This window comes from Rosa chinensis, chromosome 5 (assembly GCF_002994745.2).
Source record: "Rosa chinensis cultivar Old Blush chromosome 5, RchiOBHm-V2, whole genome shotgun sequence".
Taxonomy (NCBI): domain Eukaryota; kingdom Viridiplantae; phylum Streptophyta; class Magnoliopsida; order Rosales; family Rosaceae; genus Rosa; species Rosa chinensis.
Window position 1 is genome coordinate 32,551,831 of NC_037092.1, and position 71,597 is coordinate 32,623,427.

Consider the following 71,597-nt stretch of genomic DNA (forward strand, 5'->3'; position numbering starts at 1 on the left):
GAGTTTTTAGTTTGCTAGGCTCCTTGAATAAATGAGCGTTGGATGTTTTAAGTGTAATGGTGCATGAATTCGCCATTGTATAGGAGTTGTGTAATGTGCCATTCTAGCCTTAGAGTATTAATGAAATCTTTCATTTACTCAAACTAAAAAAAAAAAAAAAACAAAAAATAGAAGGATAGTGGGAAAATGGATCTAGTACAAAATGTATGAGCGTCATCTATTGAGGATAGTAGCTAGTCATACTAAGCCTTTTCATTCTTTGAGCGAGAAAGAGTCCTTCAAAATCTTTTGAGAAGTAGTTGGATTATTTTTGAGTTTTAAACTTTTAATATGTATAAGCAACATTATGTTATTCTCCACAATCTAAAAAAATTGCAACGTGCCTCATGCGCCCGAGAAATCTCCAGCAAAACCCTAAGCCAGGCCTCCGCCCGTGGATATCTATTGCTCCGATCACCGGTGGTCGCAGTCCTATACCTGCGTCTTCTGCTATCCGTGCACCAGACGATCAGTCTGCATCTAATCCATTGTGCATCATCCTTAAGGCGTTGCGGTGCTTTTGCTCCTATATAGGCACCACAATGGTCAGTGTCTGCTCACTGTTTTTCATCTCCCTGTTGTGAGCTACCATTCAAAGTCCTCAACTGGAATTGTCGAGTACTGGTTAATATATAAATGTAGAGTGCTTTGGTTGCTCAGGTTTGTCATGTCAACCCTAGCTTGGTGTTTGTCTCGGAAACCCTTACAAGACCAAGATTGATGAAGGACCTGCGAGTTGAAATGGGTTTCTCTAGCTGTATTTGCTTTCCCAAAAGGGAGGGCTCACGAGGTTTGGCTTTATCATGGTCTTCAGAGTTGAAGGTGAGTCTTCGTACGCACATCACATTGATGCTAAGATAGGGATTCCTGGTGTCGTTAGAGTTTAGCGATTGATAGGCATCTATGGCTTTTCAAGGCATGGTGATAGGGTCCAGACTTGGGACTTGCTTCGTATTCTGGCAGCACAGGTGAATCTACTATGGTTAATAACCGGCGACTTCAATCAGATTTTGTGTGCAGCTGATAAATCCGGTGGTCCACCACGGAATGCTGCAATGATGACATGGTTCAGGGAAGCCTCGATTGATTGTAATCTGGAAGACATGGGGTTTGTGGGTTATCAGTTCGCATGGTTTAATTGGTTCACCAAGGAGCGTTTGGACTGTGGTTGTTGCACGCAAGATTGGCATGTTATGTACCCGTACTCTAGGGTTATCACACTACCTCCAAACAGGTCATATCACAACCCCATTGTGGTGGAGATAGCTGATGCACCAGTTGTCAAAGTGCCAAGGCTCAGGCGTTTTAGGTTTGAGAATATGTGGATGCAACATGTTGATTACACTGCTGTTATTCAGAAGGGATGGTCCATTCCCTCTGTAAGTGAACCTATAAAGCAAGTTGGATTCAAAATTGGTTCAACTAGCAAGCTATTGATGGAATGGGATGCAGGAACATTTCGGCAGAGAAAAACCCATATGCATCTCTTGCAATCTAAGATGGATATGTTGATGAAACTTCCTTATGATCTTGTTCATTTTGAGCAGCAGAAAACTCTCTAGTTTGGATATAATGAACTTTTATTTTTGGATGAAGCTGATTGGCGTTAGAGGTCAAGGGTGGTATGGTTGAAAGAAGGGGATCGTGGTTCAGCCTTTTTCCACAGGAAATCATCTAACAGGCGCAGTCACAATAAGGTGGCAAGTATCACTGATTTGGGAGGACAATGGCAAACTGATCTTGCACAAGTGGCTTTCAGTTTTTGTTGATTACTATGAAAATATTTTTCATTCAGAGGGTTTTGATCCTGCAGCTCTGGCAGTGGTTCTTGAACATATTCATCCATGTATTGATAATGATAAGAATTCTTCTCTATTAGCTCCATATTCATATGAGGAAATCAAGAAGGCTTTATTCCAGATGCATCCATCAAAATCACCTGGACCTGACAGTATGTCTCCTGCTTTTTTTCAAAAGCATTGGGCAATTGTTCAATATGATGTGTGTTTAGTTGTGAGGACTTTCTTAAACACAGGTCTTCTGGATTCTGAGAGTAATTTTACTCATTTGACTCTTATTTCTAAAATTAAAGAGCCTAAAGTTGCAGCTGATTTCAGGCCTATAGCCCTTTGCAACGTGGTGTATAAAATTGCCTCTAAGGTGCTTGCTACCAGATTGAAAGTTTTATTGCCTTCTATTATCTCTCCTCTTCAAAGTGCCTTTGTTCCTGGCCGTTTGATATCCGATAACACTCTTGTTGAATCTGAAGTTGCTCATTTTATGCATAAGCTCCGACATCAGAATGAGGGATTCTTCTCCCTTAAGTTAGATATAAGCAAAGCATACGACAGATTGGAGTGGACTTTCTTAATCTCTATTTTATCTCTAAGGACTAAATTTAGTTTCCCCCCCTGAGGTTTGGGGGTAACATCATGTTAGTCCAGGGTTTCAAATTAATCAGTAACACCCCTGCACTCTCAAATTTCATCAACCGTGTCCAATTTGAATTCCACTGTCCAAATTGGACGTTAATTGCTGATGTGGAACCTAATGGGGCCAGCAATAAGGGCTAAAATTGTCAATTAAATCAAATCTTTTTTTCTTTCTTTCATAAATTCTATTTATTTGTTGTTTGAATAAGAAAAATTCTATTTATTATGATTAAGAAGAAAAAAGCAAAAGTGGTACTTAAGTTTCAAAACATCCGATCAATAAAACCTTTTTTAGACCAAAAAAGAAAAGAAAAAGTAGTACACCCCATATCAAACTATAGGATCTGAAGAGGTGGTAGAGTGGACGGCCTTATATTCCACATCATACACCCAATAAATAAATAAATAAATAAATAAATAAACCCAGAATTTGTCCTCGCCCAAAATCACTTTGCCTTCAAAACCCTAAGTCCCTAACTTTGATTTTCCGATTATTCAAAAAAAAAAAAAAAAAACTTTGATTTTCTGATCGTTCCAGTCGACCCTCACTTGTTTACCGATTCGACTCACCCAGTCGCCACCCACGTTTCCCTATCTCTCTCTCTTCTTCGACTTCTCCTCCTCCACCATCCACGCCTCTGCCCTCCACACATAATAAAGAGAAATCAAACATTCATTATAATTTAGAAATTGTTCTAATCACTTTGTTAGGGGCATCAATGCAAATTAATTCAGGCAATTTCCAATTCACCAGAAGCACAAAAGCATGAGACTTTGAACTTAGATTTTAGAGATATGTGAAAATGATAAACACCTAGATTCGAGCAGTGGCGTCTTCACCTTTCTGAATCGAACTGGGTTACAAATGTCCTTTCCAGGTATGGCCTTGAGCTCGTAATTTTAAGAAGAAGAGCAATCCTCAAGATGGGTTCATGTGATCATAGATTTGTTCTTTGTGTTTATGTTTTGATATGCATAATTGATAGAGGTTATGTTGAAGGATTTATGGTGCAAAATCTAAATTTTATTGATCTGACATGGCTAGGAAATCGAAAAGAGATAATTGCAATTGTAACTTTTGTTTCAATTTGTTGGAATTTGATTTCGGGTTTACTTTTTTATCCTTCAAGTAATGGTTGGAATTTGGAAAGCAAACTAGCTCCCCATTATCATTGAATCAAAGCGCAGCTTCCATCTTTTGCCTCATTATTATTCTAAAAAAAATTTTGTAGGTATTTTCATTTGCTTTTTCTTTTTTGAAATTTTCTTAAATAGATTTAAGAGTTACAAGCGTAATTTAGCCCCTCAAGTGGGCCCGAGCGTGGGAGATTGAACATCCACATCAGCAATTAACGTCCAATTTGGACGGATGAATTCAAATTGGACACGATTGATGAAATTTGAGAGTGCAACGGTGTTACTGATTAAATTGAAACCACAGGGACCAACATGATGTTACCCTCAAACCTCAAGGGGGTAAACTAAATTTAGTCCTTTATCTAAAATGGGTTTTGCACAAAAATGGATTGATACTGTTCTTTGTTCCATTAGAACATTGAGTTATTCTATTCTGCTGCATGGGAAACCTACATGTTGTATTACTCCATCCAGAGGCATCAGGTAGGGGGACCCTCTTTCTCCATATTTATTCATTTTGTGTGTTGAAGGTTTCTCTTCCCTTATTTCTTATGCAGTATCTCAGGGTTCACTGAAGGGGCTAAAGATGAGTCCTCGAGCCCCAACTATTCATCATTTATTATTTGTTGATGACAGTTTTCTATTTGGAGAAGCCTCTATGTGGAATGCACTACCTTCAAGTCTATTCTGAATGTTTATGAGCGTGCTTCTGGCCAAAGGATTAATCTACAGAAGAGCAGTGTTACCTTCAGCAAGAATATGAACCCTGATACTAAAGCTAATTTAGCTTCTATTTTGGGGGTGCAGTGTGTTGAGGACCATGGCAGGTATCTAGGGCTTCCCCTTCATGTTGGAAAATCAAAAGTGGCAATTTTTTCTTACCTTAAGGAAAGATTAACTAAGAAACTGATTAGTTGGCGCACAAAAATCCTGAGTTTTGCTGGGAAGGAGATTCTGGCAGTGGCTCAAGTTATCCCAACTTATGTCATGAGTTGTTATATGCTTCCTAAAGGTCTTTATGATGATCTCCACCATCTTTGTGCTCAATTCTTTTGGCGATGTTCAGATTCTAATCGCAAAATTCACTGGCGTTCATGGGATAGGATGTGCCTGTCTAAAAGTGAAAGAGGCTTAGGTTTCAAGAATCTGCATGCTCATAATTTATATCTGCTTGCAAAATAGGGATGGAGGTTAATCACTAATCCTAATTCCTTGTTGTCTCATTTGCTCAAGGCTAGGTATTTTCCGGATGGTTCTTTTTTGGATGCGGATATGGGGGATTCCCCTTCGTATGCATGGAGAAGCATTATGGAAGCTAGAACTGTCCTGCAAGCTAGATTATTTTGGTAGGTTGGTAATGGCTCCTCTATTAATGTTTGGAGTGATTAGTGGATTCCAAAGGTTTCTCATCATCAACTCTATAAACCGGCTACTTGTAACATTGAGTTAGTCTCTTCCTTGATTGATGCGGATACCAAAAGTTGGAGGGTTGATATTCTGCAAAATTTATTTTCTCAAGAAGTTGTTGACAATACAAGTCATGAGCGATAGTGAAGCCAAGCCTGATAGGCTGCTATCTTGTGTGTTCCTCTCAATTATAGAAATAGAAGAGATCGTTTGAGATAGAAACTTGGGAAGAAAGGTAAGTTTTCTATTAAAACTTCCTACTATGTAGCTCGGGATGTGGTGATGGGGGATGCCTTTGCTTCCTCTTCTCTTGGTGATCCTTTTAGTATTCTTTGGAAGTCACTTTGGAAAGCTAGGATACCTGGGAAGGTCTCTATATGTATTTGGCGAGCTTGTCATAATGTGTTACCAACTAGGGAGAGTTTGAGCAAGAAGGGTTATACTGGTGATATGGGTTGTCTGCTTTGCCATCACCAGTTTGAGAGTGTTGGACATGTGTTATGTGGCTGCCCTACTGCGCAGGAAATCCTTATTATTCCTCTTTTTTCTATTCAGGTTCCTATAACTCATTCTTTTATTTTTAAGGAATTAATGATTACTTGAACAAACATCTACTCTTTCCTTTGAAAATCTTTCTAAGCTGTTGATGTTTTTATGGGGTATTTGGAAGAATAGGAATGATAAATTGTGGAATGATAATGCTAAAAATGCTTCTACAATTGTTGCTTGTACTATGGCTTGGTATGAAGAGTTCATTCAGGCTAATAGGTGTATGACTTTGGTAATCGATAAGAGGACGAAAGCTAGAGTATATTGGTCCCCTCCCATGAGTGGCTTATTGTGCTTGAATGTTGATGGTGCTTATGTTTTTTCACTATAACATGGAGGGATTGGAGGTGTGCTGCGTAATGAGAAGAGTGAGTTCATTATAGGCTTTGCTTATAGAGTGCTTAATGTGTCCTCTGCTTACCATGCTGAGCTTCTTGCTATTAATCTGGGTTGGAGCTTATTTAGGCACTTAGTGTGTCTAATATTGCTCTAATGAGTGATTGTTTAGAGGCTATGAAGGCTGTGATAGCAGAGGATCATAACTTCTCTACTTTGGGAATCATTGTTGAAGAAATTAAAGATTTGTTAGGTGATTTGCTTTCTATAGTTGTTCATCATACTTATAGGACTGCTAATCATGTTGCTCATAGATATGGATGGTAAAAATCCCCAGCGGGGCGGTCTATTGGATACCCGCCTCTAATAGGGGAAAAATTCGGGGACAAAAAATGGGGAATGGGAATGGGGATCCCCAATCCCTGCTATCTAAGATTGGGGATGGGGCAGGGATGGGGGCATGAATGGTATTGTGATCCCCATCCCCAAACCCGCCCCAATGGATGCGGCTATTGTCACCCTACCATTTTCTTTATTCACCGTACAAATATTTGAATTATTGAAAGACTATATTTAAACAAACCCCTTCGGATTAAGCAAATCAAAGTTCTCGTCTCTCTCCAGGGTTTCGCCCAAAAAGTCCCCCTTCTCCATCCGGCGGCGTGCCCTAGGGGCTCTATCGTCGGACGGGTTGTATTGTTCCACCTACGTTGGTGGAGGTAGTGGTGTCCTCACTTGTAGGGGGTTCGATCTGGGCCGCCGCGAATTGAGGAAGGTGGAGGAGGAGATCATGGTCACTATTGGGCGGAGATCTAGTTCTGGTCGGAGTGGTTGGTTTCTGAGGACGCCGTTGCTGGTTTTTGTCACCGGTTGGGTGGGGTTTTAGGTTGCTGCGAGGGCGGTGTCGAAGAGTGCTAGGCTCATCTGGGTTGGCATTATCATTGTTTCCAAATCCGATCTAGAGATGGAGGATGGTTGGGCTGGTGGTGACCGGGTTGACAGATGGTGGCAGATGGCGTCTTTGCAGGTGGTGGTGAGATAGGTTCTGCGGCTTGTCGGCAGGGATGTACCAGAGCTGGGTTGGGCCAGGCATGTTGGCTGGGCTCTTCTTGCTTCTAGGGCTTGGGCTTGGACCTACTACTTGGGCTCAAACCAGGCTACTATTTTATTTGTAGCTTTTCTTATTTTATGTTGTTTAGTTTTATTGCGCATTTTATGAGCAATAAGTCCCTGCATATGTTGTGTAGGGCTAGTCGGGCCTTTTGCCTGTGTGTGCACTCAAAGTGCCTTGTCTGCTCTAGGTAGGCGGCGAGCTCCTTGCTTCGTCAAATGGTCGCTACCTCCTAGTGGCAGGGTGAAACTTGGTGTCACTGGATGTATTTTCCAGTGGCAACATGGTGGGAAAGCTGTGAGAATGGATATTATGCTACGATGTATTCGAGTTGCAGATTGAGTTATCTTTCCGTTGTGCCACCACTGAGAAGCAAATAGAACCGTCTGGAGCGCGTTCTTTGCTAGTTGGTGCGTATTTGAATACAATTGTTTAGTAGAGACTCATGATATTATTTCAGGATGTACTCTAGGTGCCTATTATAATCAGGGGTTTAGGCTCAATATCCCCCCCCTGTATTCGACGGTTTCATTAATTAAGGCTTGAGGGCAGCCGCACCAGCCCTTTATTCAAAAAAAAAAAAAAACTATATTACCCAAATGCAAAATGACTAATAAGTACACTAATTTTCTAAAATTTAAATCTTTATGGAAAACTAAAGAGATAACTAATTAAATACAAAACTACTTAATTTCTCTTCTGAAAACATTAATCTTCATCTTCTCCATCCAAATTTCAATTTATTACAATTTTCTTTTTTATCTTTTTGTTCGTCCTTATCGTTAATTCATTATTCAATTCACAAAACCATTAGTGTTTACTTCATCAAAATCTTTATAATACCTTTATAAACACCGAAAGTAAAAAATTTAAAACACAAAAAAAATCAATCTTTTTTTCATTGCTCATAGTAGCACTTATTAATTTTTTAATATGGATTGAAATAAACAAACATTGAAACTGAATGGAAAAAATAAAAAAATGGAAGTAAATCAAATTATGATTTTATTAGGAAACTTTAATATATTTTAGGACGTATTTTTAATTAATATAAATTAAATGAGAAATTTTCGTTAAACAAAATAAATTAAAATATGTCATATGATGGAGGATATTCCTGGAAAGAGAAATGGGTTGGATAAGTAAATCTAATAATTGTAATTAAAATGTAGGGTGTAATGAGCAAGTAGAGTGAACAAAGAAAATTATCGGGTGGCAATAGCCTCACCATATATACATTTATTTAACTTATATATTTTAATTTTTTTTTTTTTGAAAGGAAAGACGACAAACTATATTAAATGATAACAGAGGTTACATGGAGCGATGCAAAAGCTTTGAAAGAAAGCAATAAAACATAACGAGAGGCACAAACGCATCCATAATAAAGAAAAAACAATAAATGATAATAAGATGCACAGACGCATCTAGAATGAAAGGTAACCAGGATGTGACTTGATGTCGAACGACATCATTGCACTGCATATGTCATTAAAGTAGTGTAAATGTTATAGTAACCGTAATCGTAACCGGCGCAATGATCACCTAGGAAAGGTGATTCACTCACCAGGAGTTCGAAAGTAACCGAGGGTGTCAGAAACTCGAAAATTAGCAAACGAAATCCTAAGAACCAGAACCAATACCAGATCAATATGAGCAGCTGTCTCGGATCCAAGATCCGTATTTGTAAGAGATTAGGATCCCAAATCCTGATCCAAATTAGGCCCGAGACCTAAATTAAGTCTACAAAAGCAGTTTTGACAAAAGCCCAAACCCATGTGAATATGATTAGGGCACCCAAACTTATAGGCACCTTAGAGTCATCTCCACTCTCGACACCCCAATGCCTGCGCACCCAAACACCACTTATCAGAGCCGCCGCGCTGTTATCTCTGCCTGAATCAATCTGAGGCTCCCTCAAATCTTGAAGGAAGAGAGAAATTTGAGGAAGGTATCCGGACAACAGACCTGGGAAGACTCTCAACGTCAATTGGATCAGCAAATTCTGCTAGAATCGGCCTGAACGCATCTCCCCCAACCCTCGTCGAGAAGGACTCAACCATGGATCCATCTTCTCGCGCCGGGCGGAATCGATCTCACCTTTTACCGACTCGGTGACACCACCGCTTGATCGATCTAGTCTGGGCATGCCCCAAGCACAAACCAACCCGACCCACCTCGCCAGATTTGAGACGCGCCCGCTGAGGCCTCGACGAACCACGACAATGAGCTGCCATCCGCGATGATAGATTAGCTATCGTCCTCAACGCTGATCGAACCGGCAAAGTGCACGCCTCCTCCAGCTCAGCGCACGGCAGCAGCCGCACTGACATAGGATAAAGTGAGACGGAGGGGAGAACAGAGTCTCCACTCCAAAGAGCCGACACCGGAGAAAGTGAGGGAATAGAATCCCATTGAAGAGGGAAGGTGCTGCAAAACCACGCCCAAGGGCGGCGACCGCTCAACCCTAGCAGAGTATTGCTAGGTCTCAAGAGATTTTTTTATTTCAAATTAATTTTCAATTTGCCTTCATATTGTGTGTCAGTTAGTTTATATAATTTTAATTTATTTTTATAATATAAATCATAAATATATACATCTATTACTTTACTTTAATGGCTACACTTTTACTTTAATGGTGTTTTGACTTTTGCACTCACTAAATTATGATTTATGAATTTAATCATGTTTTAAATTTATTTGTTGTAAATTTTGATTTTAAAAAAGACAATATGAGAAAAAATTATTTTATTTATTAAATTCTTATTAGAGATTTGGGGCGGGTTTGGAGGCTTAGTCCCCAGTGGGGATAGGGACGGGGAATCCTCAATATATTTTTATTGGGAATTGGGGCGGGGATGGAGGTAAGGAATGACCCCGGGGATGAGGATGGTATTGTGATGCTCATCCCCAACCCGCCCCATTGCCATCCCTACTTATAGACTAGCAGGATTTGGTTTTGATTATGACATTCATATGGAATGGTTTGCTCAAGCTCCAGAGTGTGTTTTGGATACCCTACAGTACTATTGTAATCGTATAAATCATTAATACAATTTCATTGTTACCTCAAAAAAAAAAATTCTCCACAATCTAGCATTTAATGAAATTCTTACAAATTTGCATACTTTTGAATAGTGAAAAGATTTGGATGGATAACTTTAAATCCTAATTGAATACAACAAGATTTTAAAGGAAAATCTCAATTGAATACTTATAGATTATTAAATACAAAAAAAAAATCTTGTAGATTCTTAAAAATTTAAAATAAATACAGTCCCTAAATTCTTTACAAAAACTCGGACAATTCCCTTGTTATATTTTTTTATAATTTTATTAATCAAGATTATAACTGAACCGTACTGATTCTTATTTTTTTTAAAAATCTCATTAAATTCAAGAAAGAAACACATAAAACTCAAATAGTTGAAGACTTGCCGAAGAATTTGGTTCGCGACCAAAAACAAGAATTTGGGGGTGGAATGAATTTTGATTGTGATCTTTCCCCACAACCATCCTTGTTAATGGAGAATTGGAAAATGACACGTACGGGAAGTGGATGATTGGACAGGAACGGCGTGGCAAAGCACAGCTAACCGCACTAGAGTCAAATTCTACAACGTACAGAACCGAAGAGGTGTTGTTAGCTCAGCACCTCCCTGTCAAAGTATAGAAAAGTTGATGAATACTTTAATGCAAAAGATGCGCACACTCACATGACTCTTTGCCAATACATATTTCTCTGGACTGAGATTTCAGAGAACCCTCATTGTAGTTTGTTGTCGATTTCAAAGCCCAGCCCCCTCTCCACCAATCCCAAGCGGCAAACTATATTAAAAATAAAAAAACCCATTTTCCCTGCCCCCTCCTATATTAGATGTACTCTGTTGTTCTACTTCTGCCAGACCTACCCCGATCAGCAATCTGAAAACAGAGAAGGAAAAAAAAAAAAAAAATCGAACCCCCTTTCATTCGTTTCTCTATTTTAATCAACACCCTTTGATCTTTTACTATATATCCTGGATTTTCGGTTTTTCGAGGCTTTTTCAGGTCAAACCCAATTTCTACTTCGTCTTCTCTTTCACTCTTTTTCAGCAGCCGTAATAGTATTTGGTTTCATCTTTTCTCCCCCCAGAATACCAACGCTGACCGGTTGATCATATCTGGGTTTTTTCTGTACTGGGTTTTTTGTGTACTTCACAGAAAACCCAACTTGAATTTTCACCAAAGATTCAACCTTTTTGCACCATGATCTGCTCTGTGAAACAATCCCTGGCGATCACAAATGGCTGTGATGTTTTTCTCCGGCCAAAAGCTCGGCTGTCGGTGCAAGGATCTTTGCATTTGCCGTCTCTGCCTTTGAAGAGCTTTCGAAGGTCGGTGCTTTCGGTACAGAAGCCTCTGCACGTCTCTAGCATAGAGACCTTTGGATCACTCAAGGCTCGAACGAGTTTGATCAAATGTCAGGCGTACGAGGCAGATCAGTCAGAGCCGATCGAGCTTCCAAAGGTGGACACTCGATCGGAGGCGGCCAAGAAGTTGAAGATCGGTGTGTATTTTGCTATGTGGTGGGCTCTGAATGTGGTGTTCAATATTTACAATAAGAAGGTGTTGAATGCGTACCCGTTTCCTTGGTTGACCTCCACTCTGTCTTTGGCATGTGGGTCTTTGATCATGTTGGTGTCTTGGGCTACCAGGATTGCTGAGGCGCCCAAGACTGATATGGATTTTTGGAAGGCTCTGTTTCCTGTAAGTTTGAATTGGTTTTTGTTTGGCTGGTTCCTTTTGAATTGTTTTTGGTTTTGTGTGAATGATGGATGGGGTTTGCTGAGAAAGTGAGGGTTTTAACTTGTTCTGCTTTATGGTTTTTAGATTTTGTTTTGTTTTTTGAAAGTGAGTGAGGATTTTTGAAGGGTCTTTGGTTGTGAAAATAACCATTTTGTTTGGATGCTGAGAAATCGAAGGAAAAGAAATTAAATGAAAGTTCTGATATTGAAAATGTAACTGAAATGAAAACAAGTTGGGACAATTATTTGACTGAGTTTAGTGGTTGCCTTTGTTTAAGATTATCTCAATTGTTGACAGAGTTTTGAACTTTTTATGCTAGCCAAGCAATGATTTGGAGATTTTGGTGTTTTACGACCATTGGATTGAAATCTCTATTTTTCTCGTCAGTTACGGATTTTGATTGTAGTGTTCGTTGATTTCTCTGCAGGTTGCTGTGGCACATACAATTGGACATGTAGCTGCAACTGTTAGTATGTCTAAGGTTGCAGTTTCTTTCACCCATATCATCAAGAGTGGAGAGCCTGCTTTTAGTGTATTGGTTTCGAGGTTCCTGCTGGGCGAGTCCTTCCCTACTTCAGTCTACCTCTCCCTTATTCCAATCATTGGTGGTTGTGGTCTTGCTGCTCTGACAGAGCTTAATTTTAACATGATTGGTAACCAAACTTTCTCCCTACTGAAAGCAGAATTTTTAAATTGTTAAATTCTTGATTTCTCGATTTGTGACTTCTTGTTGAAAAAGAAAACAATATAAAAAGTTTCTGTCGGGACTTCTCCAGAATAAAGTTAAGTTAGCTGCTACTGTTGCATCAGCTAAATCATATTTTGTATTACAATTAAACTTACATTTTCTAATGGAGATTTTCATTCTTCATACTGCACCTTTCACCTTGTTATTTTATCTGAACTTAGATGCCATAGCCAGCTTCTTTGTTGGTCCAGTTTTTTCCAAAGACCAGAGCGAGCTCTAGCTAGTTGCATTTTTTTTGGTCTGCTTGATTACTATTTCCATTATAATGAGTTATAGCGTAATTATAGCAGGTTATCCTGTGATTCAAAGATTATGTTTTTTATTTTGCTATTATTAGGTAAATAGAATCTTAAATTTTGTGATTTTCTGTTTGTTTCAGGATTCATGGGGGCCATGATATCAAACTTGGCATTTGTCTTCCGAAACATATTTTCAAAGAAGGGCATGAAGGGGAAGTCTGTCAGCGGAATGAATTATTATGCTTGTCTATCTATTATGTCTCTCATAATTCTCACACCATTTGCAATTGCGGTGGAGGGACCCAAGATGTGGGCAGCTGGATTTGAAACAGCCATGGCGCAAATTGGTCCCAACTTGATATGGTAATTTCATGTCAACTGTCATTTGTTGTTCTTCTGTATATATCTTCTTCTTTTTTCAGGGCACATTGTAAACACATAATAAGTAGTGTCTTCTGGCAAGAACAAGCAATCTGCATGCCATGTATCTCGTCTGAATGGTCTAGGAGTGTAGGGTTTATTTGATCCTTTGAATTTTCACTTAATAGGTACTCTCTTCTAGAGATATCTTGGACCCCCTAGTAGAATGCAGATGATGAAAGGGGCAAGGCATGTCTTGGTTGGAATGTATTGTGCTAGAAGTTAATCTAATTATGTGCATGTTGTTACTGATTAGAGCTTTATACAAGAAACCAAAGTAGTAAATTTTTTACCTTATTGAGAAATGATCCTGTTATCCTATTTTTTTTTTTGCTGAAGGTTTGTTGCTCATGATTATGATGCAGGGTTCTTTTTTTTGTTTTTTTTTTGGTCTTGTAATGGAATTGGAGGAGTTCATTACATGACCTATAGTTTCTCTTTGTTTGTTTGAAATGTCTCTTGCAGCTATGATTTTATGGTTCCGTTTTCTTTATTTCCCGCACAGAGTTTGAAATATCATGAAATGTTGGTTCAAGACCATGCATTGTAACTGTTGTTTTAGACCTAGAATCACTAGCAGAAAAATTCTTCGTGTTTGTTCTTGTTTAAGGCTATGATACCTTTGATTTTTTTTTTTTTTAATACCTGCGTTCTAATACTTATGAGCTGCTGTTGGTTATGAACAATAGGTGGATGGCAGCCCAGAGTGTCTTCTATCATCTCTACAACCAGGTGTCATACATGTCGCTAGATGAGATCTCTCCTTTGACATTTAGCATAGGGAACACCATGAAACGTATTTCTGTCATAGTATCCTCCATCATCATATTCCACACACCTGTCCAGCCTGTCAATGCTCTTGGAGCTGCTATTGCAATTTTCGGAACCTTCTTGTATTCCCAGGTAAGCCCATTTTCTCTTTATGAATTGAGCTGATTGTTCGTTATTTATTTATGGCTTTTTTTTTCCTCTCTGACTTGAAATGCTTAGACATTGCTGAAAAATTTCTTGGATTACCACTATTTGAAAAGTATTATAATATGGATCAATTGCATATGGACTTTTTTCCGCTACTAGGAGCTCTTGTTGCATGCCTTTGAAATTATGATATGGTGTTTGGAATTAATACTTGCCTGCACATTTAGCCCAATTTTGTTAAAGGGTCTGCAATGTGGAACCCAGAATCTCTTGATGTAGATGAGTTTTGTTGGTTTGGTTTCTAATGTCCTCGAAGTTTAAGTTAGGATGTGGATAAACTGTTGTTTTCATATTATAACAGTTTCTTCAATGCAATTTGACTAGTCTGTATATGTAGACAAAGTTTATTTGGTGTTATATGTTTCATACCTTTTGTTTGTACATACAGACGAACATTATTTGTTTCTTTACAGTTCATGCCTTTTGTTTGTATGTGATAGATTCCAACAGAAAGTTTGGTGATATTTTGTGTGGTGCGGGATGTATCATGGGTTTATATTAGTATGACAATGTAAACTTACATCTGCTATGCTATATTCTTTATAAGTTCGACTTGACTCTACAATTGCATCTCCAAAAATTCTATAACAAATAATCTGCCTTCCCTTCCCTTTTATTGCACAGACATTCGTTGATTAAGTGTTAGGTAGAGCCTCGGCTCAGAAATGGAGCAACTATGGGTAGACGTGTTCAATATAGATACCTACGAATATCATGTTTTGCTACCAATTAGCAGTTGATCTGTTTAATGTTAGGTGAACCGCTGTCATGAGATGCTATGCTTGGACCACTGTAGCCTACCAAATTGTACTTAACTACTAATGTTTGTTTCGGCATTAATATACTTGTTGACCATATGATAATATGGAATATGTTTGGTTTCTCCCTAAATATATTTTGCTTTTCTTCAGGCAAAGCAGTGATGAGCCTGTGCTGGGGAAGTTTTACGTACATCGTGTATCATAAACGACGGGAAGGGAGACTTCTGGTGTAGAAAGAGACGGAAGAAGAGGTGCTGTGAAACTCCATGGTTACCGGATTTTTGGTTATATGAATAAACCAAGAGCGTGTAATTGTAGATACTAATAATGGTTGAAACGGCACTAGTGTTATACAAGGAAAGTAGGCACTATTTTTTGCTCTTTTTTTTTTTTTTTTTTTTTTAAATTCATGGAGACTGAAGAGAAATATTTCAATAAGCAAGGATTAATATCTGCAACAGTGTATCTGTTGCTTTGAGAAGCATAATTGACAATGTGGGCCCTCGGCTTAATCGCATTTCTTTGTTTGTTTACGGCTCTTGTTTAGAATCTAATTATGATTACAGCATATCCAATTGATTTAGTGGGTATGCTTTAGCTAATAAGACATTAGAGCTGGGACCTTCTTGGTGCATGTCGCCTTCAGCGGCAATTTTTCATTTGAAATGCAGGAAAATATCTGTTTCCTTTGCATTTTTGGTTACTATAAATTTTCCAAAGACCCCCGTATCAAAAACAGTAGCGTGTTTCTGACGAAAATCCCTTTGGGAAAGGGTATTTAAAAATCTAATCATTACTGAGGCAAATGTAAATAAAGGAATTTAATTTTTTGGTTCCTCAATGTCAATGCCAACGAAATTGTTCTTGGTAAAATGTAATTACACAACGATGCGGAACAATTGTTGTCGGCAAAACTCTCGTCCGAAAGTAATTATACAAACTTAGAGAATTAACTTTATGATGAAGAACAACATTTTCGATGAAAACTATCAAACAAATGAGGAACAACCATTGCTGACGTAGATAAACAAATTTTATTTTTTATTTTTTATTTTTTATGAGGAATAAAATCTTCCTATGAATCCGTTGTCTGCAAAATATTAACAAATTTAATTCTTTTGTTACATTGGAGGACGATCACACGATGATATTTTGTATTTTTACACATGGATTTTATATTAAGAAATGAAATTCACTCCTCATTTAACAATCCATACTCTATGTTTATTTTTTAGTATATTTAGTTTTGTCTTTTTGTACTGTGGATTGTAAAACATATGATGTTAAGATATTAAAAAAGGAACATGGAGTGTGGATTGTAAAATAAGGAGCGCGAATTTGATTCCCCGCATCTCTTTAATTAGATTTCCTTGAATCCAATTATAAATTTTTTTTTTTTTAACCTCACCCATCTCCGCCCTTGATGGGACTCGAACATGTGACCTGGCAAATGAGAAATCATTGTCTTACCAAACATTGAAACCCCAATTGCGCATTTTGGACCACAATCAAAAGATCACATATAATCTGATTAGATGCGAATTCTTCAAAATAAGTTGGATTGAAAGTTTGAAACCATTGCACATAAGTAATTACTGATTAGTCTCTACATGTGCGCTGTTTGACGACGAAGACATTGGGCCTCAAAACAAAGTTTTGGTTTGTACATTTCTTTCTCAAAAATAATATAAAAGAAAGAACCTTTCAAAAAAAAAAATAATAGTATAAAAGAAAGAAAAACCTTGTGGCTCTGATATAATTATGACAAAATTGAAACCCCAATTGCACATTTTGAACTACAATCAAAAGATCACATATTTTAGTGTTTCGAAAATGTTCACCTGGTCAGTTATTGACCAAGAAAATAATACTCAACCACCCTTAGATGTAAATCCAAGGGCAGAGAGAATTATTATTAAGTTGAGGTGTTTTGTTTTTCACCCTTGAATGTAAATCTAAGGGTTGTTGAGCATAAATTTTTTGGTCAGCAACTGACCAGGTGAACACCACTGTTTAGTGTTTTATTTTATTATTTTTTTTTTAATTTTTTTTTTATGGCAGACAACCCATATGGCTGAAAAGAAAAGAGAATAAAAAGAGAGAAGTAAAAATGGTGCTATGCTGTTTTTACATTGAAAATAAGCTCGTATCAAAAAAAAAAAAATTGATAATAAGCTAATTTAGTAGCTCGAAATGAGTAAAATATAGTTATGATCAGAAACTGGACGAACCCCTAAAAGTTTTTCTTGACTTGCAAGTTTGCAACAATAAGAAACTATAAGGTTATTGTTGACCCAAACTTGAACCCAACTCCAACTACATGGACTAAATTGATCATCTCGCCTTCTTTTGTTAATGAAAAGGAAACACACGAAAATTTTGGAATTATACCAAGATCTTGAATCATCTCCACTGAACTCCACCTCCTCTGAACTTTTATCAACAATGCAGAGAATGTCATCCACACAAGCTAGTGAAAAGATTTCCCAAGGATAAGAGACAGGGCTCTAACATTGATTCCCAGCTTAATTCTCTACCTAATTAGCGGCTTCATATTAAGTCAGGTATCTCAAAACTCCATAGTATCCAAGTGGCTATCACTTCAATGTAAACTAGTCAAGGACTCGAAAGATCACCAACTTCATCATCTTCAATCATAAAAGATTGGCATTTTCCTCTTTGAGAAACTTGAAGTGACATTGTCCAGGAACCAGAGAAATTTGCAAGACAAGAGAGGCTTAAACCATTGCAGAAAGGTAGAATACAGTCCTCCCATTCAAAGTAAATTTGCGATCAACTGTTCTTGGATGGTTGATGCCAAGAGACATCATCACCCAATCAACAAATTGATTTCCTAATTAACATGGCTCTATATGACAAGTACATAAGACACATTATTTCCTGTGGTCCTAGTTTTACTGTGATAATACTGTGGTTCGTTCAGTAATGACAGCATCAAACCTTCAAGTGTTTGATGGCAGTATGAACATCCTTATCCCCTCTGCCACTACAGTTAAGCACAACTTTGGTCCCATCAGGAAGAGTAGGGCAGAGCTTTTCTAAGTAAGCCAGTGCATGAGAAGTCTCCAGAGCCGGAATTATTCCCTCCAGTCGTGACAATCTTTTAAAGGCTGCATTAGGAGAGAACTTGATGATTAGCCCAAAAGCTTGATGCTTTTCAAGCAATAGCAATGTAGATGACAGAACATTGTAATATTTCATCAATCAAAGAACATAGTCAAAGAGATTAAGATCGCAGAAAACATAAGGACATTGTGGGCCAGCAAGAAAAATCATAACATATTAGAGGTCTCCGCTTGTTTATGATGTTATCCTGAGGACTATACATTTAGCTTAAAATGGGATGCAACCATGTATTAAACAGTAATGCTATGCATAAAGCATAAAGTAAATAAGTTGTAAACTGTAAATCACATACCCTCCAATGCTTCATCATCTGTAATGCTATAGTATTCAGCACGGCCCAAGTCTTTCAGAAAACTATGCTCCGGTCCAACTCCAGGGTAATCCAAGCTATATGGCACACATAATTTTTATAATTAGTACACTATAAAGCAACATCACAATTGGTGGTCAAACATATCAAAAGACTTCCATACCCTGCACTTATAGAATGAGGCTCAATAATTTGGCCGTCTTCATCCTGTAACAAGTAGCTCATAGCTCCATGCAAAACCCCAACATCCCCTTTGGTTAAGGTTGCAGCATGTTTGCCGCTGTCCAATCCAAAGCCTGCAGCTTCCACCCCAATCAATCGAACGTCTTTGTCTTCCACAAACTCATGGAAGAGTCCCATAGCATTTGAGCCACCACCTACACAAGCTACCAAAACATCTGGTTTCCCACCCCACTTTTCCAATGCCTGTTTTCTTGTTTCTCTACCAATTACCTTGTGGAAATCACGAACCATCATAGGGTATGGATGAGGGCCAGCAACCGAACCCAAAATATAATGAGTTGTCTCTACGTTGGTAACCCAGTCCCTTATAGCTTCTGAAGTAGCATCCTTCAATGTGGCTGTTCCAGCATGGACTCCCCTAACCTGCAGCTCAGAGAAAGGAATAAAAGTTTACAATTTGGAAAGATGGGATTGATTAAAACAGTATATTCAACTCAAAATTAGGATAATAGTGCACATAATAGTGTTTTAAGCCCTTTCACATAATATCCAGTATCAAGAGAAAGACAAAAAAAAAGTGGCACTAAGTGTTGAATACAGTCACTTTCCTATAAAATGCATATCTACTTTCTGTGCGCAAAGAGGAAACATGTATGATGTATCCAATAGGCTACTTATTTCACTAAATCATGCCAAAAAGCACGTCATATGTTCTACAGAGGTAAATTAAACTACCAAGACTAGATCTGAGACAAAGTTCAACGGGCAATATAGCAATAGCAGGTAGCACCACTGGTACTAACTCTAATGATAATGGTATGAAGAATCTTTATTTTGGTCATTACGTTCAGGACATACTATTAGTGAAAAATTGATTTGAAAAAATATGCCTAAATTCAATTCAGTCCAGTTCCATAGATCACTGAATGTTCACCTTGTAAATACAACCTACAATACGATAAGGAAAATGTATCACTTAAAGGAAATGAATTGCAGACCATTACATACCTCAGCACCAAGAAGCCGCATTCTGAAAACATTGAGAGCTTGTCTCTCCATATCTTGGGCCCCCATGTAGATGATACACTGCAATCCAAACCGAGCACAGACTGTTGCAGTGGCAACTCCATGTTGACCAGCTCCAGTCTCGGCAATTATGCGTTTCTTGCCCAATTTCTTAGCTAACAGAGCCTGGGCAACAGCATTGTTGATCTTGTGAGCCCCAGTATGGTTAAGATCCTCTCTTTTCAAGTAAATGTGTGGCCCCTCACCATTAGGACGTTTGTAATGTTCAGTCAGCCGCTCTGCAAAATAGAGGGGAGTCTCCCTGCCAACATAGTCCTTCAAAATGCCATTCAACTCTGTCTGCAATATCATACATTCCTCCAATCAATTAGGAAATTGCATTCAGCTAGTAGCCAAGTAAAAGCACGACGATGTAGGCAAAACTCCTAATGTAAGAAAACTATTCATTTAACGGTGCAAATTCCATAAATCCTATCTACCACTTCTAAATTGAATGGGAGAATGTGGAAGCTTGGAAAACCGTAAGGCCAACAAACAACACTGTATTCAATAACCATCCGGCATCCAAATAATTTGACCTAGATAAATCACGAATTCTACAAATTTCCGATAGTCCCAACAGATTAGGCATTTCTAAATTTCAAAATTATAATTCCACAGCCATATACTTCGCCATTAGGACATGTTCACACTAACAATTTTTCACATTACCTGAAAATCTTCGTCATGAGCGAGCGCGTGAAACGCCGTCTCAAGCTCGGTGAGCGCGTGCATTAGCGTTTCCGGGACGTATTTTCCGCCATACTTCCCGTACCGGCCAAAGGAATCGGGTCGGGGCAGGCCCGCCAGCGACCCGTTTGCGCTCTGGCTATCCATCCGGAGACCAGCAGCGGCGGAGTCTCGGGCGAGAGTGCAGGAGATGGAGGAAGGGGCGGTGGCACGGGAGTTAAATTTCCGGAACTTGAAGGGCAGTCGGGAGGAGTAAGGTTTTGAGAGCGGCGCGGTGATTAGGTTCGGGTGGGTTTTGCAAGCTGTGGTTGAGCTAGTGGAGGCTGCCATAGAATTTGAGAGAGAAAGAAAAGAGTGAATTGAGTGGAGGAACTAGGGACCTTTTTCTATAAATACGAGTATTTTACTATCCAGCGATAGTGCAAGTGGGTCAGCAAATTCAATACACCTCGATATTTATAAAGATATTTTTTTTAATAATAAAATATTTAAGTCATGTTATGTAATCTTTCATTCATATCAGTGTAAATACACGTTGGTGATAGGTTTGATGAATCTCTAGCGGTTACTTTTAAAAAAAATTAAAATATCCTACCTACCTCCACTTTCTGTCGATAAAAAATTCTAAGCCAAATGCAACAATGCGCGGCCGTTTGGACGACGGCAACGTAGCGTTGTGCCCCATTTTGTGGACTAGGGTACGGCTGTATGCAATTCTGCATGTGATGAGATCTTGTGACTTGGATTATAGGACCACTGTAGATTTGTAGTGGTCCCATTGGTAAAGTGCATATGGACACGTATATAAATTATTTATTTCATGGAAAGAAAGTTATTTATTTATTTTTATTTTATGGAATTAGAAATTAAAATTTTTATGAATTTTTTGGTTTAGTGTTTGAGAATATTAAGGAAGTTGTCGGGGAATTTGTTAAGAAATTTGTAGTCAATGTAATATAATGAGGAAAAGGCAAAATAGTCAAATTACCCCCTGACTTTTCTCATGGCTGCCGATTTACCCCATGACATTTCAATTTTGATTATCTATACCCTCACTTTCCTAATTGTTGCCGATTTACACCCTATCGTTATTTTTTGGACTTTCCATCCAATTTTCCATTAATTTGGTTAGCACGTGAGGGGCTTTTTCGTCTTTTCAACTATCACTCAAAAAATAAAATTAAACAAAACAACACATCGTCAAAGAAATAAAAAATAAAAAAAATAAAAAATTGTTCTTCGTTAAAAAAAAAAAAAAAAAACTTGCCCTTTGTCGCTTCTTCACTGTCCATCTCTTCTTCTTCTTCACTCCCTTTATTTTAAGTTTGATCGTTAGCTTGCAACTGATCGCTTAATTAATATTTGCTAGTCACATCAAATGATTGGATGATCATATCACTAAAGGAGAAACAATCTTTGATCATTTAGGTTTCTGGTTTTCTTTTTCTTTGAAAGCCGAACTGATCATTAATATTTCAAACATTCATATCAAAGTTTCCAGTTGGAGGGGTTTGTATTGTGTATAAGATTGAGAAACCATCGAACAAACTAAAATATTTATATCTATGGAAGATGAAAATTAAAATTGCAGCAAGCATGTGAAGGTCATCTTGATTGATTCAAGTTGGGATTGTGTCATATTGATCTCGATAAAAGGAACATAGATGAAGAGGTCATGCTGAGAAGAAGATAATTGAGAGATAGATAGAGAAGAAGATGAGAGGCTGAGGCAAAAAAAAAAAAGTTGTGGGAGATGAATAGCAGTATTTTATTTTTTATTTTTTAACAAGGTAATTTTGTACTTTTTTCTTGATTTTTGTTTTTTTGGTGACAATTGTAGAGACGAAAATGCCCCACACATGCTACCCAAATAAACGGAGAAATTGGATGGAAAGTCTAAAATTTAACTATAGGGTGTAAATAGGCAACATTTAGAAAAGTGAGGGTGTAAATAATCAAAATTGAAATGTCATGGGGTAAATCGGCAGCCATGAGAAAAGTTAGGGGGTAATTTGACTATTTTGTCTGAGGAAAAATAAGTAACAAATATAAGGAAAGAGTGAGCGAAAATGAATTTTTCTTTTTTTTTATAGAAACCAATGGTGAAAATGAACTTTGAGGCACAGACGAAACTATTTTCTCCAATTTTTTCTGTCCTCTTGTAGAACCATGACAGATTGCCACATGGTCTGACGGCCCAATAGATAATGCCACGTGGATTTTTTGTTGACACCTCATATCATGGTTAAATTTACACTACATTCTACTGCATTAAAACTAAACAACGTGAAAAAAATATATATATTCCTAAACCTATCGTTAGCAGCTATCGCTAACTATATAAGCCTTATCAAAGAAACACTAGATAGAGACTTTTGTTTATCTCATCACCCAGAGAATTCACTACTACAATCTTGTTATTTTTCTATTAAGACTGAACTTCCTCTCCCCAACAATGAATAGAGATGCAGATGATGATCATAACCAAGGTAAACAAGTTGTTCAATCATGTTATTTTAAGTCTTATATGTATGTACTTGGTAAAAGTTCAGAACACGCTTCTATGTTTTTCGAATTGGGTTCCAAAGCAATAAGTCAAAGTTTTGTTGCTTTAATACCATCTCTTGTAGTTGTCAGGTCACTCAGATGTATGAATACATGGGCTAGTTATGCCATCATGCTTTTAACAGTTTTTCACATTACCTGAAAATCTTCGTCATGAGCGAGCGCGTGAAACGCCGTCTCAAGCTCGGTGAGCGCGTGCATTAGCGTTTCCGGGACGTATTTTCCGCCATACTTCCCGTACCGGCCAAAGGAATCGGGTCGGGGCAGGCCCGCCAGCGACCCGTTTGCGCTCTGGCTATCCATCCGGAGACCAGCAGCGGCGGAGTCTCGGGCGAGAGTGCAGGAGATGGAGGAAGGGGCGGTGGCACGGGAGGTAAATTTCCGGACCTTGAAGGGCAGTCGGGAGGAGTAAGGTTTCGAGAGCGGCGCGGTGATTAGGTTCGGGCGGGTTTTGCAAGCTGTGGTTGAGCTAGCGGAGGCTGCCATAGAATTTGAGAGAGAGAGAGAGGAGTGAATTGAATTCAGGAATTAGGGACCTTTTGGAGGACCGCAACGTAAAAGTGGACTAGGGTACGGCATGTGATGAGATCTTGGGACTTTGATTGTAGGACCATTCTAGATTTGTAGTGCGAAAATGAATTTTTCTTTTTTATGGAAACTAACGGTGTAAATGAACTTTGAGCCACAGAAGGAACCTAAACCCTAAAGGAAATTCGACAAATTTTTCTGCCCTCTTGCAGAACCATGCCAAATTGCCATATGGTCCATCGGCCCAATAGATATGACACGCACATTTTTTTTTTTGACACCTCATGTCATGGTAAATTTACACTACATTCTACTGCATTAAAATTAAACAACGTGAAAGAGAAATTTTCAATACACTCTCTCAATTACTTAATACATATCCCTTATATTTTTTTATAACATTTTTTTTATCAAACTTCCATTTATGCCTCTCCTCATTAAATAAATAAATGAGAAAAACTTAAGGAAAAAAAATATATAGGCTATGTATGACAAATATTTATTTAATACATTCTTTTTGCTTTATTGTGAAATTAATTGCTAATTAATTTCGGCACTTACCATTTTGATATTCACTAATTGTTTTTCTTCTTTCTCATATAAATGAGGTTGGTATATCGCTAGAAGATTACCTTTATTGTTTTTCAAGTTGAAAAACTTGATGTCTCTAAGATTTTAAATTATTCAATGTATGTCAATATCTTCGTGATCGATATAGTCATGGTCAATATTAAAATCGGTAAAGAATGAGTCATGATGGTTGGTTTGCAAATAAAGTGATTGGTCATGATGTATTCATGTATCTAAGATATATTTGATGGTTTTATAACTTTTTTCACTTTGTTTCAACAAATTTGGTTTTATACATATGATCTTGAAGAGATGGATTGTAATATGAAGACGAGGAGAAAATTTAACCCATAAGAAATATTTAATTAATATTCTGATATATAAAAGCATTTATTTCTTACTTTATTTTTGTGAACTCTTCTTTGTTTTTGTTTTTAGTTATTATTAATGATGAGGGGTATAAATGGAATTTTGATGACAAAAAAATATATGGGGTGTGCATTAAGTAATTGGGGATGTGTATATAAAACTTCTCAACGTGAAAAAATAAGAATATTCCTATCGTTAGCAGCTATCGCTAACTATATAAACCTTATCAAAGAAACACTAGAGAATTTTGTTTATCTCATCACCCAGAGAATTCACTACTACAGTCTTGTTATTTTCCTATTAAGACTGAACTTCCTCTCTCCAACAATGAATAGAGATGCAGATGATGATCATAACCAAGGTAAACAAAGTTGTTCAATCATGTTATTTTAAGTCTTATATGTATGTACTTGGTACAAGTTCAGAACATGCTTCTGTGTTTTTCAAATTGGGTTCCCAAGTAGTAAGTCCAAGTTTTGCTACTTTAATACCATCTCTTGTAGTTGTCAGGTCACTCAGATGTATGAATACATGGGCTAGTTATGCCTTCATGCTTTGAGGGTTTTTTTTTAATCATATCAATAACTAGTCTTTTTGTGAGTTGAACTCACAACCTCCCACTTACAAAGGGAAGACTTATGCTACTAGACCAAATGGTACTGGGCACTTTGAGGGTTTTAAATGTGAAAAATATTACTCAAATAAATATATAAATGGACGTGTATATAAATTATTTAGGATTAATTTCAGTTTACCCCCTCGAGGTTTGGGGGTGTCATCATTTCACCCCCTGTACTTTCAATTTTGAATTTTTACCCCCTAAACTTTCCAATTTCAATCAGCCGTGTCCAATTTCTACTATTCCGTCCAAATTGGACGTTAAGTTTGACTTTTGAGGGAAAAAAATTTAAAAAAATAATTTTTTTTTTTTTTCGGTTTCTTCGCTTTTTTATTTTTTTTTTGTTTCTTCGTTTTTTTTTTTGTTTCTTCGTTTTATTTATTTTTTTTATTTTATTTTGTCTTCAACCTATACACCACAAGTTATAATAGGTTTATGAAAACAAAAAAATACTCTAGGTAGTTGAAAGCCGCTCGCTGATCTACGATATTTGTGACATATCTCCTAAAGTGAAGAATTTAGGATATATCCCCAATAAAGTGAAGAAATATCTGTAAAAAATAATTTTACACTTTATCTGTAAAAAATGATTTTACACAGATATTTCTTCACTTTATTGGGGATATATAGATATTTATAGATAAAGTGTAAAATCATTTTTTACAGATATTTCTTCACTTTATTGGGGATATACAGATATTTATAGATAAAGTGTAAAATCATTTTTTACAGATATTTCTTCACTTTATTGGGGATATACAGATATTTATTTACAGATAAAGTGTAAAATTATTTTTTACAAATATTTGTTCACTTTATTGAGGATATATCCTAAAATTCTTCACTTTATCAGAGATATATCACAAATATCATAGACCAGCGAGCGGCTTTCAACCACGGAGAGTATTTTTTTTGCTTTTATAAACCTATTATAACTTGTGGTGCATACGTTGAAGACAAAAAAAAAAAAAAAAAAAAATGAAGAAACAGAAAAAAAAAAAAAAAAAAAAAAAAAAAAACACAGAAAAAAATAAATAAAGTATTTTTTAAATTTAAAATTTTTTATGTTGAAATGACCATTTTAGCCCTCAAAAGTCAAACTTAACGTCCAATTTGGACGGAATAGTAGAAATTGGACACGGCTGATTGAAATGGGAAAGTTTAGGGAGTAAAAATTTAAAATTGAAAGTACAGGGGGTGAAATGATGACACCCCTAAACCTCAGGCGGGTAAACTGAAATTAATCCAATTATTTATTTCATGGAAATAAAGTAATTTCTTTATTTTTATTTTATGAAATTGGAAATTAAAATTTTCATGAATTTTCAGTTTAGTGTTTGAGAAAATTTGGGAGGTCGTCAGGAAATTTGTAGTCAAATGTAATATAATGAGGGAAAATAAGAAACAAATATAAGGAAAGAGTGAGTGAAAATGAACTTTTCTTTTTTAGGGAAACCAATTGTGAAAATGAACTTTGAGGCACGAAAGGAACCATTTTCTCCCTTTTTTTTTCTTTTTTTATCAATTTTCTTTCCTTTTGCATCCTAAATATAAGAATAGAATACCAATTGTTGATACCCAAAAAAGTACAAAGCATGCCGTACGCACATTTCAACCCCGACAAGGAAATACACATGCAAAACGTATTCAGAAATACAAAAAATTACATAACTTCTTAAACCGTCATGCCACGTATGTGAACCCAAGCTACAAATACGTTCTTGGGGCCTGCAGAAGTGGGTATGGTGTGGAAGCTTACGGAAACACATAATGCTCGTCTATTGATTTAGGTACAATGAGAAAGCCAAGTGTACCCTCAATCCCAGGCTTTGAACGATCTCTTACTTCCCTTTGCTATAAATGATTACATATTAAGGTTTCAAATTGAGTGCTTACTTTGAGCGTATCATGGATTTTTGAAAGGTTTTCTACTGCTTGTATGGTGGTCCCTCTGTGCCAGCGACGGTGTTATGCCTCGCTAGCATGAGATGAGTGCAGCTCGGACAGGCCTTTGGTTCTTTTGTGCTTTTCATTTGTTGGGATCATAGTTGCTCTGAAAGGCTTGGCCATTTCGGCATGGTTTGCCTTCATTCTTTGGTGGCAGCGCTACTGGTAGTGATAATTGTTTCGAGCAGATCTGGTGTGGGCTGGGTGGTTATCCGAGTGTGGATACATGCCATGGATTGGGTCACCAAGATTTCGAACCTACAGTAGACAGCTTTGGGGCTGTGTGATCTGGTTGGGTCTATCCCTATTCGATATGGTGGTTATGTCTGGTGGAACGTCGATTATCAACATGATTATCGTGGGATACATCAGAGATGGTGGAGGTGGATGACTCTAGGTTTATGGTGGCTACGTAGAGGTGGAGGTGTTTTTAGGATGTTGGTTGATGCTTGACTAGATCTGTGGCAATCTTGATTGGGTTCATGGTGCGTGGCGGTGGTTGGTGGCTTTGTGGGCATGGGGTCTAAAATTGGGTCATGGATTTGGGATGATGTATGGAGACAGTGCTTGGTCAGTCATCAACGGCTAGTTGGATATTAGGTGGCTAAGTCTAATAGTCCAGTGGCTGTGTAGTGAGCTGGTGGCCGTCATTGGGCTGTTGGAGGTGGTGACGCTTGAGTTGTTGATCGATCATGGCAGTTTTTTTTCAGTTTTTTATTGGGGTTTTATTTTCAGGTTTTTGGCTAGGTCAAATAAGTCCCTACTCAATTGAGCTAGGTTTTGGATGTTTTGATCCTGCTTTGGTGCCATCTCTACGGTGTTGCTCCCGGGAACTATATGTTATAAGTTCAATGCTTTTTGGTTATCAACGGAATGGTGGATTTCTCTTGCACATGGTCTAGAGGTTTATGGACACAGTGTCGAAGTGGCTGAAGTGGTTCGTCTGGATGTTGGTGACAATGTCATATCGTGACACTTGGGATTGGTTACCTTTCATTTTAGCCTTGGATTATGGGCTAAAAAGTTTGTTAGGGGTTGGACCCTTTCGATTCATGGATGTTACTCTTAGTGACAGACCCGTAACTATAGATCTTGGTAGGAATATGTGTCATGGTGTTGATACTACAACCGGTTCAGTATCATAGTCAGTAGCAAGAGAAGAGGGCAAGAATCGCTGGTTATAGTCTTCCGATCCTGCCACTATAGAGCTTATTCCAATGCGTTGTAATTTTTTTGGTTATTAATGCACTCTTTTTTTTCTCAAAAAAAAATAATAATAATAAAATAAATTAAAAAATTAAAAAAAATCTACAATAATCGTGACAAAGAGTACTCCCAATGTATGTACAAAGTTAATTTCGGTCAACCTACAGTCTCATGTTGCAAAAGTGTTCAGCATTCTCTTGAAGGGTATGCAAAAAAGAAGTGATTATAGCTAGAAATCAGAGTTGGGTCTGATCTTAGAAATTTAGAATGTCGACGTACTTCGTACTTGTCCGAGTAACCTAATGTAGCTAATTCCTTCTGGTTATCACATCTTTATTTGGAAGTGATAGGAATTAGAACACAACAAAAATAAAGGACCACATCCACACCTAACCCAATTTCACTCATAGGCCACGTTTGGCAGAGTTGACTAGATTAGATTGGCACTTATATCCGGATTGGATTGGTTTAGGATTAGGATTTGCTATTCTTATCTAGTGTTTGAAGCAAATAGATAACAACATGACTCGATAAATTGGATGAAGCTGCAGATGTTCTACTTCAATCTTCAGTTGAAGGGGTAAGCTCTAGAATAGTCCATGCTTTGGGGCTAAATCTATGTTCACCAGCGGCACATTTTCAACCATTCTGGCGATCTCATTGTGATGCAAAGCACCGACTATATGTCAGCGAAATTGAAAAGTCGACAGATAAGTAAAATAGAAGAAGAAAAAAATAGAGGAAGCTGATGAGAGGCTGTGATGAGACAAAAATAGAGGAAGAAAAAAAAAAGGAGAAAAATGAGGAGAGGCTGTGATGAGACAGAGGAGTTGAAGGTTGAAGATGATACGGAAGGCTATCTGGAGCAGGCGTTCTATTGAGCGCGTTTGTTTGACACAATTAATTGCGTTTTTCTTTTTAATGAGAATTTTGCAGCGGTTGGAGTGCGTGGCTTCAATTGGATAAGTGATATCAGACCTTTTCAACTGAATTTGATATCAAGGTCAGATTAGACATAAGTTATTTGCCAGGAAGTTATCCATACGTCCAAACACAAATTCTAATCAGATTGGAGATAATTAATCAAATCCACCCTCTATAATGGAGAAAATTCTCCTTGCCTCCCTTAACCCGGCTTGGCCGGTTATTAATCTCTCCAAAGGGGTGGAATTTTTAGAACCAAAAATTGAGAAATCATGTCGAATTATCGATTCAACTTAAACCAAATTGATGCTTGCAGTACGGTTTTCAATCAGTACTTATAATTCAATATTATAAAGGTCATGGATTCGGTCATCACAGACATATGTAAGGGTGGGGTGGGCTAAGGTTATTTTAAAAAAATTAAAAAATTGAAAAATCTATTGCTATTTTTTAATTTATTCGAGTTGTAACTTAAATTTAATTGTAATTATTTCATTTGCTTGTTTGCTTAAATTATAGAATAAGTTATAGTATATTCATATCTTGTAAAAATAAAAATGGAATTGGAATTAGTCTACTCATTTCATTTCATAGTCCCTTTATATAGGGACAGAATTACAATGGAAATATCAATTACAATGATGACATTAAATGCTGATTGATCTGTAATCCTTGCTGATTGATGGTAATCGCTGATTCATTGATTCCCTCTTCGTTAGTCACTTTGACGAAGGCACATAATGTGTTTTTTCTTTAACACTCCCCCTTGTGCCAAGTCTAAGACGAAATGGTGCATGAGTTGTTGCCTCACTAAAAACCTTGCCAAGTAACAATAAAAACCCTGTGGGAAAAAAAAATATACCTTGGTAGAAGGAAAAGAGCACAACGCACTTTTTACATTTGAGGATGACATGCGTGTGTTAGACTCCCCCTGACGTCTACACCTCCCCCTGATTCTTGCATTAATCAAGGGAGCTTGGAAAGTCTTCGCATTCCTATGCTTTTCACATGTTTCTCAAATATGGCCTTAGGCAATGATTTGGTGAACAAATCTGCCACATTCTCCTCAGACCTTACTTGATTCACTTGAATCTTGAGGAGAGCCTATTGTTGCTGATTGTAGAAAAACTTTGGCAATATGTGTTTTGTATTATCACCCTTGATATATCCTAGCTTCATCTGTTCGATGTAAGCTGCATTATCTTCATAAATGCAAGTAGGCTCTTTAGTGGTAGAACTCAAATCACTAGTCCCTCGAATATGTGTAATGATAGCTCTTAACCATATACACTCACGAACCGCCTCATGTAAAGCAATGATCTCTGGGTGGTTCGAGGAGGGAGCCACAAGGGTTTGCTTGGTTGATCTCCAAGATATCGTCGTGTTCCTAATGGTAAATGCATAACTAATTTGGGAACAACCTTTATGTCGGTCAGAGAGGTACCCAGCATCAGCAAAACCAACCAAAACATCATTTGGGGTTTTGGTATAGTGAGTGGCGCTTTTGCCATCAACCTATCCTTTAGGGATTGTAGTTCCATCTGTGGTCCCTCTTGTCTCTATGTAGGGAAATAACAATCCCAAGTCAATGGTTCCTTTTAGGTATCGGAAAATATTCTTGATACCATTCCACTGACGCTACATTGGCGCTGTGCTAAATCTAGCTAACAAGTTCACTGAGAATGCAATGTCTGGTTGAGTACATTGGGCTGAGTACATTTATGTGCCTATTGCACTTAGATAGGGAATTTCAGCTCTCAACATCTCTTCATCATCTTCCTTTGGAAGAAATGGATCTTTCTTTGCATCCAAACTTCGACCGATCATGGGAGTGCTAACAGAATGCACTTTGTCCATGTTAAATCGCCTGACTTTTGGACATACGCAGACTGGTGGATTAGTATTCCACAAACTCGGTGTTCTAGTTCAAGGCCTAGATAGAATCGAGTTTTTCCAAGATCCTTCATCTCAAATTTGGATTTCAAGTGGCTCGCGGTTTCTCTTATTTCATCAAGAGTACCTATTATGTTCAAATCATCGATATATACAGCTACAATTGCAAATCCGGAACTTGTTTTCTTTATGAATACGCAGGGGTACAATTCATCGTTCTTATATCTCTTCCCAATCAAGTAGTCACTTAGACGGGTATAATACATCCGCCTGGATTGTTTCAATTCGTAAAGTGAGCGTTTCAACCTAATTGCAAACGCACTCCGTGGTTTAGAGTCACTTGACTTGGGTAATATAAGGCCATCAGGCACTTTCATATACATATATATATATCTCTGAATCAAGATCCCCATAGAGATATACAGTAACCACATCCATGAGCTGCATTTCCAGTTCTTCAGAAATTACCAAGCTAACTAAGAAGCGAAACGTTATAACATCCATTATGGGAGAGTATGTCTCCTCATAGTCAATTCCAGGGCGTTGTGAGAAACCTTGCGCCACAAAGCAAGCCTTGTACCTCAAGACTTGATTATTCTCATTACGCTTTCTGACAAAGTCCCATTTATGTCCTACAGGCTTTACACTCGGTGGGGTTAGCACTACCGGACCAAATACCTATCTCTTTGCCAGATAATCTAGTTATGCCTGGATTGCTTCTTTCCATTTAGGCCAATCTGCTCTTTGTTGACATTCTACAATAGAGCGTGGTTCGATATCATCGTGCTCTATGATTTCTTGAGCAACAGTGTATGCAAATACATCATCAATGTGTATGGAAGATCTTTCTATCAACTCATATGCACTCTCATAATCTATTGAGATTTTTTTGTTTTCTGAAATCATTTCAAACATCGGAGCGTCCTCCACTATTGATTCATGGACATAACTATAATCAAAGACAATCTCATGAGAGGGATTCTCTACATTGATGATTAATGGATCGGTTTGTGCCTTACTCGCCCTCGTCTTCCTTGGGTGAGTATCAATCAAACCAAGTGGCCTCCCCCTCTTCCTTTGGGGAGCCACGGCCTCAACCACACCTCTACTAATTGTGGTTGCAGCGCCTCTATCTGCGGTGCTTTGCCCCTTGTTGGAGACTTCTAACGTTGCAGGCACATTTGCTGCTGGTATATGTGATCTCGTCATTTTTATGATATCAGTAAACGGATCAGGCATCGAATCTGCTACGTTCTGAAGATCGATTATTCTTTTCACTTCACTTTCACTTTGTGAAGTGTGGGGATCAAAATGAGACAGAGTGGGGAAAAACCAAGACAATTCCTGTCGTTCCCTTAGAAAATCCTTTTTCCTATCTCCCCCTAACGATGGGAAGACTTTCTCATCAAAGTGACAATCCGCAAATCTAGCGGTAAAGAGATTGCCTGTCAAGGGTTCCAAGTAGCGGATAATTGTTGGAGATTTGTATCCAACATAAATATTTAATCGTCTGTGAGGACAAATTTTGGTGCGTTGTGGGGGCGCAATAGGCACATATACTGCGCAACCAAATATGCGTAAGTGTGAAATGTCAAGCTTATATCCAGTTACCAACTGGTACGCAGAAAATGGTTGGCTAGCAGTGGGTCTGAAATGAATAAGTAAAGCTACATACAATATTGCATAACCCCAGGCCGATATAGGCAGGTTGGTGCGTATAACCAATGCCCTAGCCACCATCTGTAGCCTTTTGATGGTGGCTTCTACGAGACCATTTTTTGTATGCACATGGGTTATAGGATGCTCTACATCGATCCCAATAGACATGCAATAATCATCAAATATTTTTTATATAAACTCTCCAGCGTTATCAAGCCTTATAGACTTGATAGGGTGATCAAGGTGGTGAGCCCTTAAACGTATAATCTGTGCTAAGAATTTTGCAAATGCAGCATTTCTTGTGGACAATAAAGCGACATGTGACCAGCGTATCGAAGTATCCACCAGAACCATAAAGTACTTGAATGGTCCACATTCTAGATGGACAGGTCCACAGATATCTCCTTGTATACTTTGTAAGAATGGAATGTTTTGTTTTGTGTCTTTAGCATAGGAAGGTCTCGATCATGTTTTTGCTAAAGAGCAGGCTTTGCAAAACGAGTGATGTGCCTTTGAAATAGTTAATACGGCATAATGGGAGGGAGGTAGTGCTTCTGGTACTTCAGAAGGCAATGGCTGCATTTGAGCAGTACTAGGACCGACACCTTGCGGTGTGAAGGATTTTTGTCCCATTTTATTTTTCACTAGAAAGAATGGATGTTCTTGTGAGTTCTTTAAAATACAGATCATGTCACGACCAGGGTGTCCTAGGCGGTCATGCCAAAGCCTATATGAGTCAATGTCCCACATTTCATTGTTGGTGACAGCATAAGATTCAATTATCCAAATTGTAGTGAGGTACAGTCCACTAGATTGACTTATAAGTTCCTCTAAAATGTGTTTCCTTCCACATTCATTAGAGGTAATATAAAGGTATTCAGCTCCATTCTCACAGTGTGTTTCTACATGATAACCGTTGGCACGAATATCTTTGAAACTTAACAATGTTCAATTAGCTCTTGGTGCATACAGAGCGTCTGTGACATTAAACATTGTGCAGTTAGGCAGCAAAAATTTGGCAGTTCCTCGCCCTTTTATTACTTGTGATGATCCAATCATCGTAGTCACAGAGAAATTATAGGCTATTAATTCAATGAATAATTGCCTATTCCTTAATATGGTGTGGGTAGTCCAACTATCAACTAAGCACTCAAGTTCTCCTCGATTCATTCCTTCAAATAAATGGGAGGTATTATTGATTAATTTAGAAAATATAACTCATATTCTTTAGAGTATTTCTATTTTAGTAGAATGATAATCTTTTCATTCTAATAATTTTTTCTCTAGATGTATTGCTTTACATGTTTATAGTGCTATTTCGAACCATGTAAATATGTGTAGTAAATAAATTCAATTGCTTCATAATAAAATCTGAAATTTATTAATAAGCCAACGCTAATCAAATCAAGGTCTTGTTCAGAAATCTAATTCATCAAACCATTATTAAAAATAAACTTTAAGACCAACCAATTGTCTAATTAAAAATGAGGTATTATGCCTTCACAATTGTCTTTGAAAAATAAATAGATAAAGCAGATCAGTCAAAATCTAGTGCATCCATTGACTGAGCAAGTTCCTTGTTGCCATTGAAGTTTGCAATTGTGAGGTTGACATCTAGGTCATGGCCTCATTCTTCCATATAGTGAGCCTCTTGTTCTTTAGACTCCTTATACCTCTTGTAAGTGGCTGCAACTATGTTGCTTGCTTGGCAGTTCTTGTACCAATGCCCAATGACTCCACACTTATAGCATGGTTCATTGCCAACTCTTTCCTATTTAACTGAAGGGTTCTTAGGTGCCCATTGCACCTTGTTTCCATGACCACTAGGGGTAGCACCACCATCTCTGCGCCATACATTGGGAGGGCCTCCATGGCCCATATCACGACCCCAACGTCCCTTGCTACGTTGTGTATTGTTGCCACGTGGGTAGGGATCAGCACAACCAACCCCCTTTGCATTGGGGTTCTTTTCACCTTTCATTTTTCCATAATTAGTCTAGGAAATTTTCTTTGTCCCAATGGGTCTGGCATTGTTGTTCAAGAGAACCTCATTATGCTTCTAGCCATTTGCAGTAGGTTGATCAGTTTATTAAAGGTTGTGATTCTTTTGTTGTCATACTCCAGCCTATACTAGTTCGCTAGTATAAGTGCTGAAGTGGGAAAAGTGGAAAGAGTCTTTTGGATCATATCATCTTCTGTGAGTTCCTTTCCACATAAATTGAGACGTGCCTTTAGGCGCAACATATCCTTGTTGAAGTCATTGACCCTTTTGTAGTCAAGTAAGCGGATTTCATTCCACTGAACGGTCAGTTCTGGGAGTAAACTGTCATGAATGTTCCCAAAATGTCCCTTAAGGGCATCCCACAGTTCTTTGGGTGTCTTCAACTTAGGGTACTCCCAGTGTAGGCTAGGATCAATATGTCGCCTCAGAAACATTAAGGCGTTTGCTTTCACCTTATCAGACGGTATATCGTCTTTGGGGTTGGTAATGGTGGCAGTGTAGTCTTTTGCCACAGAGGCAGTTTCTACATAGGAAACCCAACAGTAGTACTCATGTCCTTCTGAGTCCAAAATGTCAAATTCAGGTCGAGTTGGATCAATCATCTACATAAACAAGACGGAAGATATAAATTATGCAATCATAAAGACATTCACGTGAATTATTTTCCAAAAATATGAATTAGATTTCAAGACCAAGATTCGTAATGGTCACATATTTTTTTTTTGATGCTATGTGAATATTTTTTATTATTGTAAGTGTGTATGTATAATGCGCATGAATTTTCATGGGCTAATTACTGTTTAGTACCCTGTGGTTTGGGTCGAACATCAATTCAGTCCCACGACTTTCAATTTCATCAAAAACACCCCCACACTATCATTTCTCATCCAATAGGTCCATCCGTTATGATTCCGTCAATTTCAACTGTTTACCTGCTGACATGGCGATCCAACTCAACATAGGTGGGCTCCACATGGAGGTGAATTTCCCAAACTAACCCTAGCAAGTCAAATATGGGAAAATCTGAAATAAATTCCAGAATTTGAGGTTGGGGAGACTCGAACCCCTCCCAACACACATGAAAATGAAAGCCTCAACCACTAGACCACTTGCATGGTATTGGTATATTTCAAACTAAAATAATATATACAGATGTATAACGGTCAACGAACTCGGAGGGTTCTTGAACCCCATAAGCTGCAGATCAAGAAATGAAGCCATCACTATGTATCCATTGGACCTCATCACGCCTCTGGCTCCTTCAAACCAAGAAGCCGCCAGAAACCCAATCGTGCTTGTACCGTTCGACGAAGGAGACTGGCACATGGGATCCGGGACCGGAATTCTGGTCTGGGCGGGAGCATGGAAATTCGGGTTGAAGAAGTCCTCGACTCCGAGAACAATCAGGAACCCGTCGTCTTAGATCCGCGAGGCGGCGGTTGTGACCCTAACGCCATTAAGAGAAATTCCGGTGCCGGAAGGAGGCGAGGTGACAAAGAGGGAGCTGTCGGAGAGGAGTCGGGATCTTGGTGCCGGCGGGGAGCGATTTTAGGGTTTGGAGGGCGAGAGGGAGAGGGGCGAAGTGGAATTGGAGGAGAGAGAGGGAGGACTGGCCGGCTCTCTTGAAGGCGGAGTCCCGCGGAGCGAAGATGGTGAGCGACGGCTACTTGAGGACGAGGGACTGAGAGACGACCTCGAGAGTGAGAGCCATAGAGAGGTAGCAGGAATCGGAGAGGACTTCGGCTGCGTTGAGGATGTTGTGGGAGGGGAGAGCGGAGGAGAGAGAGAGAGGAGGGAGATGAGGAGGAGGAGGAGAGAGACAGCAGTGATCGACGGCGATGCCATTGACGGAGCTTCAAGAAAGATTTAGGCGGTTGTAGAATGCAGAGTGTGTGAGAGTGAAAATGGGAGTGGGGAGGTGAATTTGGAAGGGGTTTTTCTTTTGGCGGGAAATTGTGGACAGGTGCGCTATATATATTATTTTAGTTTGAAATATACCAATACCATGCAAGTGGTCCGGTGGTTGGGGCTTTCATTTTCATGTGTGTTGGGAGGGGTTCGAGTCTCCCCAACCTCAAATTCTGGAATTTATTTTAGATTTTCCCATATTTGGCTAGCCAGGGTCAGTTTGGGAAATTCGCCTCCATGTGGGGCCCACCTATGCTAAGTTGGATCTCCACGTCAGCAGCTAAATGGTTGAAATTGACGGAATCATAACGGATGGACATATTGGATGAGAAATGATAGTGTGGGGGTGTTTTTGATGAAATTGAAAGTCGAGGGATTGAATTGATGTTCGACCCAAACCACAAGGTACTAAACAGTAATTAACCCAATTTTCATTATTATGGCAAACGGAATTTATATGTTGCGTTCTAAAAATAACCATAACACATGTAATAATAAATAAAACATAGCATATATAATAATAAAGTACATGACATGCTCAAAATTCACAAATATACACCAAAATATATGTTACATATAATAATAGCAATAATATATCATGCGTAAAATAAAATATAAACAATAGCATAATATAAAGACATGCTTAGGAATAATTATATAAGCGTAAATAAAATTCACAAAACATGCTCACAATTGCATAAATAATATATAATAAAATATATATGGCATGTTCAAAATAAAGTATAAACCATACCATAATTAAAACATGCTTAAACATAATTATGTAAAACATAAATAACAAGACATGCTTAAAAGGATCAAAATTATCTAATTAAATATGCTCAAAAGTTCTAATTATAAATAATTAAATATATCATAGTATGAAAATAAATAAAAGAGAACATAACGGATGGATCTATTGGACCTATTAGACTTATTGGCTCTTAGCGTGCTGATAACGTGTAAAAGTAAAAATGGAATTGAAATTGGTCTACTCATTTTATTTCATAGTCCCTTTATATATAGAGAGAATTATAACGGAAATATCAATTACAATAATGACATTAAATGTTGATTGATCCGTAATCCTTGATGATTGATAGTAATCGCTAATTCCTTGATTCCCTCTTCGTCAGTCACTTTGACGAAGGCACATAATGTGTTTTTCCTTTAACATATCTATTATTTTGTTGGTATTTTATAGTGTATTTTTTAATTTACATTAGATTTGTGGATATTGATGTTGCTTGGATAATTACTACTAGCCTCTTAACATGTGCTCGACACATGTTAATTGGCTTTTATTTTTGATTTTTTTTAATTAAAAAAATTACAGCAATTTCTAACCTGATTTTGAGAAAAGCTTCTCTTTTTGAATAGTCTATTGACTATTTTATCATCATATATAAATAATTTATTTATTAATATCTATATTATGTCAGAGCATATATGGTAATTCAAAAATTTAACCATTCCCTTAAGAATTGACTTAATTATATAAGATATAAGATATATATGATGACAATTGAAGAATTGCAAATTTTCATTAGAAATAAGAATTAAATCAACAATGTTAACGGGATTAAAATTAACCAAAACCAAATCGAACCAAACCGATATATTAGTTAACTGAATTTACAGTGCAATTTCAGTTACTGGCGAGAAACCAAACCGATGATGTTAATCAATGTCCTCCAGTGATATAAAAGAAAATGGTGATACCTAGTGATGTGACCAACTCTAATATTTACTGGTTTGTATGCAGTCCCCATCGGTTTACCTTGCAACTGCGTAGACTTGCACTTGCATCTAGATAAGTATCCGGATCATGATAAACAGATGAGATATAAAACACCATTCTCTTTTCACATCCAAAGAAAAATATCCGGAATTGATGGCATTCAGGAAATCAAGTCATTTCCATAAACTGATTAGCCAAGAGAAACAAACAGAAAATGTGTCCATATATCTGTGATCCGGCATATTCCAAAAGTCAAGGAGGGTGGCACTTTAGAGCAAAAGCCCAATTGAAGCCATCAATCCATAGAATTCTCGTGCAGTAGCACATACTCTCGGCTGCAAAAACCAAATTATAAGAATATTGTCAATAATAAAAAAACAGCTAGGATTCCAGATCATATCAGAAACAGCAAAAAAGAATCCGGGCAGTAAACCTAAAGGTTCTTTAGTTAGGCAATACTTCTAAGCCTCATGTCTGGGAGGAAATTATGAACTAATGAACTACAACTCCTAGACTGTTTATATGTTCCAATTTGTATCCATGAGCATATTCCTCCATTTGAGATTCCGGTTAGCTTTACTCCATCTAAAAGTCTAGTTTGTTTGTATCCATGTACAACTACCCAAACACAAAATGACCCTAGTTGAAAATTAACTTCAACCATCTTAATTAATTAGATAGGTTTCTGAAACGAATAGTTCAACTAAATCCAAATAATGACCGTAAGAACCCAATCAAATGAGCATTCAACTGCAAGTTTCATAACATCAAACCACCAGGGATAAAGCACAAAGACTAAGAACAGTTCATTCAAGACAAAAAAATAACTTCTTTTGCTGTCCTGGAAAATGGCAATCTGTGCATCACAAAATCTCACTTCAGATATTTCAAAAAAAAAAAATCTCACTTCAGATATTCATTCATCAGTGACCTACCTACTATTACCAAATTTGATCGTGTCTCTTTCCATCAGTTCATAATATCGCTGAGGTTCAATTGCACTTTCCTGCAAAGGAAAGGGAAATGTTAAAACTAAATTCCTGCATATACAGCCAAATCTCACCTTACTGCAAACAACTGACATTTGTAAGTTGCTACTAATGAAAAAAAAAAAAAAAGATATACACATACACAAAACACCAATATGAGCCACTTACATTAACAAAGGTCTTATTTGTGCTTCCAAGGTCCATTATGTAAGGCCTACAATAGTGCACGAAAAAAGTTAGATATGAGATTTGAAACAATGACTCCTCAATTAATGGAATTAATCACAAATTATTTTCATCTTACTTTACTTCCTTTGACAATGTACCATCAGGTTCCTCCTTCTCTACTTGCCTGCCATGATGGGAAAATTAAAATAAAAAAATTAACTACTGACTCAGAACATAAATGCACAAATAAAATGGCAACTTATGGACCCACCGGAACTGTATAACAGCATGTTGTTTGCTGCAGGATGGGTGATCTGTAGGGATGTCTGCCACCCTTCTTTCCCTCCCGAAAAGGTAACAGCTTTGCCGATGTATCTTAATGGGATCTGAAAATTATATGTACAACCAGAATTCAGCATTTCAATCATCATGAATAGATGCCAAACGACTTGAATTCAGAAAGTTGAGCAGGAAAATGACATAATGAAAATGCAGTAGGGCTTCTAAAACTATGGAAAATCACCGAAACCTAAGTCATCACAAAAGGTGTAAAAGATATAAGTTTGAACTTCTAGCCAGCAAAATAGTACTTATGAACTTGAATGGTCCAGAAACTCAGCAGAAAACCAAATAATACATCGTTTTTTTAGTTAAGAAATCTTTAAGTACGAGAAATTAGATGCATAAGTAAGATGAAAAAACAGTTATCAGTATATATTCAGAAAGTTGAGCAGGAAAATGACATAAGCAATGAACATGCAGTAGGGCTTTTAAAACTATGGAAAATCACCGAAACCTAAGTCATCACAAAAGGAGTAAAAGATACAAGTTTGAAATTCTAGCCAGTAAAATAGTACTTAAGAACTTGACTGGTCCAGAAACTCAGCAGAAAACCAAATAATACATCATTTTTTTAGTTAAGACATTTTTAAGTACGAGAAATTAGATGCATAAGTAAGATGGAAAAGCAGTTATCAGTATATATCAGTTGGAAGGAAGGAAGGAAGAGGAAGGAAACAAAAAAAAACCAACAAAAAAATAAGATAACTTCCAGTATCAAGTTTCAAGAGACTTGCCATTAAGAACTTCACCACCCTTGAAAACATAAAGCCGCCATTTTACATGAGGTGGCCGTCCTTCTGCTGGCTCAGTGTATAACAGTGTTATACCTGGAAAATAACAACTATTTTAAAATTTGTTTTTCATCTGCTTTTAACTTTCACTATAAAGAAAATCCACAGTCTCTACATTGCACATGTACAAACCATTGGAGAATGGAACCAAATTCAAGTGTAAGAATTGGTTGCCTAGTTTGTAAGGTGTGACCTAGTTTCCTCAAGTAATTTGGTTGTCACTAGTTTATCATTATGACTAGGGCTATTCGTTATTTAAATCTTTAGTTATAATCAATCTCATTCTCTCCCCCCGTCTCAACATGGAATTGGAGTATTAGAGACACATCACCAGTCTAGTTGACATGTTGCCATCTTCGGATCATTCTGGACGATGTTTCTTGTTCTGTTGTCAACGCTTCTGCCAGTCATATCTTGTTGTTTGGTCTTGGTAGTTTGATGCCCATTTCAAAATTGCAGATGCTCAGCAAGATCTTGATCCAAGTGCAATCTTGGTAATGTTTGCTGCTAGGTTAACCGTTGTTTGAGTGCTCCATATTTGCAACATTTGTATGTGGTTGCTGAACTGTTTACATTCAACATAGTGTTGTTTTGGGTTGTTGAGTTTGATGGGTTGAAAGTTTTCTGGTTTTTAATATTTACACACTAAAGTTTACCATGCCCCAGGATAACAGCTGTCCTCAACACTTTTGGACCCAAAAGAACATGTATACTCTGGTGTCTAGGCTTGTGATGTTTTGGGTTGTTGAGTTTGATGGGTTGAAAGTTTTCTGGTTTTTAATATTTATACACTAAAGTTTACCATGCCCCAGGATAACAGCTGTCCTCAACACTTTTGGACCCAAAAGAACATGTATACTCTGGTGTCTAGGTTTGTGATGTTTTGGGTTGTTGAGTTTGATGGGTTGAAAGTTTTCCGGTTTTTAATATTTATACACTAAAGTTTACCATGCCCCAGGATAACAGCTGTCCTCAACACTTTTGGACCCAAAAGAACATGTATACTCTGGTGTCTAGGCTTGTGATGCTCAGGTGTAATGTAGTATTTCTGGTCAGCTTTTTGTAAGGAGAATCAAGATCCAAATTCATAAGTTCATCTAAATGAGACAAATTGATGTCCTAATCCCGTCGAGATTAAAGAGTACTGAGATCAAGGCTTTAAGAGACATGGAAGGTCACACAAATCTTAACTATGTCCCAGACTCCAGAGTTATGATTATCATCTGTGGTCCAACTTAAGGGAAACTGTCAGGAAAAGAAAAGTGAAAAATAAGAGAGAGAGAGAGAACAATCTTGTAATTAGGAGTTTGAGTAAATAACAATATTTGGTTTCCATATTTCTTTATGTTTTGTGATCTAGTTTCCTAATTTAAATGATGCAGTTATTTAGATTTGTAATAGTATGACTCTATGTAAACCTTTCCAGAGTTCTGATTAGTGCACTCTTTTGTCACACAAACATTGACAAAAAAAAAAAAAAAAAACAAAACAAAAACAAATATATATATATATACAGTCCATCTCAGGTGCGGACGTCCGTACCGAAATTTCCTGTTTTCGACCACTTTCCAACCACATTTGTACATCTTAACCGTTCAGTTTTTAGGTCCTAGTGTATAGATCACCTCTGCAAAATTTCAGCCAATTTGGTGATCATTAAGGTATCCAAAACTGCAATTTACATTATAAATACGAACGGTTCCGGTTCGACAGATTCGGTCAGTTCGTGTAAAATGCAGTTTTGGATGCCTTAACGATCACCCAATTGGCTGAAATTTTGTAGAGATGATCTATACACTAGTACCTAAAAACTGAACGGTTAAGATGTAAAAATGTGGCCGGAAAGTGGTCGAAAACAGGAAATCCGTACCGAAAATTCAGTACTGACGTCCGCACCTAAGAAAATTCCTATATATATATATATATAATAGTTCGAAGAAGATTAACATTTTGTTTCAAAAACAAAGAAATTAGGGCTTACCCCTGAATCTATTGGTTTCCGCAGCAAGCTTTCCAGATAGCTCAAATGAAGGTTTTTGCTGCAAGTCGTGTCACAGAAGGAACAAAAAGTAACTGTAATTGCTCCACCCAAACGAACAAATAATTTGCAATAAAGTAATGAAATTTGGAAGAAGTAGAGATAAACAAGATCCATCCCAGCTTGCAGATGGTCACTGAGAATAACTTGACATGAATAACCCAAAAGTAGAAGACGAGAGGTATGATGTCAAGAAAAGATGCCACACCAAGCTATGTGCTACTCACCTTTTTCTGTGCTTCCAAAGCTTCCTCAGCAGCCCTCATCGTAGCTACTGAATCATTATCATCAATCCTGCTCAAGCAAACAACCAACAGCTTATCAAAGACATATCCATGCCTAATAAAAGAGTGCACGGAAAAAGTAAAACGTAACATAGCCCAAAGAATAGTAACCTATATTTGTGTGAAACTAGATTAGTAAACTATCGTGCATTCCATGCTTGTGCGGAGTGCACTGCTGCATTTGGACCCTTAAACTTAAAAATGAAATTTTAATCCGCAAAGTGGTTCTCTTGAGTTCCCTATTGCAACATCTTCAGGAAACAACAATTCATTGATACCCAAACCCTTATGCACGTTGGAGTTTCTTATACAAATTCGGTTCAGAAAATTCCATACTTATTGGTCTTCCACCCACTATCAGTTGGACAAAATATTGAACAGACAACCCATATATTTCTGAACGTAATATTTGAATTTCAGAGGGGGGGGTACAATTGAGCAAGCAATTTCATAGTACAAAACTATATTAGAAGGAACACTGAACACCATCCTATGCTCAGAGCATCACAAAACTATAAAGGTATTGAGAAAATCAGGTAAATATTTCTTCCAGTGACCATTATCTCTTACTATTCACCAAATTTTAAAAAACAAAAAATACACATTTTATTACTTTTGACAGCATGAAGATTTACTATGTTAACTAGGCTAGGGCATACTACTTATAGAGGTTAGTGGCTCTTCTTTTTTCCATAACTAAACTAATTTGATCAAAGTGCAATCCAAGAAAAATACATATGATGACCCATAGATTAATCAACTGTTTAAAAAGTAAATATAATGTTTGAAAGATCAACTCACCCATCCTCAGCCTCCCTTGACTCTGGCACCTGAAAAATAGTTACCTACAGTTAGACACTTCAGATAAGAATCAACGTAAACCACTACAAGCATCACAGACTAAATTGACCAAAAATGAATGCAAACTCTATGATTTATTTTTTATTTTGTGTTTTGCTCCATCCAAGAAAGTCCTAAACATTTTTTTTTTTTAAAAAGAAAAGAGAATATGTAGTCCTAAACAGACTACCACCCCCACATGAGTGCCTCCTAAACAATAATTAAAAGCAATATACACATAGCTCTCAAACCAAAAAAAAATAAAAATTATATATATATATATATATATATGTTTGATGGAAGTTGTGAATACTAATTCTCTACCAAAGAAACTTTGCCAAGCTGCATTAATATGAAAAACCGTTTGCATGCAGCCGTCATTAAAATCAAGGCAATAAGTTTTTGCAATGGAAGGGGAGTGGATATCACCGGATACCTCATCACGGGCTCTGGTATCTGCAGCTTGTTGAGGTGAATGAGTTCGGTGTCTGTTCTTGTGGTGTCCATTCAATGGAGAAGTCGACTGCCCATGTCTTGATCTTGAAGACTTATGACCAGTGCTGTCTTTTGCTGTCCTTCTCTCCCTTCTTTCAGTCTCATTTTCCCCATCTGCACTTTTTTGCCTGTGCATGCTTTTCTCACTCCCTCTGCTACGATTTCTTCCACGGCCCTCAATTACTTTCTCCCCATCTCTTGTATCACCAGCATGTAGAGGTGAGTGAGATCTATGCCTACTCGTGCGGTGTCGATCTGAAGGAGAAGTACCACGCCTTGTTCTTGAAGATTTATCATCGGTGTCATTCCTTCCCGACACTCTCTCCTTTCTACCACTCCCAACATCTCTCTCTGAACCACGTTCCTGTAAATCCCTACTGATCCCCCTATCATTGATCCTTTCATGTTCTCTCCCAGGCACTCTTCCAGCTTCAGCTCTTCTTAGCCGTTTTGTCCGGGGAGAAGGAGAGCGAGGAGGAGGAGAGGGTGACCTTGCATGCTTGGGAGACTTGGGGCGACTTGAATGTTTCTCTCTTGGTGGAGAACTTCCCCTGTTGGACTTTCCATGTCGAGTAGGTGATCTCTCTGTTCGGGATTGACTCTTCCTCCTACGAGGAGACCCACGGTCCCTCACTGGAGATTCAGAATCATTTCTCAGATTACGCCCCATCAAGAAATTTGCAAATGCACAAAAGTGGACTTCTCCTGACTAACATAAGTTGAGCGACCAACTAAAGTTAGAACTTCAAGGACTACCGGATAAAAACTCATCTAAAATCTAACATCTAAATGAATAAACAAATATCGGAGAATACAACAAATAAAACACAATCCTAAAGCACAAGGTGATGTGTTCATCTACTATGTAACCATATCCCCACAACGAAATGCTTGTTAACTGGAATGCTAATTTGGTAGCGTGCTGGGTCAATAAATAAAACAGGGACTACAAGCCATCTACAACAATTACCAAGCCATAAAAGTAAACCAGCTCACCGCAGCATCAAATATATTGATTTCAAAGCTCTACATTCACTATTTCACATAAAACTAAAAGCCAAGAATGCAATGAAGCACTGTAAATCACTTCGAAGACCGACAAATTTCTCCAAATTTTAGTTCTGAGTTCCACACAAACGAAAACAAGAGAACGTCGGAATTTCACACAAATTCGAAAGTCGTTAAGCTTCTCTGGTTTCTTTACAAGGAATACTGGTTTTTTCTCCACTGTTTCTAATTACAGATGCCGAATTTCGCTAACCCTAATTGCAACGAAACGAAAATTGAAAATCGCAAACAAGAAAACAGAGAATTGATTACCTGACTGGAAATTAGTTTGCTCGCTGTCTACAACAAACAAGATTGAGAGCCTGACTGACTGGAAATTCTTGTTCAACCTAAACCTAATGGTGAGGTCTGAGGTGAGTGTGATGCTTTCCTCAGAAATCGAAAACCCTGTTATGGATTTCGCGCGAGGAAGGGTTTTGGGTTGCCGGTTCTATTAGTTGCTAGCCGGCCCAAGGTAGGATATGTTCATGCACATCCTGGGCCGCCTCTTAGGTTTGGCAACATCAGATAAAAGTTTTTTTGATCTATCAGATGAGTATCTTAAGTCCAGTATTGCTCACCTAATGGATAGTTTTGAGGGACTCTGTGAGGCACAAATGCATCTCAACCACATTAATTTTTTTATTTTTTTTTTGAATCAAGGGTATATTACTGAAGAAGGAACCTTAAGGTTGCTTACAATCGGCATTTAGAACATCTAGAATACTTGCAGGAGCTTGATCATGCCACACTTTTGCATGATTAGTCTCATATGCCATGGCAGCAAGCCGATGTGCAACCATATTACATGACCTAGATACATGTTTGATTCGAACATTGCGTAGAGACTCTAAGCTGTCCCTAATATCAACTATGATACCAGCTTCAACCATATGCATAGCCTGCAAATCAGCAATGTCAGAAACTGCCTCAAAGCAGTCCGATTCCACAATGACAATTCCAACATGCAAGTCTTGCAACATTTTCAAGCCATCTCGGATTACAATCAGCTTCGTTTGCTTTGCAGAAGTTACAGAGGTAACATGGTGTGCAAAGGCCGCTCTAAAACGACCTGTACCATCTCTAAGAACACCTCCAGTTCCACCATGAGTGAAGAAGCTTCCATCTACATTAAGCTTCCATTGGCCATCCGGTGCAGGTGCCCATGAGGTCTTAGTCCGAACTATTGGTTTATTTTATGTTTGCCTTGCTTTGCAGAATTCATCAAGCCATGCCAGTGAACTTAACATCAATACATGAGCAGGTTGACAAGTATTATTCCAAAGCTTTTCATTTATGTTCTTCCAAAGAGACCAGATTGTCGTCATAAGCTTCTCAAACAGGTTCTGCTGCATATGCAATGCATGGTCTAACATCCACTCTCGAAAATCAATATTTGGCAGCAAACTTGTACCTAAATTAAAAGGTGGGGCTGTGAGTATTGACACTGCAACCGGACACTTGCAAAAGACATAAGCATTGTCCTCATACAAATGTACACACAGTAAGCAATGTAGATCCCCAATGTAACCATTAGGGCACAATTTAGCACTCTAGTAGGTAATAAGTCACAGCATGCTCTCCAAATACAGACACTACTAGAATTTTGTTCATAGACATCACCTAATTTAAATCGGTCAGACTTGCACACCATGTAAAAAAGTAAGTTGACATCGTTTTAGAAAAATACCGATTTAAACCTATATCATTAACATCGGTTCTTAAAATGACTGGTGTTAAAATTTTTGTTTTAAAATTTGCGGGAACCCAATTTTCGTAAACGCGCTAAGTGTTTAAGTGAATCGAATGAAGCGGGTACTAAGACTTTAAACTTTCACACTTAGAAGAAAAGAGGCCCAGACCCCAAAACTGAAACAGAAACCCTAAGCTCAGTCTCGAGCTCCTCCCAAACTCAAGCTTCTTCTCATCCTCACTCGAACTCGCCGCCATCGTTACCCTCATCGCCTCCTTCATCTACCTCCTCTGCTCCTTCGGCATCCACTTCGTCCAGTCCTTCATCTCATGACTCCCGCTGCTACGACGCCTGGGACGACAATGACGACCTCATTGGCTCCTGCTGCTGACCTCATCAAGTCCCGCTGCTGCCCTCCCCCGACGACAACGTCGATGCCAATCCCGAGCCGTATTGTGCTCCGAGGAGGACGATGACATCATCCAGGCCGTTCTAAAAGGCACCATTGCATCTTACTCTCTCGAATCGAAGCTCGGCGACTGCAAGAGAGAGGCAGTGATTCAGCGCGACTGGCTTTTCATCTCCGATCGGTGTATGAATTTCTAAACCCAGCCCCTCTTTTTCTTTTTCGCTCTTCGATGTTTTCAATTGTTGAGGATCTGATTGTCTTTGTTTAGAGTTTGTGTATGGCTTCAAGAACGGCGAATTTGTGGAGAAAGTCAAGTCCATCAGAAACTCGACCTCGATCTAAAATTGAAGTAACCCATACCCAAACTCGAGCTCCTTGTCAGCATCACAAACCTTCCTCCTTCATCTTTATCTCCGCTGCTGTGAAGGTTGGGCTAGTCAAAAGAATGACGCCTTCAGAACTGAAAGTTTTTCAATTCATGGCTGTTCTCTATAGGAAAGGGCACTGGGTAGGTCATGGATAACTGGAGGTGAAGGTGGAGGCAGTGGAGTCGGACTGATCGTTTAAGGTACTCTCTTTGTTGCTTTGAATCTTTGAATTTGATAATGTAATTAAAATTATTTTGAATTTTTCTGGTTATGTTATTGTTAGAGTGATTGGATGGTGATGTTGCTTCGTTGTTTCACTTTTGTTGCCAGTTTCATTGGTAAGCAATGCTAGAGGTTAAGCTTAGAATGGTGTAGTTAAATTCAAGTTTAGTTCTTTCTGGGCAATGATAATCTGTAAACTATGAACATGGATAAGTAAACACAGAACACCCTTGTAAAATACACTAATAAAGAAACAGAAAGGACGGATGATTCCACCAATGTCTGAAAGTGATATCTATTTTCTTTTCTCAATTCGATACTAACTGTATAGATATGATCATTAATTCTTAATCTGGCATTTGGATAATCCAGACAAGCTTCCTGCTGGACTGAATACTAGATCTATTGATGTCGTATGTTAGTTGGAGTAAGCAGTAACTGCTCTTCTCTTCCCTCTTGAATCCATAAGATTTGGGAATGTTTCTGATTCAGATTTGATTGATATGCTATCTATGTATTTATATGTATTTGCTATATGATTTGGCAGTAGTGGTATCATGGGAGCTGTATGATTTCAAGAACCACTTCTAATCTCCTCGGCATGTTTCTAGCTTTTACTTTTTCCCCTTTCTTTCTAATTCTCTTGGTATCATATTTCAGGTTGTACATCTTGGAAAACAGGATTAACTCGGGATGAGGCTAAGATGCTGGTAATTTATCTCTTACTCTATTTCTTTTATAGGTTTTTGCTTGGTCAAGTTGAAGAGTTGACATGTGGGTATTAATACCAGTCCAAGTGAAGGCACTTCTCAGGTTTGCTAAGTAGAAGAAACCAACTCATGCTCTAGCCCAAGATTCCATAGTCTTATAGTTATAGGTCTGTTATTGGTGATTCATTTCAAATACAATGAACACTGTAAAAGCAGTTTGTGCTTACCCTATAAGAAAGTGACTAGCTATGCTAAGAATGAAATAAAAAAAGAAATGTGAAGTGTATAATTGTTTGTTTATTATTCCACTTAATTTTAGTTCACTTTCACTAAACATACTCTATTGTAAGTGTCTTTTTGTGCTATACATGTAGTAGATCCATTAGTAGAACTACAAATTGCATGCTATCCACATGTTTTTCTATAAGTCGAAATGCCTCTTGCCATTTTCTTACTACAATAATGTTTATTTCCATGACCTTATTGACAGGGACTTTATATGAGGGCAATAGAGTTGCTGAAAGCTCAAGCATTTGAGGTGGAAGGTATGTTAATTTTGTAGTTTGTGGCATTGTTTTCTCCTAGGAGAAGCAAAGGTAGATAAGTTTGGTATTGTAAGCGGCATCACACGTCTATGTATACTGTTTTTGAATAAATTGGGTCAATGAACTTAAATGTAAGTCCTTCCTACTTTTACAGTACATATAACTTAGACTTATGCATATGAATCATATTCTTCACCCGGATATCAAGGTTTCATTACACAAGGTTTCTTAATATAGTATGCATTTTATTTTTTTTCATTTGAAGTGGATTAATGGGCTGTGTAATGTGCATTTCTGGATTGGTCATATTAGTTATCCATGCACCACATTTTGATATTGGACATTCATTTTATGTCATATTCCTTTTCCTCTCTATTCTTCATATTTAATCTTATATTTTAAGAATTGGCCAATTTGGGGTGAGTGCGTAGTATTTACATTTTGTTTTCTTGCTGTGCTTGTTACTTACCTACTTCATTTGGTTAGAATTTGTCGTTGCTTCTTTTAAGGGTATCGAGCCTAGTGAAATTCTTTTACAATGCAAGGCTGGGGAGTGGGATTTTGATTGGTAGTGTTATTAGTGAATCTGGAGTTTATTAGTGAAAGGGTGAAGAGTTGGAGGCCTGAACGGCTTTATACTTCTAGCCTGTGTGTTTCAAATCATGCATGATTTGCACATAATATGCTTCATGTATATTTAACATTTTTATATTTTCCATGTCATGCAGGTTCCTTTTCTAGGTCTGCTGTGAATAATGAAAGTGGAGCAAAAATTGGCTTATATGGAATTAATTGTTATGGAATTTATAATGGGGTGTGCCCTCCTATTTATGACCACTGTTTGAATCCATACCCCAGGTATGTCCAGGTTAATATGTTTGTTTGTCTTTTGTTTGGGAATGTAATCTTTTGCAGGCCATATCTGATGGCTTTTGCTGTCTCCATTAAAATTCTGTTTGAAACAATATTTCTTTTTCATTACATTTGATCAGTAATTTATTGTGGGATTGGAATTTACAAAATAAGATGCAAGCTGTTTGATTGTATGTTCTGTCGGATTGGATTGTTTACTTAATTCTATTTTGTCATTCAATTGCGAACAATAATTTTTGTTTACTATCAGCAAGTAAATTATATCACTTCATTGACATGCAATGTATCATATGGTCCTACAGTGCAATCAATATGAATTGTGATCAAGTCTATTATTTCCTGCAGAACACTTAATTACCAGCAATATTTGGCTGCCAAAGAGTTGAAGAAGCAATCTTGGAGATACCACAGGAAATACAACACTTGGTTTCAACGACACGAAGAGCCAAAAGTTGCTACTGATGAATATGAATAGGGTACATATGTGTACTTTGATTTCCATATTGCCAATGATGATCTACAACATCGATGGTACAATTTAGAGTTTGTATTTGGGATTTCGGAATTCATTTGTGCTTCTTGAATTTGGATCCATATTAGTGATGAATTTCATGTTCTAGTTTTTAAATTCAATGCGATGCGCTGCCCTCTTCAATTCTGTTGGTTTGTTTGAAATGTGTGTTTGATGAGATTGCCTTAAGTACGTACAACAGATCGATATTCAAGATCATATATGTAAAAGATCAATCTTATAGATCCTTTGGACTGCGTGCCAAGGAAAACGAAGTCAGTTGAGAGATTAAAAATCAGTATCAAAATGAAAATCGATGTCTTATGATTATCTTTAAATCGAATTGTGTCCATAGAACCGATGTACTCAAAACCAGTGCACATCGATTTTAAAAAACAAAAGCGATGTCTACAATGAAACAACACATCGGTTTTACAAAAATCAAGCGATGTACATAAAACCATTAAACATCGTTTTGCTTAAATGAAAACGATGTGCTGTGTTAAAGGAAACATCAGTCCTGAAAAAAAAAACCAATGATGCCTAGAGATACAGACATCGTTCCTAAGAAAATAATGTGCCAGATACACATAAAAATGCCAAAGAACAAACAATAGTTTATAGAAACTGATGTCTAGAAGGGTTCGAGACATCACTTCTGAAATAGAAATCGATGCAAATGTTCACGTAGGTATTGTTCGACATATACTTTATTAAGTATAAAATATGAAAATATGAAGAATTAAATATAGTTAACATACAAAATTATGATGATTATAACGATTATACATCAATTTATGTTTCAGAAGCTATGTGCGTTCTTGTCCTGGACATAGGTTGGCGACCGATGTCTGATTTTTTTTATCTTTCTCTACACCCATTAAGACATCGGTCGAATTTTTGTTTCACATCGATTCTGGACTGATGTATATGAACAAAATTCTAGTAGTGAGATTTTCACTTTACCTAGCACTTGTGCTTTCCAAATTCTGTTCCAAAGTTGTTTGAAAGGATTACTATTGGAGGAAGAGACAAGGACATTGTCAAGGACAGAGGCACAAGCAATCCAATAAGCCGTCTTCACCGAATAGAAACCCTTTTTCTTTGGAGCCCAAATCAACTTGTCGTCTATGTTTCTTCTACTAAGAGAGATGCATAGCACTCTTTAAGCTACTTCAGGCGAGAAAACAGTATGAATGGCTGCAGGTATCCATTCTCTAGGTAGTGTTAGAATCAATAATATCAGACACATACTCAAAAACACAATCGGCAGGCTTATGAATGAAGAATTGCTGACAATTTGGGATCCATTTGGCATTCCAAATATTCACTTGGGAACCATCACCTATCATCCATTGTACACCTGCCTTAAGTACATGTCTACCATTTAGAATACTTCTCCATGATAAAGAAGGAGAAGTTCCAATTTCTACTTCCCAAAAAGAGCAATTTGGGTAATATCTGACTTTATAGAGCCTAGCAATAAGAGAGTCTGGATTGGATACAAGCCTCCATCCTTGCTTGGCAAGCATTGCTAGATTATAAGCATAGATGTTTTTAAAACTCATGCCTTCTTCTAGCTTTGTGAGACAGAGCTTCTCCCAACTTCTCCAATGAATTCTTTTCTTGTCATCTGTGTCACCCTAGAAAAATGATGCACATAACTGATGTAAATCATCTCATAAGCCTTTGAGCAATAGATAATAGTTCATTGCATATAAATACATAGTTTGTGCCACTGCCTTGATCAAAATTTCTTTACCTGCCACACTCAAACTCTTCGATTTCCGACTCACAAGTTTCTTGGTGAGTTTCTCTTTAATTTAATCAAATATAGCAGTTTTGGACTTGCCTACTCTCATAGGCAATCCTAGATACCTGTCAAGCTCTTTAACACACTGAACCTCTAATATAGCTGCCATTTCATTCTACCTGGTTTGGTTGACATTGTTACTAAACGCCGGCCACACTTCTCTTCTGGAAGTTGACTTTCTGGCCAAAAGCTTGTTCGTACACATCCAGAATTCTTCTGTACTATTTGCATTTCTCATCAATGGCAGTACCAAAAAGACTGTTGTCATCTGCAAAGAAAATGTGATGGAGTACAGGGGCTTGGAGACAAAACTTTAGTCCCTGAATAGTGTGATTTTGCATTGCATTCAAAATTAAGGCCGACAATCCTTCACTACATAAGATAAACAGGTAAGGTGACAAAAGGTCACCCTGTCTAATGCCTTTGGTTGGAATAATTTGTGGAGTTGGCTCACCCTGGACAAGTATGGAGTAGCTAACAGTTGTAACACACTTCATTACAATTTGAATCCAATGAGGTACAAAACCAAGTTTTGTTAGAATAGCCAAGATAAAAGACCAATCCAACCTATCATAAGCCTTACTTATATCCAGCTTCAAGGAGAAGAAACATGTTTCTTGCTGCCTTAACTTGTACATAAAATAGGCTACCTCAGTTGCTACTAGAGTGTTGTCAAAAATCAACCTACCCAGCACATATGCACTCTGAAAGGGAGACACAATTTCAGGAAGCCATAGCTTCAGTCTGTTTGCCAAACCCTTAGAGCTAATTCTGCAAACAACATTACAAAGTGCAATAGGCCTAAAGTGTGCAGCATCTTTAGGGTCCTTAATTTTTGGTATCAAACACAAGTGTGTGAAGTTGGATTCAAGCCACATCTCACCTTTTTCAAGAAGATTTCTCACTACTCAGCAAACATCTTGACTTACCACATTCTAATAAAGTGTGCAGCATCTTTAGGGTCCTTAATTTTTGGTATCAAACACAAGTGTGTGAAGTTGGATTCAAGCCACATCTCACCTTTTTCAAGAAGATTTCTCACTACTCAGCAAACATCTTGACTTACCACATTCTAATATTTTTGAAAGAAAAAGGGTGACTTTCCATCTGGTCCTAGGCTCTTGGAAAGATGCATTTGGAATAGAGCAGTTTTAATTTCTTCATCAGTATACCGGTCAAGAAGAGCCTCATTCATCTATTGTGTTACCTTGCAAGGAGTTACCTGCACCACAGTATCAATTGCTTATTGGTTTCCATGTTCAGCAGATAAGATTTGCTTGAAATGTAACATGAGCAAACACTGTATTTTAGTGAGTCAGATTGCCAGGTTCCATGCTCATCCATTAAACCCTTGATAGTGTTTCTACTTCTACAATTACTATCTTTCTTATGAAAGTAAGCTGAGTTCCGGTCACCTTCCTTTAGCCATAATGCATGGGAACGTACGTTGTCTCCAGTACTTCTCTTGTAAAGTGAATAACTGACTATATCGTGTATGCAAGCTTCTTTGCTCTTCATAGAGCTGTAGGGAATAGGGCTGCCTCATAAGGTCATTAAGTTTCTCTTGTAGTACTTTCATCTCAGTCCTCTGTTGATTGAAATCCTTGTGGTGCCACTCCATCAATCTTGCCCCAGCACCCCTAATCTTTTGCCCTAACTGCTATAACTCATTCCCAGTTGTAGGGACTGCCCACTCTTTTTGGATAATCTGCAAACAATCTTCTCTACCAACTTTCATCTCAGTCCTCTGTTAATTGAAATCCTTGTGGTGCCACTCCATCAATCTTGCCCCAGCACCCTTAATCTTTTGCCCTAACTGGTGTAACGCATTCCCAGTTGTAGGGACTGCCCACTCTTTTTGGATAATCTACAAACAATCTTCTCTGCCAAACTAACTTTCCTCAAACCGAAAACGGCGTTTGGATCTCAAACTACATTTCCGAAATTATAATAACTTAAAACTGTGCATTTATTTTCAGCAGTCAGATTCATTTGTCCTTCACAGCTTTTTAAAAACTGTCCTTTAGGTGGAGCATGTCTTATCTTAAGTCATTGATTTATAAACATTTTTTGTGACCCACTTTAAACATATATAGATAGTTTTAGGGGCCATGACCACACCTAATTTCAGCTTAAAAATTGCTCATTTACTCCACTAAGAGTTTTCTAACCCCCATTTACCCAATTCAACATCTACTGACAGTTCTGCCCTTATTAATCAAATTGAAACTCACAGATCTCTCTCCTCTCAGACTCTCTCTCCTACGGACTCTCTCTCTCTCTCTCTCTCTCTCTCTCTCTCTCTCTCTCTCTCTCTCTCTCTCTCTCTCTCTCCGGCTAGCAGTGGCGACCACGCCTTCAACACCTTCTTCGTCGACCTCGAGCCCGGCGCCGGCAAGCACATCCCAAGCCCCATCTTCATCGACCTTAAGCCCACCGTCAATCGCCGATCACCGTTCTGGTGCCAATCACCGATCTGTTGCCAATCAGTGATATGGTGCCAACCACCCTCAATCACCGATTACCAATCTGAAGTTCCCATCCCGCTGCGCTGTCGGAACCTCACCAACCTGAAGCTCCGCGCGTGTCGCGATTTGACCGACGCAGGCATGCTAGCATCCACAAAGAACTCCAAGGTTTGAAGAAGCTATCATGTGGATCATGCACCTTCAGAGCCAAGGGAATGAACGCCGTGTTGCAAAATTGCTGGGCTCTGGAAGAGTATAGGTGAAGCGGCTCCGGTCGATCTGATCTGGTGCCCAGAGCACTTTTTTTTTTTGTATACTGTGAGCTCTGAGAATGGGGAAGGAAAAAAAAAGTGAACGTGTACAATTGAACATATAAATTGATCAATTGTGTCTTTACTGTATTCATTTTGGTTCACTTGAGGGCAAAAATATGATTATTGGAGGGAAATAATATGATTATTGGGGGGCAATAATATGATTATAAATTGATCAATTGTGCCTGTAGTGTATTCATTTTGGTTTTGAGAGTTTATACAATTCACTGGACTACAATAATATGATTATTGAGAGGCAATAATATGAGTATTGAGGGGCAATAATATGATTACTGGGGGGCAATAATATGGTTACTGGGTATTATTAGGAGGCAATAAATTCAGACGCCGGAATCCGGTCACCAGTCCTGTAGCCGGATTCCAGTGAACGGTCGCCGGTCGCCGGAGTCCACGGCCGGCCACTGGTCACCGGAGCACAGCAAGGTGGAGGATGACTTTTCTCTCTAAGTGAGAAAGAATGAGAAGGCAAAAAAATCCCAAAAATAAATAAAAATAAAAAAAGAATTAATTGGGTAGTAGGGCAATAATCCCTTAGATTGTTTTGGGTAAATGAGGTTAAAAAATTGTTAGTGGAGCAAGTGGGCAATTTTGTTGTTGAAATTGGGTGAATGATCATTTTCCCATAGTTTTTTAGGTGTTTGCTAAATTAAGTTTTTGTAATAATAATGCATTTAATTTCGATTCATTTGTCACACACCTATATATAGTACTTTAAAAACTGCTCATTAAGTGATCATTAATCGATGTAGTAACTTTAGCATTACTATTTTTCTTATTGCGAGTAAGTGTGGCAGCTAGGCGCTATGAGCCTATGAGCCTTTTACATTTCTTGCACCCCAATCTGGATTAAATCTCTTTTTATTTCATTGTTATTTTCTATTTGACTCGTTTTTTAATTGAGTAAGAGGAAAATTATGCAGATCTTATCATATGAAATCGGCTCCCGTTTCCAGTTTTGAATTTTGTGATGTATACCACAAAATTATTCGTTGAGCACTATGCCAGTTTAAAGTCTCTTTATCATGGTCAAGAGAGAGCCAATAGCAACAAAATAGGGCAACTCTGGAACAATCTTACAAAGGTTGAGAGAGGGCTGAAGGATAAGAAAAGATGTTGGAAATTTTAATTTGATATTTCAAAATACTTTGTGTAACTCTCAATTCATTGAAAAACTTTTTATTGTATATTTATTCTAAAATGTTACTAATTTATTATGCTCATAATTAGAGCATATTAAGGTTATTACGAGAGTTACAATATTCCAATAATTATCTTATTAAATTTGCATGAGAGTTTCTATTGGGGCCTCCAAATCTGCTCACTTGACCTCACTCTATTATGAATTATTAAATGACATATATAACCTATTTTAAAATGACTATTAAGGATAGGGCTGTCACTCGGTCGGTTCGAATCGGTTATAGGTATTACCAACTTCAAAACCAAAGCTTTCGGTTTCAAAACTGAGCTACTAATTACCAACCAAAATTTTCGGTTTTTAATTATATCTACCAAATTCGGTATTTTGATTTTCGGTATTACCAACTTTAGAACAACTAATTCTTTATAATATAAATTAGAATGAACATTTGAATTTTATAGTCATAAACTTTGTATTCATCTACTAATTATAGCTTTCTTTTGTATATATGACATCAAGTTTTAGCAATTTGCAATACAACTAGGTTATTTAACCATCTTTGACTAGGTTACTTAAAATACATGTACTATTAATGTAGTATATGTAGTAATGTTCATACCATTATAAAAGTTTTTATGTTTATTTCTTAATATACATGTATATGTATTGAAAACTGTAGTATATAAATCTAATATTTAGATAATTGGTAAATTCGGTATTTACCAAAACCAAACCAACTTTTTTGGTAATTTTCGATACTGTTTTATCGGTCTCGGTTACCAAAAAGTCGGTTTACCAAACCTAAAACATCGGTTGGTATTCGGTCGGTTTGGTAATTACCAAACCAAGTGGCAGCCCTAATTAAGGCAATAATTATACCAACAAATATTATAATTATTTTATGCAGACTTTCCAATTCAATAATATTAGATTGTATTTCTTAGTATTTTCCTTATCTATTTTCATTTTCCAATTTCACTCATATATATTTAATAAGAATTAAAAATATGATTAAGATCATGAGACATAAAAATGTATGATATATATGTTGAACGCATATTGGTGAGGGAAAAAAAAATATATCCTCTTATGATTTATGACCTAAATCTAAGTCAATCCATTTAAAAAATAAAAATAAACTATTAAAAAAAAAACTAAAAATATTTAAATAATTAATCATGTGGAACCAAAAATACAGAAAAAAAAACAAATGATTTTTTTTTAGAATAAAATTTTTTTTTTTTTTTTTTGTTGCACAGATAAAATAGAAAGAAAAAAACATAATAGTTCATGGCATTTTCTTATTGATTAGACATTAATTTTTGAAACTCAAGTTTGATTAAGAAATGTATATTTAGTTAAGATTTATAGAGTGATTAAATCATTGAAATGACTAAATTTTTTATTTTAAAGATAATAATTTGTTTGCAAATTATATGAGTGAGGTTATTTGAGGAAATTTAGTGAGGTTTAGTGAGTAAATTTAATATTTGAAAATTTGATAAGAGATGTAAAAAGCATAGAGGTCAAGTAAGTAAATTTAGAGGTTTTAATAGAAAAACTCTATCTCTAAGCCTTTTTATCTACTATATATACATATCACTTCTTGGTCTTACACACACAATGAAATTCATTATCCTATAGTCCTCTCCGTAGCTATTTCTCTAGTGAGTTCATACATATTCGATCTAGAGTGTTCCTTATTCTTGCTTTTATAATTCTTATTATTTTAATCGATTATGACAATAACATTATAATTATTATTTGTTAATAATATATTGTCTTTTTGAGATTTTATAAAAGGTAAAATTTAGTTATAAAAATAACATTCATCGACCAAATTTTCCAAAAGATAGACCATTGCGACGATGGAATATAAAGCACATCTATAATAGGCTCTACTGCACAGATTGGGTAGACAGGTGTTTCACTTTGTATGCTCTTGCTGTTGTAGCGTTAGGTGTTGTTGTTAGCATTAGGTGTTGTACTGTTGTTCCCCTGTATTTTTTGAAGTTCGTTCCTCTCTGCAAAGGTCCCCTCTGTGTACCGTGTAGTAGAACTTGGGTAGGGCTGCCCTATGTAAGGCTAGCTAATGAGATGCATTTGTAGGGGTTGGGTGAGGGTATATATGTATTTATAATGCAAAATGAGTGGACTTCATTGCTTAGTCCCGCATAGAGCAAGCCTTGCCTATATTTGCTCCTTAATATTGCCCCTTTTAAAAAATTGTGAAAGGGGCCGAAATTAAATGGTAGCTTTGTGACATAATTGAAACTTGAAAATTCTAAGAAGCAGAACTGGTTGACGTTGCATATTAGAATTCATTGTTGATTTTGTATCACTTGGGATTTTGAATAATTTTATTGCAGTAATTCGTTGGTCGCAAGAAAATTTCTCTATAATATACAAAGAGAGTGAGAAGTACATACTGTTTATATATAATAAATGTATATGTAAATGTTTATGTCCCATTCAAAAAATAAATGTATATGTTTTGATTTTATACCGAATGTCAGTAAAGGATAAAATTTCCCAGTAAAATCAGTCTTCCATTTATCATGTGCATTTTCCCAACTCAATACGTGCCACATCCATCAAATTAACACCACCTTTCTTTTGTTCTAATTAATTAACAATTGCTTGACAAATGGCAAACAACCTCACTAGAAGAAGAAAAGAAATTGTTCCAATGAAACATTTTGTTCTTCCAAACAGTACTGTGTAATCAATATGAAATAGCAAGATAGGGGTGAGCTCTAGGCCAAAAGAAAAAAAAAATAGGGGTTGTCGTTGGGTCAATTATTCCTTGGAATATTGAAAAATCTTCCTTTCTCTTTTTCTTTTTCTTTTTCTTTTTGCTTTCTTTCTTTTGGTTTATTTTTCGTTTCTTTTTTCTCAGCTATGTACAAATGGAATCCAGTGAACAGAAAAGTCGAGAGTTTTCTAATAATCGATGATGGGCTCCCCAATATTCAAATTTCTCTCTACCTTCCATGGCAAGTTAAATAGCTTGGCCAAGATGAATTTGAAGATCTTGTTCACATTGATGTTGTGGGTTGCACTTGAGAAGAAAAGGGTCGCCTTCATAGCTTTTGCGTAAGCCCTCGCCTGCATATAAATACGATCACAGTTTCATTAGTTATATGTAATTTTCTGCAACTTTTAGTGCGCAAGTGGCTCTCATGCAGTCATGCTTTATCCTTATTCACGCGGAGAGAGAGAGAAAAAAAGAAGAAGAAGAGGAAGACGAAGAAGCATATGTTGTTGTCAGAATTGACTCCATGGTCTTCATAAGACTTTGGTCCCAAATAATAGATCTAGACTGATTCTAATTTAAAAAAAAACAAAACAAAAACAAACAAACAGTGTCACACAATCTGTCTTATTATTTCGATGAGAAAATGTGAGTAAGAAATTACTGAATCACTAGCACGATGAGGAGATTCATAACCTAAGACTTTGCCGGAGATTTGGGATATGACCAAATGAAACAGTATACATCTTTAGGATCCAAAAATTTTGGGATTTTGTTTTGACCTCCTAGCATTTTAATTTTTCCATATACGAGCTGTACTCAGGAACTCATTTGCTTTTAACAAGTAACAGAATTATTGAATTATTAGCACTGGTTAAAGCAGCTAATGTGTTTACCTGGGTAATAATTGTCCATTGCAGATCTGGAGGAAGTCTCACAAAATCATCAAATTTTGTCCCAATTAGTATGGGAATTGCAGTCTGCAAGTTGAGGACAGACAGCAACAACTCAGTCATGTTCTATGGGACGAAAGTGATCAACGCGCATTAATAGGATCCCTTTACTGGGCCAAGCATCATATTCACTTCAAACTTTTATCATCATTAACTACTGAAAATGATAAGGAATTAATGATGGGATTTACTAGTAATTGATTTCCAAATTTGCAGTAATTTTTAGTACCTGATTCCATTTTCTTGCTTCACTGTACCATCCAACGACACTGAAAATTCACAAAAAAGCACCAAATCTCATTAGTATATTTAACCATGGACATAATGAACCTGTACATTTTCGCTCAAAAATTATGAACAGACCTATTGAGCGTACACCGACTAGTAAGATCAAACATGAACAGAATCGCCACTGCATCTTTACAGGCAATCGGAACATGATCCAGCGAACTCCTATCGCCTACAGCCATTGATTCACAGCATGATGAACACATTAATCAACAAGTTATACTTTCGTTATGTCAGACTGTTTGACAAGAAAACATTTGTATATATGCGCATACCTCCAACGTCCCAAAGACTACAGGAAATCCGAGCACCTTGAACCATCAATGTTTTATCCATTAAACTCACTCCTGTCATCTCCAAACATCTTTGTTCTTCTTGCTCATCCCCAACATATTTAATCTTCAACAGCAAAAGGAAACACAATTAATTCAAGTTCACCAGTAGCCAAAATAACTAAACTAATTAAACCAAGAAACTAATTAATTGATTACCATAAAGCTTGTCTTTCCAATCTGGCAATCACCCAACAAACTGATCTTCAACCTCACCAAATCCTCATCCGTACACTCATAACTACTCGTCGTCGGCAAAGCCGCTTCTATGGCCTCCGGCGGCGGCGACGAAGACTCTCCTCTTGTCAATCTCCGGTACCGGATTCTTTGCCTCCCGACCGAACAGACAAGAATTTTATCCCAAATGAACCGGAAAAACTCCCGGATAATCGAAACCCTGTCTAGAACACTCCACCGGAAGTTTATGTGAACTATTTTCCGGCAAACCAGTTGCGTCATCTTTGCAATAGCTTCACGTATACTTCTGGCCATGGAAACTCAGATTAGGCTGCTGTAATTTTTTCATAGCTAGCTTCAATGTTTTTGTGTTTGGTCTTTGGTTTTAGATACGTGAAGAGGTTTTTAACTAACCCAATACCCAATGCTAGGAAAGGTCCGAAGGCGACTGAGTAGCTAAGCTTCGCTAGTATGGAGGGAGGGACAGTTGACCGGTATTTTATTTGGGCCTGATTCCCAAACAGTCCAAAATGCCGGCTTCTTGAATACTTCGATACAAGGGTGTTTCCGTCAATTGCATGGCGTGGCGGGTAGTCTGGTAACTTCGTGAGAAAAGGACAAGTCGTTCTCAGTGTTTCGGGGGGATTAGGGTTTTAATTATAAACACATTTTCTAAAAGGAATAAAACTTTGTGGACATGCACAGAGCACCAAACGGAAAGCTGCTTATTGTAATAGGCTGTGTTTTAGATAAGAGAATCGAGAATCTGACCTTTGCGATATATAATATGCGACTATGCGATCTGCAAAGTGTAGGGTGTGAAACATAGAGTAGAGAACTATGTGATATAATTTTAGACAAAGCATGAGGACTGCTGCACCAATCTTTTTTTTCAAAAAAAAAAAAAAAAAAACTATCTGATACAGTTTTAGCATTCTTGTTACCAAGAGTGAAGTTTTCTTTCTTTCCAAAAAGAAAAGCCGAAATTAGATTAGGAAAAATGAAAAACTAATTGACTTTGCCAAGCTTTTTAGATGTGTGATGCCAAAACGATCAGTGAAGATTTGTTTTCGATAATTGTTATGCATCTACAAGTTTGTGCGAATGACTTTTCTTAGCCTGATAAATTTGTAATATCCTGTGTTTCCAAAAATATTTTCATATAATTATAGTTTTCCCAAGAAATGATCCATTGGTTCACTACATGAAATGAAATTATCAACATTTTGGATTAATAATATAGTGATCATCACAGTAACATTTCCTGCCGTAAAAGCTAATTAGCTAATTAATTGGTTTTGTCTGAACTAGCTAATCCATGGATGGCATGATTCCTGACACAAGCAATTAGAAATTGCTGTGCCACTTTGATTGGTAGATCTAGATCAGAGGAATTTCAGCCTTTTGGAATAAAGGAAAAACCCTTGAATCCCATCACAATGACTCAAAAACCCCACTCTTTTTCTTCTTTCACTAGCAAGAGAATCTGATAAAATAACTAAAAGGAATTACTTTCTATTGGTCATTTGATTGCTTGGTATGATGGTATCGTGCCTTCTCCTCTACTCTACTTTCGGTGATTCATATTATATTTTTCAATAAGGTCAAAAACATTATGTATGAATGTAATGTTCTAAAATATGATTTTTCTCTTAACGATTATTAAAGCATGTAACAGTCATGACCTAATGGAAGTAAGGAAAATGAGAAGGAAAATATCTTCGTTTTTTTTTTCTTCTGTGTTCTAAAGGTGCAATTAGTTGTGCTTAACCAATAGCCCCTTGTATTAGTCTAGAAACTCTAGCATTTCATTTGTGGCCCATTAGCAATGAAATTTCACTTAGAAATTTTGAGATTAAACTCATATGGATAATGGAAAGTGCAACATTAGCGAAGGGATATGTATCTAAATAATAACACGTAGGTAAGTAGGTTGTTTACTACTAAAAAAGTCAAAGTTTTTTGAGATAGAAGTTTTGATTTGTTAGGTTGTGCATTTGATTTAGTTAAAGATAATATAGATGCTAGACAAATTAGTATTTAGTTGTATGTGAAAAGGGTAATGTAGGAAGAAGTTATAAATTCTCTCAATAATTATATAGATATATGTATATTTGTTAAAGAAGCCATGCATCTCTTTGCTAGTAAAGTTGAAGTTAGTTTTGTTGTAACAAGATGATGATGGTACTCGCAATCGAGTTGATGATTATGGACATTCTAAGGTTTTGCCCATCTAATTTAATGTTAACAGAGGTCAAATTTGACTATGCACACCAAACCAAAGAAAATTAGGTAGAAATGCACATTTTTTTAGTTTAATTTTTCTCTCTTTTCAAGATGATGCTGAAAGGGGTTGTAGTGGTCGATGGTCACCGTCCTTCCATTTGTCCAATTGATAAGTTTAATCAGCATCCATTTGGTGGGGAAGTCACTATATAGAGAGGTCTTATGTGTATGGACCTCGCTCTATAGAACCTCCTAACCATCTACATTGTTCCACTGTACACCCCACCAAACCCAAATTTTTAATCATGGAGTTGGAGTATGAAAAACTAGTACCCCACCATATATCTGGTATAGTTTGGAGATTGTTTAAGGGTATTGTTAGCATTGAATGATTAAATCATGCAAGGTAGTTAACAATTCAACATCAACCAAACATAGGAACAGATTCTGTCAACAAAAAAATAACAAGGAACAGATTTTGAAAGAGGGAAAAGCAAAAGAGAGGAAAAGAAGTATGATTTGGTGTTTTGGTATTTCCGTGCCAGACATTGATGCTCAACCACAACACGTGTTGACACATCAAAAGAGAAGGAAAAAGGGTAGTATGAATGATGATGGATGCATGATGCTGCCAACAAGTTATTAAATTCAGTCATGGACCCTTGAAACTGGTCTCTATACTCAACCTCAATAGTAGGTAGAAAACATTAGAGATAACATTAGAGATAATTCTAGCCAACAAAAAAAAAACATTAGAGATAACGTGAAAATCTGGATAATGGGAGAGAAAAATGAGTTATGGATTCTTTTTTTTTGTTTATTTTTTTAATAAAATAATATTTTATAAATATTATAATTGTTCTTATGATTTAATTAATTTGCAAAGTTTTTTAATTTTCTAGAGTCATTTCTGTCAAAATTTTTTATTTTGACTAACAAACCCTCTTGTCTTAATAAAAGTATAGATATAGATAGCAGCTCTATGCAGTTAATTAGGTAGCCATTGCTAACTTGGTTGAAAAATTATGACTTAACCAAATAATTGGTGGGTTCAAATAATGAGAAAAAAATACTTAAGGAAAAATAGTTTCTTTCAAGTTTTCTCTTAACTCCTTAGCTTGGAATGAGATGTTTTAGATTGCAGGGAAGTAGCTCAAGGAATGAGATAGATCATTAGAAATGGAAAAAGCATCAACTTATGGACCTTCAATTGGGTTTTCCCTTTCCTCCGGTAAACCTTCTCTCAGACTCTAAAAAAGATAATATTAACTTGAATGAGACTATTTTTAACTACTTGATTGGAAACAATTAGAATAAACATAAATTAGCTTCTTCTTTTTTTCTTTTTACCATGATATTGTTGATCAAATTAGTATCCCCATCCCTTTTTATGATCAGGAAGATGAACTCATTTAGGGCCCGACTTCAAATTGTTGATTTTCTATCAAAACTGCCACTTGGCTACAAGGAAAGGATCAAATTGATCATCATAATGCTGATCTCTTAAGGAAAATGTGGAGGCTTAGTATACCTCCTAAAGTCAAAATTTTTAGCTGGATGCTCATCATAAGAGGAAGACTTAAAACTAGGGATAGATTAACTAGCTTTAGTTTGCTAAATGATAATGTTTGCCCCTTATGCAAAAATGACAATGAAACTGCAAATCATACTTTTGGCTCTTGTGATGTTACTATGGCTATCTGAAGATTTGCAGGTCTAATTGACATTACTGATTGGAATGCTGGTATTTTCACAAATCTCATAAAATTTGTTTATCAATAAACCTTATGATCAAGATTCATTTGCCAAAAATACTCATGTTATGTTGGTAGATTTGGAAAGGCATAAATGATTTAATTTTTAGGAATGTTAGCTACACTGATCCTCTTAGAGTAACTCCAACAGATTCCCTATAGTTTGATTTTTCTCTACTTTGCTCCAACAGATTCCCTATAACTATCCATATTTTAGGGAAAGTGAGGAAAGAGAAAACCAAATTCCCTATATTTACAGCAAACTCTAAAATTTGAAGAAAGAATATGAAGATTTTTGTAAAATAGGGAATCTGTTGGAGTTGGAGAAGAAAAAGAGGCTAAAGTTTTGACTTTTGCTTTCCTATAATACAAAAATTATAGAAAAACTGTTGGAGTTACTCTTAGTGTAGTTCATGTTGCTTCTACCTATTGGAATTTATATAGGAGTCACAACTCTGATTGTGGGGGATAAACAAACAAAAACCAACATGCCATCATTAAATGGCATCTCCCACGGCTTGATAATTACAAAATCAACTTTGCTTAGGGTTGGCAATTCTGACACGACTTGATAACACGATTCGAAAACCGCATGAAATAAAATGGGTTGAACCTGCACAATTAAAAAGCGGGTCAATCGCGGGTCAACTTCTCATGACCTATTTAATAAACGGGTTGGCCGCAAGCAACCCACCAACACGAAGTGAATCCGTATAACCCATTTATTATTATTGGATTGGTGAACTTGAAATATTTTCTTTCATCATTCTTTGATTTAATTATTCATGAATTATATAATTATTTTGTTGTGGAGTATTTAGTGAATTTAATTAGTTTATCTAATTTTTTTTAAGGATTAAATATTGTTTAGTCCTTGAACTTTTACTAAGAAAACATTTTAGTCACTGTCCTTTTAATTTCATATATTTAATATTTGTACTCTCAATTTTAGACTAATAGGTCCATTCAATTACTTTTCATTCAAAAGCTTCGTTAAGTTACTGACGTGACATTCATTTCGCCCCAAAATGTCTATTATACCCTCACTTACTTCTTTTTAATTTAATTTTTCCTCTTTGTTTTTTTTTTCCCTGTTTATCTCTTCTTCTTCCGATGCATCATCGAGCACCTTGGTCCCATTGGCACTCCTTTTTCTTGGTTTTGAAGTTTGTGCTTCAATTCCATTGCTAGTCCCTTCTCCAAGTTGTGCGAGTGCATGCACAATCTTCTCACGCAGTCCAAGTGCCGCAATGCCAATGTTAAACAAATCTTACAAAGTCAAAACAAATCAATCAAAAAGACAAATTCAATCCAACAACAAAGTAAGTATCTCAGTATATGTTAAGTTCACTACCTCTTTTGTGAGCCACTATAGACCATCCCAATCAATCTCTTCTCTCACAAAAACTTCCTCATACTTCTCTAAACCAAGACTGCGTAGCCACTCAACAACTTGCTCAGAAACTTAGGCCCTATTGCGTCATCAGAAATTTCAGTCCCCTTTTGTATTGAAAATGAAACACCTACAGTAAAATTAGCACTCGCAATAAAAAAGACCAAATCTTTACAATCTAGAACACTTTAAATTTACATCTAGATGTTGAATTTCTTGTTTGTCAAGACAATCATTGGTGTGGAGCTGTCTTTCTTCATTGCCCAACTCAAAAATGTCAATCCCTCGAAAAAATCATCAAGAACGCTGCCTGGCGCAAGCATTCCCATTTGGTATCCGCCTGCGAATCCACCCTCAACAAGCTCAACTCCTTCTCTGAATCTCCCCTCAAAGACCCCAACTCCCCCATCATCAAATTCCTCTTCGCCGACGCCGAGGCCGTCCTTGCCATCGACTCCGCCCATGCCAAGGTCGTTGAGTTCCGCCTTCAAGCTCTTCTCCCTCAGTCTCTTCCACGGCAAGATCGACACTACCGCACCCAAGTTCGTACTCTTCAAGATCATCTACTCCATCTGCAAGTGCGGCTGGCTTGGTGACGAGGCAATCTAGCGCATCCTCAAACTTCTGCTCGCCACCATTAGATCGTCGTTAGTGGCTATCAGAGGGGATTGCTTAGTGAGTATTGTGAGAACTTGTTATAATGTGTACCTTGGTGGATTGAATGGGACCAATCATATCTGTGCCAACCCTATTTTGGCTCAGATTATAGTCATTGTCTTCACCATGGTGGAGGCCGATGCTTTGTCTTCCTCTAGATGCGACTTTTGGGAGCGGCGAAGTAGATGCGGCCTAAAGAAGAAGAAGAGGGGAACAACTTAGGGTTCGGCAAAGACTGGGAAGAGGAGATAGCAATTTCCACGATTAAAAAAGAAGAAGAAGAAGAAGAGATAAACAGGGAAAAAAAAAAGGCAAAAACTCACAAATGGTCACCGAGTTTTCACCCATTCGACACTTAACTCACTGACATTTTAAAAAACCACTTTAACTCACTCACTTTATGCACCGTTTATCATATAACTCACTCGATGCTAACGTCGTCTACTCAATCGTTAAAGGACGTTATTTCCAAGGTCATTTTGGTCCAATCAGTTATGAAAAAAGGGTTTTGGATACCAATCCCTAATTTAGAACGTTGTTTTTCATTCGACCCATCTCTCTCACCATTGCTTTCAAACCTCGACTCCACAGTCCATCAATTCAGTTCTAGAGCGAGAAAGAGAGAGAGGGAGGGACGAAGACACAAAATCAAGAGTTCTCATTGAGAATTTGAATGAGCATAGATGTCAGAGATTTCAAATAAATGGAGATATTTCAGACTTGATGGAGAGCCACCAACACCTCATGGTAATTGAATCTTCCCCTTCAATAAGTGATATCACTTTTAGGGTATTTACGCCGATGATGGGTTGGGTTATCGATTTTTTTGTTTTTAGTCCATAAAAGTGGTCCAGAAATGGAGTTAGGGTTTTTAAATTATGAAGATTGAAATTGGGATTGAAACGAGGGTTTTTAAATAAAGCTTTAGTATAACTTGTGGTTTGTTGTTTTGTTTATGGAAATTTGGGGGGAGGGAATGGGGTTTGTTTATTGTAATTGGGATTGGGTTTACTGAAATTGGGATTTGTCTATAGGGTTTTGTTTATTCCACCTATTGATAAGTTTATTAGTGCAGACATTTAAGGGATTTGTATAATGAAATCTTAGTATGGAGATTAGTTTAATTCAATTGAGAATGAGTGCATCTTTTGATATTAGAACTTCCATGAAATCATATAAGAAAGTCCACAAACCAAGTTCCTCTGTTCTTGAAAAATAAAGAAAACGTACAGTTCAAATCCATGTATTCTACTGTTACCTTTGCTACTCTGTTTCGATATGAAAAATCTCTGAACAATGATCAATTTGTTTGTTACTGTTTTTTTTTTTCCTGAAATTTCTGTCATGGAGATTGCGATCAAATATGTTTGTCACTGAGATTATGGTTTGGTATCTTATTTGCAGAACCTAATTGGTTCACAATTGCATTTCACCATGGGGGGAGGTTTTATAGGTTGGGAAGTGGTAATAGGTTTTACAAGGGAGGAGAGGTGGCTTATGTGGACAAAATGGAGACTGATAAGATTTCATGGACTTGTCTGAATTGTTTTGCTGAAGACTTGGGGTACAGACATCCTCCAATCGCTTATTGATTCAAGTTACCTGGAAGTGTAAATGGAGAAGGCTTATTGCCAATTAGTGATGACAAGGATATTCAAGACATGTTGCAATTTATGCCAAGTAGTAGGGTCTTAGAAATTTACATTGTTGGGGGTGGTGTGAGAAGAAAGGAGGAGGCAGAGCTAGAGGATGCTGGAATTCTGCCTATTAAAGACGTTGATCACCTACAGTACATGGGAAATGTTGTAGAGGACTTAGAAGAAGTGGAACCATTAAAATTCAATGCCAGTGGTGTTGGTACATCGAATGGCCCAGAGGTTACAAATGGATCTGAAAAGGGAAGTCGAGCAAATGTGGTGAAAAACAAAGGGGGTAGGCCTAAACATAAGAAGCACATGGGATTTACAAAAGGGTTTGTAAATGTGCAAAGTAGTGAAGCAACTGAAGTTGGAATGGGAGTGGGTGTAAATGGTAAGAGAATTAGACCAGAGGCAAGAGCATGTAAGGTGAAAAAAAAAACCAAGCAGATATGACACTAGATTTAAAGGGGAGATGAGTTATACTGAAGAAGGAGTCGTGGACGAAAGTGAAGAATCTGACAGCGATGATCCAGATTTTGAGGACGTTATAGATAGTGATTGGGAACTTAATGATGAGGATGATGAGGTACTATTTGAATCAAATGTTGATGGTGGATCTAAAAATGTGAACGAGTACAATGACATGGGATTTGCTGGTGATATATCTGATGGAGAAGGTGAAGATTCTGAAAGGTTTGATAGCGGGACTGATTCTACGTCAAGTGAGGATGAAGAAGAGAGAATTCAAAAAGGAGAGAGGAAGAAGAAGAAAAGGTGGTCCAAGTGGAAAGAGTTCACAAAAAATGATATGAAAAACCCAGTATTTGAGCTTGGTATGGAATTTCCGAATGCAGATGCCTTCAGAGATGCAGTTAGGGTATTTTCAATGAAGACTAGAAAAGCAATCCGGTTTATTACCAATGATTCAAAAAGGGTCCAAGTTGTGTGCAAAACAAGTCCGGACTGTCCATTTCGGATATGGGCCTCTGTAAAGGATAAACAATCAGGTACATTTTCCATTAAGACACTCAAAGTAGAACATGAATGCAGTGTGGTTGAAGGGAAAATATATCATTGCAATGCTCCATTCATAGCTAAGGGATACCTTGATGCTTTCATTGCTGATAAGAGTTGGTCAAGGGAAGGTATATAATCTGCTGTGCAAAGGGATTTTGGATTGCATGTTGGGTATCAAATGTGTTACAGGGCCAAAAGAAGAGCTGCAGTTATTGCAGAAGGTACAATTGAGGACCAATACAACCTCTTGGAGTCCTATGCAGTAATATTAAAGAAGACAAATCCTAATACTTCAGTTTGGATCGAAGGAGATCTAGTAGGTGATAATGTAAGAAGGTTCAAAAGAATTTATATTTGTTTTGGAGCATTGAAAAAAGGATGGATGGAAGGTTGTAGATCAATCCTAGGAGTTGATGGATGTCATTTGAAGACAATGCATAAAGGGATATTACTAACAGTTGTTGGCATCGATGGGAACAATGGCATGTATCCTATTGCTTATGCTATTGTTGAGAAAGAAACAAGGGAAGCATGGATATGGTTCTTCAAGTTTGTGAAGGATGACCTGTGCCTAAACAATGATCACTCATATGTTTTCACAAGTGATAAGCAAAAGGGGATTCTGGACGCAGTAAAGGAGTTGTTCCCTAATTCAGAGCATAGACATTGTGCAAGGCATTTATATAACAACTTCAAAGGAGATGGGAATATTGGTGGAGAGCTGAAAGACTTGTTTTGGGCTGCTGCAAGGTCAACAACTAAGTATCATTGCATGAAGAACATTGACACCATTCATGCTAAGAGCACAAAAGCATGGAATTTTTTAAAAGACAAGCCTGTTGAACAGTGGAGCAGGTCACACTTCAAAGAAGATTGCAAGTGTGATGTTTTACTAAACAATCATTGTGAGAGCTGGAATTCAAAAATTTTGCCTGCTAGGAAGATGCCAATTTTAGGACTTTTGGAAGATTTGAGACTAAATGTCATGATCAGATTGGCAAATAGAAGATGTGCAGGGCTTAGATGGAAAAGTAAGGTCGGTCCAAGAATTGCAAAACTGTTGAAGAAAAATGCTGATAGAAGCCATGAGTACGCACCAAGAGAATCTTCAAACAATAGGTTCCAAATTCAAGGAAGAGGAGTCTCATGTCAATCAGGTGTTATAAGCACTCATGATGTAGATCTCAATAAAAGAAATTGTACCTGCAGAAGATGGAATATCAGTGGACTTCCATGTCCACATGCAATTTGTGCAATCTTTTCAAAGGGCCTGAAGCCAGAAGACTTTGTGGATGTGGCCTATTTGCAAAAAAAATACATGCTTGCATATGGTCCAGCCATAAACCCAATTCCTGGTGTTGAAGAATGGGATGTTATCGAAAAGCCAATTCTGCCACCACAGTACACTAGAGGACCTGGAAGGCCTAAATTCTCAAGAAACAAAGAACCATGTAATTTGTTTTACCACTTATTAATTTTCAGTTCACTTACATACTGATTCCTAACTTATTTATGTTGTTGCAGATGAGCAACGTCTACCACCTCCTGGAACCACTAAGCCACCTTCTGGAACTGAGAAGTTACCAAGGGCTTACTATCAAGGAATTACATGTGGACGATGCCATAAGAAAGGGCATAATAGCAGAACTTGTGCAAGAAGAGAAGCACAGTCCCAAACAAGGGTAAGAAAATAATTTCTTTTAAAACTTGAAACTGCAGGTTGAATTTTTTTTTTTAATTGATCAAATGAAACTGCAGATTGAATCACCACCTTCTCAAAACTATGGAAATGATGTGCATGTTGATCAAGCTTCACATGATGACAATGTATGAACTTTTGTGCATATTACCAATACTGTATGTGCATGTTAATATGTTTTGAAAGTCTGAACATGTCAATTTATGTTTATTAGGTTCAACCAAACACCACCACCTCTATGCAGCAAGATCAAGCCCATACACATATATCATTTGAGAACACACTGATAGAAGAGGTAATGAGATACATGTGGCTTGAAAGTTTAATTAATGGTAGAGAAGGTTAATTAAACA

The 71,597-nt window shown here is 37.3% G+C and overlaps 4 protein-coding genes and 1 long non-coding RNA gene across 6 annotated transcripts; 2 read left to right on the forward strand and 3 right to left on the reverse strand.

Annotated features, from left to right (window-relative positions):
* The first annotated feature begins 10,706 nt into the window (after positions 1-10,706).
* LOC112164947 (glucose-6-phosphate/phosphate translocator 1, chloroplastic) lies at positions 10,707-15,478 on the forward strand. Its single transcript, XM_024301314.2, has 5 exons — positions 10,707-11,760; positions 12,227-12,452; positions 12,927-13,149; positions 13,896-14,109; positions 15,096-15,478. The coding sequence occupies exons 1-5, from the start codon at positions 11,260-11,262 to the stop codon at positions 15,105-15,107; spliced, it is 1,176 nt and encodes a 391-aa protein (XP_024157082.1). The 5' UTR covers positions 10,707-11,259; the 3' UTR covers positions 15,108-15,478.
* Positions 15,479-17,594: 2,116 nt separating this feature from the next.
* Positions 17,595-23,502, reverse strand: LOC112165567 (tryptophan synthase beta chain 1). Of its 2 annotated transcripts, none has more exons than XM_024302124.2 (5): positions 20,323-20,694; positions 19,594-19,950; positions 18,566-19,008; positions 18,385-18,479; positions 17,595-18,076 (listed from the first exon to the last, which is right to left on the reverse strand). In XM_024302124.2, the coding sequence occupies exons 1-5, from the start codon at positions 20,668-20,670 to the stop codon at positions 17,901-17,903; spliced, it is 1,419 nt and encodes a 472-aa protein (XP_024157892.1). In that variant the 5' UTR covers positions 20,671-20,694; the 3' UTR covers positions 17,595-17,900. The 2 variants fall into 2 exon arrangements, with proteins under 2 accessions (XP_024157892.1, XP_024157891.1); XM_024302123.2 differs by lacking the exon at positions 20,323-20,694 and adding an exon at positions 23,044-23,502 and having other exon boundaries at positions 17,901-18,076.
* A 14,616-nt stretch (positions 23,503-38,118) lies between these two features.
* Positions 38,119-45,776, reverse strand: LOC112166307 (FHA domain-containing protein DDL). The gene is made up of 11 exons (XM_024303111.2): positions 45,539-45,776; positions 44,160-44,927; positions 43,685-43,713; positions 42,827-42,893; positions 42,543-42,600; positions 40,505-40,597; positions 39,700-39,814; positions 39,565-39,612; positions 39,429-39,474; positions 39,207-39,277; positions 38,119-38,606 (listed from the first exon to the last, which is right to left on the reverse strand). Exons 2-11 carry the CDS (start codon positions 44,886-44,888, stop codon positions 38,567-38,569), a joined length of 1,296 nt encoding a protein of 431 aa, XP_024158879.1. The 5' UTR covers positions 44,889-44,927; positions 45,539-45,776; the 3' UTR covers positions 38,119-38,566.
* A 2,089-nt stretch (positions 45,777-47,865) lies between these two features.
* LOC121053136 lies at positions 47,866-49,232 on the forward strand. Its single transcript, XR_005810868.1, has 3 exons — positions 47,866-47,935; positions 48,618-48,667; positions 49,158-49,232. It is a non-coding gene; the product is annotated as an uncharacterized LOC121053136 (long non-coding RNA).
* Positions 49,233-59,017: 9,785 nt separating this feature from the next.
* Positions 59,018-61,350, reverse strand: LOC112167611 (septum-promoting GTP-binding protein 1). The gene is made up of 6 exons (XM_024304654.2): positions 60,841-61,350; positions 60,625-60,748; positions 60,425-60,521; positions 60,291-60,330; positions 60,005-60,088; positions 59,018-59,461 (listed from the first exon to the last, which is right to left on the reverse strand). The coding sequence occupies exons 1-6, from the start codon at positions 61,171-61,173 to the stop codon at positions 59,297-59,299; spliced, it is 843 nt and encodes a 280-aa protein (XP_024160422.1). The 5' UTR covers positions 61,174-61,350; the 3' UTR covers positions 59,018-59,296.
* Between the last annotated feature and the right edge of the window lie 10,247 nt (positions 61,351-71,597).

What these genes read in the sequence shown, in the direction of transcription:
- LOC112167611 (XM_024304654.2), bottom strand. Translation starts at nt 61,173, where the DNA reads ATGGCCAGAAGTATACGTGAAGCTATTGCAAAGATGACGCAACTGGTT. An exon ending in TAGTCTTTGGGACGTTGGAG is followed by an intron (nt 60,522 to 60,624) that starts GTATGCGCATAT and finishes CAATGGCTGTAG; the next exon opens with GCGATAGGAGTTCGCTGGAT. An exon ending in AGTCGGTGTACGCTCAATAG is followed by an intron (nt 60,331 to 60,424) that starts GTCTGTTCATAA and finishes GTGAATTTTCAG; the next exon opens with TGTCGTTGGATGGTACAGTG.
- LOC112166307 (XM_024303111.2), bottom strand. Translation starts at nt 44,888, where the DNA reads ATGGGGCGTAATCTGAGAAATGATTCTGAATCTCCAGTGAGGGACCGT. An exon ending in TCAAGGGAGGCTGAGGATGG is followed by an intron (nt 42,894 to 43,684) that starts GTGAGTTGATCT and finishes TTGCTTGAGCAG; the next exon opens with GATTGATGATAATGATTCAG. An exon ending in GGGTGGTGAAGTTCTTAATG is followed by an intron (nt 39,815 to 40,504) that starts GCAAGTCTCTTG and finishes TATAATTTTCAG; the next exon opens with ATCCCATTAAGATACATCGG.
- LOC112164947 (XM_024301314.2), top strand. Translation starts at nt 11,260, where the DNA reads ATGATCTGCTCTGTGAAACAATCCCTGGCGATCACAAATGGCTGTGAT. An exon ending in TTTGGAAGGCTCTGTTTCCT is followed by an intron (nt 11,761 to 12,226) that starts GTAAGTTTGAAT and finishes ATTTCTCTGCAG; the next exon opens with GTTGCTGTGGCACATACAAT. An exon ending in ATTGGTCCCAACTTGATATG is followed by an intron (nt 13,150 to 13,895) that starts GTAATTTCATGT and finishes TATGAACAATAG; the next exon opens with GTGGATGGCAGCCCAGAGTG.
- LOC112165567 (XM_024302124.2), bottom strand. Translation starts at nt 20,670, where the DNA reads ATGGCAGCCTCCACTAGCTCAACCACAGCTTGCAAAACCCACCCGAAC. An exon ending in CTCATGACGAAGATTTTCAG is followed by an intron (nt 19,951 to 20,322) that starts GTAATGTGAAAA and finishes ATGATATTGCAG; the next exon opens with ACAGAGTTGAATGGCATTTT. An exon ending in CCTCATTCTATAAGTGCAGG is followed by an intron (nt 18,480 to 18,565) that starts GTATGGAAGTCT and finishes TGTGCCATATAG; the next exon opens with CTTGGATTACCCTGGAGTTG.